At 42.3% G+C, this 72089-nt stretch overlaps 1 protein-coding gene across 1 annotated transcript; it reads right to left on the bottom strand.

Annotated features, from left to right (window-relative positions):
• Positions 1-32860: 32860 nt before the first annotated feature.
• On the bottom strand, positions 32861-39995 carry TNIP2 (TNFAIP3 interacting protein 2; the record flags this gene model as incomplete). Its single annotated transcript, XM_082281738.1, has 6 exons — positions 32861-33396; positions 33883-34002; positions 34376-34657; positions 35202-35285; positions 37066-37371; positions 39546-39995. 6 exons carry the CDS (start codon positions 39993-39995, stop codon positions 33118-33120), a joined length of 1521 nt encoding a protein of 506 aa, XP_082137864.1. The 3' UTR covers positions 32861-33117.
• Between the last annotated feature and the right edge of the window lie 32094 nt (positions 39996-72089).

The raw sequence follows: 72089 nt of genomic DNA, 5'->3' as shown, positions 1-72089 counted from the left end.
CTGTGGAGTGACCCTAAAACTGGGTATCACTTTTGTACTTCTAAAATATGGCAGTTGTTGCTAAATACTTCTTTTATACCCCTGAAGGGTGTTTGGTCTTTAGATCATGGAACAGGCTGATGGGGGGAATTTTCATCTGAAAGGTGCTGTATAGAAGTTTAGCAGAAACATTTAATAAGTGAGGTGATGGAAACATTAAATGCTAATTAATGGTGTAGGTTGCATTTTGAGGTCAGTATTGCATGGACTGGCTACCCGGTGCAGTATCACCGTCCAGGGTATGAGGAAGTTAATGATCTGGCTTACACGTTTAATGCTTAAGAAACTCTAAATATGAAAGACCTCAAGTAGTTCAGCTATGGTATAAATGTGATCTGCAGCAGTGATTGTGGACTGTGTAGAATTGCAATGGTTTCTACCCACTAGAAGTTAATTTCCAGGAAAGCACATGACTTACTTGGTTCACTTTACTTTTGCTGATAGAAAGAAACTGAGAGCTTTTGTCAGTAACAGCAAGTTTTGCATTGAGTGAGGATCCTTGTCTCATAGCAGATGTACTTATTTGCATGGGAGTGAGCTAATTTCCAATGATCAGCTCAGAATGGGTTCAGCTAATTGAGATACTACATGCCATTTCCTGCTGAGAAGTGTAGAAGGAGCTGAAATTATCTGCTGTGCAAATACAGAGGAGGGACAACAGGTATATGTGGAGAGCTTGGCCGAGTGTGTTTAAGCATCTTGGTCTGGTGGGATAACTTCTGATAGAATGAAAAGTTGCCTCTTAAAGCTGTTTAATGAGAATTCACTATGAAATTTGACACTGTCTGGGAAAAAAAAAAAAAAAAAAAAAAACAGCTTTCCCATGTCTTGGTCTTCAGGTGAGAAAATAATCTTCCTTATAACCAACAAGACAGGATATCGGATGCTAGATTTTTGTAAGGAGTGTGTGGTACTTTTGTATCACTTAAGAGTTGCCATTATCTATGCAGATCATCAGTCATATCAGTTGCTGTGTTTCAGCTAAAGTGGACTTTGCCAGGGTTGTAAAAGGGATAACTATTTTTAGTGGTGATGAGACCCAAAGTTTAACCTGAAAGATTAAAGTGCCTTTTCAGGGTAATGTTCACCTAGGTGGAATTTGGTTGCCTTTTTCTGTGTAACCAAGGCAGAAGCTTGGTTACTTTGAAAGCCCAGCTTTCAAAACATACTACATCCAAATTTCACTGGTTGGAAACACAGATAATTTGTGTGGTTCTTGTTCTTTTGGAGTGTGGAAGTTATGGCCTGCTTTTCCTCTAGGATGAGTCACTAAAACACTCCTGCTCCCTTTTATGGTGGCATTCTGGCAGTTCCTTGTTGGAGAAGCCACCCAGGAAAGGAAATGCTCTGCTTATAAGTGAGAGTGGTGTGGCCAGTACAGAAATTTGTGCTTTGTGGCCAAGTGGACTTCCTGGTTTTTTGTTCACTGTAATCCTCCACTGCTGTTTTCCATTGCCAATACTAGATGTTTAGGGATCAGCATCAGGAATATCTTAAACATTATCCAAATTTTAAGTAATTTCCAGTTCTTTGTGCCTGGTATGCCATGTGTGGTGTTTCAGTGGACACACCTCAAAGGACAGAGGAGGTTTTTGAGCAGAATTTAGCTGCACTCTCCAGAAAAAAAAAAAAAAAAAGGTGGTGAATTTTCACGTAACAATAAAGATGCAGGTGTAGTTTAAATATTATTCTTGTCAAAAGAAATGTGACAACCAATGGGTCCTCAAAGAGAGTTCCAACTCATTAAGGCAGTTAGCCTGGGGTGCTGCTAAACAGGAACTGATAAAAAAACCCAGATATCAGAGATTCGTTTTACAGGTTTGGCTTAAATTTTAATTGCACTGCTTCCTGTGTTGGTTAATCAGAGTAAAGACTGATAGCTCTAGAGAAAAAGTCCTAGTGCAGCATCCTGCTCCCACTGGCAGTGCTTTCAGAAGACACGAGGTGGCAGTCAGGGAAGGTCTGCACCCAGTGGAGGGCTAGCCACCAGTAATCAGAGGTTTTTGGCTTTTCTTTCAAATTTTGATTCTGTCTGACTCAGTCTAGTTTGACACTTCCAGGAGACGGGCTGAGGCCACACCAGTTGCAAGATGCCACCTGCTGCTGCCCTGCTTGCTGTGCTGGTACATCAGCCCAACAGCAGACATGAAGTGTGGGCTGCAGACTTCACAGGGATTGTGGTTTCTAGTGAGCCCTGAAATCTGGCAGGGTAGTGAAGTCTAGCACATGTGTTACAGCCTGGCCCTCCTTCTCGATACTCTCTAGCACCCTCCCTGTGTTGTTTCAAGGGCTGTTGCCCAGCTAGCTGTTGTGCTCTCAAAGCTGCTGCACCACCTGGCAATAGGTGATCATGGAACTGATGGTTTGATTTTACTGGGCTGGAGGGTTAATAACTTTCTCACTTGAATACTTTAAGGCTGGGAAGCCTGCAAGGGGAGTTTTAGTTCTGAAGGTTGTATGTGAACATGTCTGTGTTGCCAGGCTTGAAGAAATTGTCTCTTTAGTCAGAGGCTAAACCCAGAAAGGAAAGGCTGTGTAGCAGGAATACAAAACAATAATTCAGGGCAAAAGGAACTTGGGAAATTCTCCAGTCCAACCACCTGCTCTAAGCAGGATCAGCTTTGAGATGGCATCAGGTTACTCCAGTCTTTATCTGTTTTGGCCTTGAAAACCTTTTAGGACAGAGAGTGGAGCATGTCTGAGCATCTGTTAATTGATTTATCAGTTGTAATAAGTTTGCCTTCTATTTGTTATTATTGTTATTTTACTTTTTAGCCTTTAGACTCATCTTTCATGTCTCTGTTTTTACCAATAGAGACAGAAAGCTTATTTATGGCTTCTAAGGAAGTTCTGGGGAAGGAGTGGGGATTAACCCATGCATTTCAAGAGTTTCAAAGTGAAACAAGACAGCATTGCCATTGTGAAGCACCTGCCTTACATCAGCCTAGAGATCATGTTCTTGTGGCAGATTTTTCCACTATGTGACAATAGTGGTGTAGGGATTGCGGCAGTAGTGATTGTTTGTGGTGGAATATTGTATTAACCTGGCATGTGATGTGATACATTTGTTAATACTGTCTCAGGCTGGCTTGTTGATGGGGAGCCTTGTTTCATTTTGGCTGCATCATAGCTGTGGCACGCCTTTCCCTTTATAACCTACTCACTCTGTGTAAGTTACATTAAGGAAATAATAAATAAATGACAATGGGCTTCCCCTAACTGAAGTTAGCTGTTGACCTTAGAGTACCATAAACTACATGTGCAAAAAGCCCCTGCTCGTTTTCCAGGTGGGCTTGAGGAAGCCTCTGAGTGGCTTTTTGTGAGTTAACATCCGGAGGAGGAGTGGTGGAGATGGTGTGAATGTTATGTATTTTGCTACAGGAGCTGGTGATTGCTTGAATGAATGGACTTCCTGATTCAGAGGTAAAGAATGAATGGTCTCTCCTCATAGTTTCAAATTTATTATAAAAGGTACTTTAGCAGCTCGGTGGTGTCTGCAGCCCCACGCAAGTGCTGCCTAGACAATTGTTTCCACTGCTTGAGAAAAAGTCCATCTGACGCACCAATGGGAAGTTGACACTTTCAGTTCATTAAAGCAAACATCTATGAGTGCATGTGCTCAGCTGAGAATGTTTCAGCTTCTAAGAAGGGTCTGAAAAAGACTTGAACTTCAAAAGCTTTATTGTCCAGAGGCACAGACTGTTACTGCTCAGCTCCCTCCTGCTGTAGCTCTGGGAATAAGTGTGTAGTTGGTGTTTGATTGTTGCAGCAGTCTTGCCATAGTGCTTGACCTTGCTTTATTTAAAAATCATAATTAAAACAGTGGCTTTCTGTGTTTGCAAGGTAACCATGAATTTGGAACGTCTAAAAGAACTTGCCTGGCTGATAGTTCAGTGAAGGGACCTTTACAGAGACCTGATAATATACTGATGTTTTACTTATTTTCATAATATTTGTTTGGTTTGTTGTCTTCACACAGCTAATATACCTGTTTGTACTTTTTCTTCTAATTGGCTGTTACTATGCTCCACTGGAAGGTGCCCCTGTAGCGGCTTTTCCCCCTCTATTTTGCTCTAATGGCTGCTTTGACATGCTCTAAGTGCTTGGGGACTTTATTGAGTATTATAGGATTACATTTCAGCCATCAAATCTCTGATGTCAACTCCATGGTAATGGGGGAAGCAAAGATGCTCTCAGCTTTTCCGATCCGATTTAGAGGGCAGCACTATGTTTGGCCCCATCTTGTTCTCACCCAAGATACTGGTGTCTGAAAACATAACTCTAGAGATGTCAGCATCTGACAGAGTAGTGTACATGGATAAGAACTGTTAGTGAAATTAAAATCACCATTTTGGGTATGCACTGTTATGTCTTCTGTCTTGAAATATAGCAGCTTTTTGGCTTTGGCATAGTTGTGGTTAAGATGATAGACTGACATGATGCTTCTACCTTGTTTTTTCTTTGGATAGCCAAAGAGTTAATGGTGATCCCTCAGAATTTTAATCATGACTAATGCAGGTTAGAAGGGACCTCTGCAGGCCATCTAGTCCAGCCTCTTGCTACCTTGCGTGATGCTTCCTTGGCTGAAGTGGCCCCTAATCCACTTTTTCTCTACTTCGGCTCATGCTGCACTTGCATAGACTCTGCCCCTACCTTCAGGGAGATCTGAGAGCACTTTCCCAGCCAGGTAGATGTTTTATACCTTGGTGGAGTTTTTTGTGTTCTTTGCCCGTGGATCAGTGTTTTCCTTGCTGCTGAAATACTTTTTGTTGCATTCTGCACAGTTTCCATGTTTCACTCCAGAGAAGCTTTTATTTTCCTGCCTTCCTATGTGCTCAGGCATTGTGTCCATACTCCTTCTAAGTAGCCTGTCCCCACTTCCACCTCCTGTACACTTCCTATTAGTGTTTGAGCTCAGTCAGGAATTCCCCCTTGGGCGGAGCTGGCCCCCTGCCACATTGTCTTGACTTCCTGTACGATCTGACGGTCTGTTCTGTTACGTGGCTGTTCTTGGAGATCAGCTGGCCTCCTAGGTCCCTTTGCCTTAGCTCCAGTGGGATCCTGCCTGCCAGTTCCCTGCACAAGTGTAGATCTGCTGTTCTGAAGTGCAAGATCTCTATTCTGCTACCCACCTACCTCGCTTCTTTCAGGTTTTTTAAATGACCCTCAGGATTGCTGTGGCCAAGGCTGTGATCAACTTCCACAGCTTCAACGAGTTCATCTTCATTAATGAGTAGCAGATTGAGCAGGGAGTGTCTGTACTAATCGACTTGTCTATAACTTTTGTGAAAAAAGGTGCCCTTCAGGATAGCTCTCTGGGATTGCTTGCACCCTTCATTGTTGCCCTCCCAGGCAGATACTGGCGTGGTGAAACCCCTTAGAATCATTAAGGTTGGAAAAGACCTCCAGGATCATGGAGTTCAATTTCTAACTGAATACCACCATCAACTAAGCCACAGCACTGAGTGCCACAACCCATCATTTCATGAACACTTTCACAAATGGTGATGCCACCACCTCCCTGGGCAGCCTGTTCTAATGCTTAACCACCCTTCCAGTGATAAAACTCTTCCTGATGTCCCACCTGAGCCTCCCTGGCACACCTTGAGGTTCTGTCCACTTATCCTGTCTCTGAGAGAAACAGGGCCTGCAGTCAAAAGGCTTCTCCTCCCAGCTGATGACAGCTGATTTCATCAACTTTCTCCTGATTTTGGTGGCCTGTAGCAGACTCCAGTCATGCTATTATGCTTGTTGGTCTCCTCTCTAATACTGACTCTGAAGCTTTTGATCAAACTGTCACCTATTGCTTTGCAAAGCTCTGCACATTAAGGTCACGTCTTTGCAAAGAACATGGCCCCAAGGTCTCACTTTTCTCTTTTTACCTTCCTGAAGACCCATCCATCTGTCCATCCATCCATCCATCTCAGCAGTGCAATCATGTAAACTAGCCCGCTGTATCTCAACTCCTAAAAACATCACAGCTTTGTACCTGCACATGGATTTTCAATTTCTTCCTTTCTGCAGCATTTTTTGTGTACAGGTACTTCAGAGATAGCTCGTGTGATACGCCTGGAGGGTGGGAGAGGGAGAGTCTGGGGAAGAGAGTAGGGGCACTGGCTACTGTTTGTTCCTTGAGTTTCCTTTTCTGTGGAACGGGTTCTGCTGTCATGATGTTAATCTTTTTGTGAAGCAAAGAAGCTGCTCCACTTGTGTAGGAAATGTCAGGAATGTAATTCCTGGGTACTGTTAATCATGTGAAAAAACCTTTCATAACCCCTTTCTGGCATGAGTGAGTGAGCACACAGTAGGAGATTTGTTCGCTTTTAGAAACAGGCGTTTCTAATCCAGCTCTTTCATACTCAACTTCTGTGACATAATTTGTGTACCTGTAGAACGATGCTGGTCTACCTCTTAGGGATTGGTCACTCTTTATGACAGTTTTCAAATATTCTAAATTCCAGTTGATTTACTTTAATACATTCTTTCACCTACTTAAATGCACTTGCACAAACACACCTGTTCTGTCTCTGATAATTTCTATTCGGCCTTCTTCATGCAGATTTTGCTTTTTTTCAGCATTTTTCCATATGGTGGACTCTGGATGTCCCACAGTGGATTTGAGATTTAGTCCCCAATGAGGAAGAATGGAAGAAACTTCTTTCTTCCTCTCTCCAATGTAAGGGAGCAGAATCAGCTGGCATTGGCTCTTTACTTCCTCCGCTTCTCAGAAGCTGGAAGACTGCAGTTCCCTCCTCCCACATCCTCATCTCTACTCAGATGTGTGCAGCTATTGATGATTAGAATTTTTTTTCATGTCCAGGGTTCTTCAGGTGAATTCCACCCAGGCTATGATAGCTCCAAAACCAACTATCTGAAGAGGAACTATCCTAGAATAATTGCTAGGAGCTCAGTACGCACTTCCCCTGAGCACTTCTCCATAGCTGTGGAAGTTACGATGTGCTCATTGCCTGAAGTGTCTTAGTAACTTCTTGAGGGGATTTTACTCTACGTAGTTTGAGAGACTCTTTCTTAGAGCTGTGCTCTAAGTCCCTGGACTATACAGCTGCTGTGAGCAGATTGCTCAGCCTTATTCTCTCCTTTACTGTATCTGCCTATATCCAGCAGAGTGTGTCTTGCAAGGGTTGATTGTGGTGAAAACATTGCAATAAAATGGATCAGAGTCTGGTGGCAGCTGTAAAAGCTTGGGATGGAGTGCCTTGCTGTGTCATGTTATTGCATGCAGCCTGTTACTAGGCAGATATGAAGATGGAAACAACCTGTTATTAGTGGAATTCTTTTCAAGAAGGAGTAGAGCTTTTCACATGCTTTGACAGGACAAGAATATCTTACTGTAATTTCCTTATCTTACCACTTATCTAAGGGCATGTATGTTTTGATGAAATCATAGTTACGGTTTTTTTCTTGTCTCTGTTGTTAAAAGATTATCAGAGTAGTGTTTTGGGCTCATTTTCTAATATGAGGTGTAATGAATGCTCTGTCCTTATCTGTTTGTCCCATGTTCTGTATGGGCACTGAGGCTTTACATGCAAACCATTGTTTCCTTTCCTCTTCTTTGAGTAATGTTTTTCATCTGTTTTATGAAACTTATGGCTCCTTAAAACATAATCTGAGAAGTCACTGTGTACATTAATAGTGACAATATTGTGGTAACAGGGTGTTCGGTCCAAAGGAACTTTAAATACTGAGCTCTATCAAAGCAGGCTTTGGCTCCATTCATTCTCATGCACTTACCCTTCCCCACCCACTCCTAAGTTAAGCTTTATCCCTCTCCACTGCATTCTCTGATCCCCTGGAGCATCAGCTGTGTATCTCATAGCTTGTGCCTCCACTCCTACCTGGCACATGGGATGCATCTGCTGTGTATCTCTGATCCCATCTGGCACATTGGTCTCTGCAGAGGAGCACAGAGGTAGAGCCTTTCTCCTTTGGGGGCTGCTGCTTTGTCCTGTCTCTTATGACCCCTCATCAGAGACCAAGGAAGCACAGCTGCCAGAGAGCATATCTGTGCCATGTAGAAGTAGACCTGAGCCACAGTGGGAGGCCAAAGGAATAAAGAGGCAGCCCAAACCCAGATGGCTTCCCTGCTGCAGGTATGATATACCTGTGCTTCAGCCATGGTTCAGCTCTTCTTCAGTTGAAGCAAATACAGAGCTTCTGTATTTCAAGAGATGAAAGATAGGGTGTACCAGCAAAGGAGGAAGGATTTTTCCTAGGATTTCTTATTTCTCTGTGGCATGCCTTCATGTGGAGAATGCCTGGTGTCCAATGTCTCATTCACTGCAGCAGTCTTGCCCCAGCTAAGTCCACTTACACCTCCAGTGAAGCAAGAATCTCCTGGTTTGGATATAGCTATAAAAATGCAGCTATAGTATGGGTGTGAAAGAGCTGAACTGATGCTTTGCTGAAGAGTCATTTCTTAACTCGGAGTGTGCTTGTACTTGGAACCCTCATAGCCTTTCAGTGTAATTCATGCTAGTAAACAAGTACCAAAAAAGAAGTGGTCCGATAAGATTGTTTTGTTCTTAGATTGCACTTTTCCTATACACATTGATGCTGAGGGCATTCATGACATTTGTAAGGTCAACAGGAGGGTAAATGGAGTTGAATGACTCGCTGAAAGCAGTAGTCAGAGCATGGAGCATCCCTATCTTATCAATGGATTCTTCTTATTGTTCAAACGAGAGACCCATTTGAACACAGACTAAATAATTTTATAGCAATAGTGGAACACAGAGGTTGCTCTTGTATCAAGTTAGCAGTGTCTGTGTTAATATGGGCTAATCATTATTCCTAAGGAGGGTTTTCCTGTTATGAGAAGAAAAGGTACTTTTCCTTCTCTCCCCTATAGCTTCATTCACTTGAAGCAAATGATTTTTTAAAAAGCAGAGGTTACCTTGCTACTATTAATACAGTTCTGAATGTAAGTTTAAAATAAAACATAATGTGATTCAAATGCAAGATGTGAATCTATTTGGAACTGCAGTCACTTAACTGAAAGACTATTATGTTCAAAATAGATGTTTAAGAAATGTGTTAGTGATGCTGAAAAATGCTCTATGCTTCATTTCTTACAGCACAGACCTGTCATCTGCTGCAGAGGACTTTCTGACTTCATATTTTGACTTCATTATTTAGGTGAGCTTTTCTTGTTTAATATTTTGAAAATTATGGGGGAAAGCTTTCTCATAATTTCCAGCAAGGCACTGTTTCGCCTTGGTCAGATGGTCTTGAAACCAACTGATACCTCTCAATTTTTAAGGTTGAATTCTGCTCCAATGCTTAGTAGAACAAGCATATTTTGAAGAATCTTAGGTGCCTGTGGCTTCCAGAAGTGCAGGTATAATTTAAAGCTGGAGTTCAGCCTAATGAATGCAGTGTTCTGTGTTTTTTCACTGCTAGGAAATGAATTTGAATTATGAGGCATGGCAGAGGCAAAGGTAAATTCATTTTCATTTAAGAGCCATTAGTCCGATATAAATGCTTTCCCTCTTCTAGCTGATCTCTCTTTGAAATGTCACCCAGTTTTAAGCATTAAAACCAAATGAAGCAGATGAGCTATACTCCCATGTTACATTTGCAAGGTATGTGTCTCTCAGTGACAGCTTTTGAGCTGGAGCAGATACAGAGCACCTCTGCTACAGACAGGGTTGAGGCCAGTCTCTGCTCTTGACCATTTGTCTTCCAAACCCTTGTGGTGGTGGCTTGTACAGCTAATGCACAGGTGGTAGCCCACTAACAATTTCCACACCTCATTTGTCTTCCCTGCTGTGCCGAAGACCTGCTTAAAATAACAGCATCCCTCAACCACAGTCTGGTTGTGGTGGCCTAACCCTGCAGTCGCTCAAACCACCTTGGTAATTCCAGCACACTGTTCATGCGTACCTTGCTCATCTCAACAGGGGCATTCCCATGCATGGCTCTGATGCTGACAGTCAGCGTCTGTCTTTGTTCCAGTCTAGAAGGGTTTTCATCCTTGTATGTGGCCCCAGCTCCATGAAGCTGCTGCTGAAGTTCCCATTGGCTTCAGACGGGTTTGGCATTCCCCAGTCGTTCTTTCCTTTGTGCCTGTGTTTGCTCAGCATGTGTTCAGCTCTGGTTTCATGCTCAGCTCTCCTCTCTAGCTGTTCCTCCTCCATTCTTGTCTCCTTAAAAGATGGTAAAAGGCGCAGAAATAGCACTTCATGCAGTCCTCAGAGGGGTTATTTTGTGGTTTCCTGGAGAGTCCAAGCTTGCGTATTGCTTGCTCGTCAGTTTTTTGGGTTTTTTTGGTTTTCTTTTTCTTCTCCTCTCTTTTGAAACTTGTATGCTGAAGGCTCAGCCTCACAGGAAACCATCTTTAACCAAACCACAGCAGCAGAATTATCACACACCCCCCTCCCCAAAGCCATCTCAAAGATCACATAGGTGGCACAGTTTCACAGCCCGAAGAATTTCAGTGCTTTGCAGTGGGAATGCACACACTGGGTAGGAAATCCCAAGATGTTCCACTGTCTCTGCCTCAAAAGGGCCAGTGCTCTTTAGGCTCATATCAATTCCTCTTAGAGTGTTGAGGTAGGTGTTTTTTCTGGGGTGAGGAGAGAAGAGGTATTGCTTCTACCTTCATCAGAGTGAACTCCAAAAGGGCAGGAGTTCTTGTTCAGGTTGTGTGTATGCTGAAGAGGTCACATGTTGATCATGCTGGGGTTTGGTTAGAGTGGACAAAAAATTCAGCTGCCATCGGGAACCTTTTTGAAATTGCCATTTTTTGTCTACTGTCATCATCCTTTTCTTTCCCATGCCTGGTGGCTTTCTGTTTTTACTAGTATGTCAGCTCATCTAACATCAGTGCAGAACTGGGGATTCCTTCCACTTGCACTAGTGATACCTGGCTTTGGGAGTGTGCCAGGGATCAGTAGTTATGTTCTCTATTCATCTTTGTCCTCCACAAGCCTCTATGGTTGGATGGGGGTTTTTTCTGCTGAAAAGTAATGCTACCTGTCAGGCATCCTTTTAATATGCTTCTTCTGATTTTAGGTAGTGCTGTTATATTGGCTGGTAATGTACTGAGCACAAACAAAAGATAACTGAAAATATCCTTCTCAGTAATGGTGAGTTTTATATGTGATTGAACTATTTCATTTTAAATACTACTTTTTAACAAAAAGACATGTATCACTGATGTTAATGGTAATTCTCCATGGGACCAGGAGAAACAAAATTTTATTTTTTCCCTGTCCCATAGCAAACACAAGTTGTGTTGAATTCACTCTTTGGGCTATTAGAGGATGGCAGTCACTCACTGGCTCCCTTTCATGGTATAAGGAATCATTTGAACAAAACCCAAAAGAGGTACCATAGTAAGTTAGCACCAAGCTAGAACTGGAACTAGGAGTTACGTAAAAAATGTCTACCCTGACTTGTTCAGAAGTTAACAAGCATCTTTTTTTTCCCCCCTCCCTTGCATACAGGAATATTTGCACAGAAATGACAACATCCTCATTGAACAGTAACATAACTTTTTCTGATAAAACAATGAGGTTTTAAGAACCTGGCTTTGTGTGACACTCCAGCTTATCCATTGAAAGTCTGTCTTCCTGTGCTGTCACATTTGATTAATTTGGTTTTCTCAGAATTTTCAACTTTATCTGAATTTTCCAACTTCCCTCTGATTTATCCAACTTTCACAGTTCATTTTCTGAACTGATGACACTCTCTCTCCTTTATTCTCAAGATCTGTAGCAAGTTAGAGGAAGGCCGAATTCTGCTTCTTGTGTTGACCACATAAGAAATTACTTTTTCTACCCTTTTTAAAATTATTATTTTTTTCCTATAATAAACAATACCTTTTCTATAATCTCTTAAGGCCTGATCACTGTGATGCTGCATTTTTTTTCCAGTATGCTGAATAAATTAAATTTCCATTAAGGAGTTTATTTCCTCTCCTCCAGTGTCTATTCTGTTGTTTCTCTATACCTTCTTGGAACCATGACTTTTTTTCCTCTCATTCCAGGAGATGGGAAGGAAGCCATGTGGGTGTTTCAGGGCTGCTTTTCCTGCTGGTGCTTGTTACAGGCAAGATCTCAGGTGGGAGAGGTGGTTTGGTTTGCTTTCCCAGGGCAGTAATGAGCAGTGATAAGCTGTGAGCCCATGGACCGACCTTGCTGACCTGGAGTATGCCTTTCAGCCCTCACTCTGTCAGGGCTGGAGCACGTTTGGAGATCAATGTTCTCTACACACAGTGACTGCAATCTCCCCTCTCTCTTGTGTGACCTTGGCAGCAGGTGGGAGCTCACCTCTGTGTCATATTGCTCTGGGATCTCCACCAGAGTTACCAGTGTCTTCCACAAGCTCCAAAGTCTCATTCTCTCTTCTGCTTGTAAGGAAAAAGACCAAAACAATTGGATTTAACACTTGTGGAGCAAAGAAGCTTAAGAGCTGTGATGCATGTGAGGAGAAAAAATACATTCTTGCCTATTTTTTTCCCTTCATCCTTCCCCTTGACTTTTTGCAGAGTTGATGGTTGTTACCATGTACATTTTTGTCTTTAACTAGTGGCTCATGCCAGAGTGAAAAAGGAAACGATGTGAAAGTATGAGAATCCTGAGGCAGGAGAAAGAAGAGATTTGTGTGGAAGAAGGGCAATTTGATGTAGTGAATGTAGCAGCCATGGTCTGTCAGTTGTTCATGCTTCAGCACTGCCCTGCATCTCTAAAGCCTTCACACCTCTGCCTCTGAGGCTCAGAAAGATGGTCTGAATATGATCTCAAGGAGATGATCTGAAGCTCATTCATGGTTTGTACTTCTGCTGCATGTGGTCCTGCATTTTTCAATAAACAGTCCCTGGTCACAGAGAGTGGACAAGCAGCACCAGCAATCTGTTCATGAGAGGTGACACAACCTACATGGCCGTGTGATGGGGAAGACCGACCACATGACTGCAAGGCGATCTCTGGCACATGGCAGCTCTGACCGCAGGTACATAATTCAGTTTCTGGATGGGGAGACTGGGGGGAAAACCCAGAAGAGTTTAAAAAGCTGCTTTTAAAAGGACAAAAAAACCGCTTGGCCCTCTGGCTGCACACTGAACCAGAAAGCTGTACATATAAGAGTTCAAGTAGCAAGCCATAAAATGGGCCACTCTGTGAGATGAAAGATTTTTTTCTCTTTCTGATGTGAAGTACTAGTGATGAAAACTGCCAAAGGATGTCGTAGTCAATGACTTAAGGATGGAATTTCCGCATTGCTTGTGAGTCCCCGGGGTTATGCAGGGTGACGCCAGTCCTTTGGGGTTACGTGAATGTTGATGGTTTTGTAACAGCCTTTAACATGCAGGGATTTTATTTTGTACATTAGCTATCCTACCTTGGGAGCAGATTTGAGTGACATTCCGCGTTCCTTTGCAGGAAATGTAGGAAATCCTCTCCTGTTCCTATATAATCAGAGGAGGGTGGTGAGAGGAGGAGGCTTGGTTAGCTCTCTGAATGAATGAAACTGCCCCTGCTGTGTTATGTTGCCTTGGTGTGTTTAGCAGTGCTCTTTGGAGCACTTCCAGAGGTGCACTTTATCTTCCAGGGATGAAGAGCTGTATATGGCCCCTGTGTTCCCTTCAGTAATGCTGCTGAGATTTTGTTCCTGATTTCTCTGAGCAGACATGAGCAGAGCTACGCAGCAGTAGGTAGCAGGGTAGTAACACAAGTAGATGGTATTTCTGCATGAGGTTCCTGTGGATCGTAGTTTGCTTTTTAAAGGTGAACACCTCAAGACTTCCTCCTGCTCTTCTGATTTGCTGTGCAGATGTGTTTAAAGTTTTTTAAATGGGACAACACCCCCCAACCCCCCAAGCAACAAAAAACCAACCAAACAAAAAAACCCCACCCCAACCCTTCGGTTTCCTCAGCCCTTGTTTCAGTATTTCAGTTCCTGATGTTATTGGTGCTTTCTCCAGGTCAGTACTGAAATACATCAATTGAAGCAATTCCTCTAATCTCTGGAAGGATTTTTTAACCTGTTTACTACAGATGTAATACATGTCAGTTTAAGTAACATGGAGGCATTATGGTATTGAAGTAACTGATGGGATTCTAGTGCTGCGCTTTGATTCCTGGGATTGTTTGAAAACCCATGGTCAAATAAAAGTGAGAGCTCCCTATTTCAGCAAGTTTTTGTGATGTGGAAAGTTTAAAAACACAATGTTCTAGGAAAAGGTTGTAGCTGTGGCAGTAAACACTTCTTCTATCTGTCCCCTCTGGGTTTCATAATAAATATGTGTGCTCTATGTGCACGCATGTGCATGGCTGCTTGCAAATCTTGTTTGAATAAATTAAAGTGTTTCTTGTTATTTCCCAGGCAGCTGGTTGTCCTCAGGCTGTCGTTAACAAGGGAGCTTCTTGGCTTCCTGTGCCATGTCCTGGCTGTCACAGCGGGCTGCGTGTGATGAAATCAGGGAATTTCAGTGAGCTGAAGAAGGAAGTGAACGTTCTGTGCGCCTGCATGTCACGGTCAAAAGTACTCGGGCAAAACTGGTGGGGTAAAGTGAGGGCATGTTTAGAGAACTGCAAAAAGCAGCTCCTTTTTAAAAAAAAAAGATGCAAAATGCCTGGATTTTCAACAGTAAAAATCTCCAGTAGTGGAGTTGTGTGAACCCAACAGCTGTGGTGTCTGTGTGCCTTTTGGTTAAGCTTCACTGTGAAGCAAATGCCATGTTATACAGCTAGCAGGTGGTTAACCAAAGGGAATTTCACTTTGCTGCAGAGGTGGGAAACCACAATACATGTGTCTTCCTCCAGGTTATTCAGTGGGCATTCACAGAAAAAATCCTGAGGGTGAAGGATGTGGGAACATACTAAAAATTTCAGGTTTAGGTTCCTTTAGTCCATTCAGCGACTCTGTAACAGCTCTGTTGAATGGGTGGAGAGGGATGTGTTGTGCCACGGATATCTTTGAGCTCTTCTGTCTTTTTTTAGAGATATCAAGATATGTAATTGGCCAGAGAAGTGGTGGGTGCCCCCTCCCTGAGAGTGTTCAAGGCTGGATGAGGCTTTGAGCAAGCTGGTCTAGTGGAAGGCGTCCCTGCCTGTGGCAGGGGGTTTGGAACTGTGTAGTCTTTAAGATCTCTTGCAACCTAAACCACTCTATGATAACCAGACTGTAGTCAAAGTATACTTGTTGTAAAGGGTACTACTTCCAAGCACCAAAAGATGTGTTTAGAGTAAAGCTATTACAGTTAATTCCTCAAAAAGGTCCCTTTAAAAAGCAGTGGCACAAAACTGGAGGTTTTGGACTCCCTGCTTTGTGCTGATAGTGCCAGGAACCACTCTGCTGAATGGCAAACACTATCCAAAATGTTTATTCTGCTGAACAAGCTAGCTGAATGTGGTCTGCAATAAAGAAAATCTAACTGGTAATTTTTCAGGTCTTGGGTTGTTTCTAATAAATATCAGAATTCTTTGAGGGATTTTAAAGGAAGAAGGAAAAGTAGATGAATGGCCAGAAACCAACAACTTCTTGCTTTGTACCATAGGGATGTCTATTCTTTTAGTTGGCGTCGACCTTTTGGTGTGTTTTACAGAAATAAGTTGGGTAGAGAGACCTCTGGATCCAGAAGAGCATTACACTATTTTGGACACATAATTTCAGTGTGTCCTTCAGGTAGCTGGGCTGTAGTGGTATTACATGAGTACCAGCAGATAATTTACAGTCATCAAAATTAATTGTGTTATCTACTAATCTGATTTCTTACCTCTCGTATATCAGTTTCCCAGATAGAGCTAGAGTGAACAGGACTAAAATCAATTATACAAACCCCGAGGCCAAGATGGAATTTCTGAGGAATCTCCCAGAACAAGAAGAGGTACAGAGCTTTGTTCCCTTTCTGTGTGTGTGCCAGAATATGAAAACTGATAAAGAATCTGGGAGCAGCCTCTGACAGAGAGCAGTAATGAATAGTATACTGATGAGTGTATTTGTTCTTTTTCTAATTTTATTTCCCTGAGGATTCCCTGTTGGCTTTTGTCACTTAGTGATTTAAGGAGTTCCTGAGCCAGATGTTGTCATCCACATTTCTGCTTAAAAGCAAATAGACCTTTCTTCCTTCAATTCATCTGATCATTTTTGAACCCATTTTTCCTTTTGCCATCCAAAATATCCCATGGCAGTGAGTTCCCAAGTCTGATTATACCTTTTGATATGAAATGACCTTTTGGTTTGGGTTTGTTTGGGGATTTCTTTTCACTTGACACTGAATCCCTGCATTATGAAAAGCAGCACATACTAATCATCCATTCACCACATTGCTCAGTCCTGGTTTGATAAACTTCACCCATCAGTCCTTTTTCTTCCTTCTGCTTAAGTTTCTTAACTTCTTCCTGCTTCCTTCTACTTAGATTTGAGCTTATTTAATCTTTCCTTAGGTGAAAGCCTTTCTGTATCTCTCTACTTGGTTCCCTTCCTATGTATTTTGTATGTTGTCTTTATGTAATTTATTGGAAGGCAGCCCAAGCTGTACAGTGGTGATGAGATATGGATTTATGAGATAGCACAGTGTCTTTGGTTTCTCTCTCTAATTCCCAGCTTCTTTTTGTCTTTGTCATGGCACCTGATCCCTGCCCTGGTTTGTTCAGGGAGCTTAAAACTAACCTGGATACAGACAAGGACTTAAGGTTCCCCAATGACTCACAAGACATCCTCTGCCTAAAAGCACCAACTCAAACTGTGTTTGGAGGGGTGTGCCAATCCATATCAGTTAAGGACCTGTGATTTTTAGAGAAGCTGACTAGCTGGAGAGGGAGAGGATGGGTTTATATTGTTGTAAGTTACAGTTACTGGTCCTCTCCAAGTTCCATGCCTGTTTTTCTTCCTTCTCTCTCTCCCCTCCCAAATGAGACAACTCTAAGAAACTGAAAGGAAAATCTTCTCGAAAATTGTTTTTTGTTTCTTTTCTGATTCCAAAGGAAAACAACCTGAGCTCTGCTTCAGAGTATCAGTAATTCCCAGTATTACAAAAGCAAATCATTTTCTTCTTCTGATTATAAGAAGAGGAGCTGAAACAAAACAGGCAACTGATCCTGGCAGTCCAATCTGTGTTGCATGCATCGAATTCAATTTCAAAAGCCTTCCCAAAATTACACTTAAGGAATGGAAAGAGCTGTGAGTTTTGCAGCAACTGAGCAGTTTCACCATTGGCTTTACTAGTTTGAACTACTTTTTGGGGTTTGGGGAATGCAGAAGCAAAAAGAAACTTTAAAGGTCAATGATAAGTGCTGATATAATTGATCCTATGAAAACTTTAGATGCCAGGTCTCTTTTCAGGTCTACTGGAAAATCCACATGTATGCTAAGGAAGGTAGCTGTTCAGGAAGGCTCTGGAAGGTGATATAAGAAAATTACTTCAGTACTATTGTTGAAGCTTTTAATGAATTTTTTAAAATAAACTTAAGATGTTTTGAAGCACTAGTCTTACTCCGAACAGTTGTTCTTTTTCTTTTTGGAAAAAATGGAAGGAAAATTTAAGTAATTTTTCAGCCTTGCCACAAGTAAAGCAACTTCTGCTGTCCCAGAAAGATGGCACAGGCTGCATTTATTATGTAGAAAATAATAAAATACTATTTCAGACCAAGCTGAAGTGGAGGGATAGCTGTTTTCACATAATCACAGTCAAGTAGGTTGGAAAAGACCTCTTAGATAAGAGTCCAACCTAAGACCAAGCACCACCATGTCAACCAGACCATGGCACTGAGTGCCACGTCCAGTCTTAACTTAAACACCTCCAGGGATGGAGACTCCGCCACCTCCCTGGGCTGCCCATTCCAATGTCTAATCACCCTTTCTGTGAAGAAATTCCTCCTAATGCCTAACCTAAACCTCCCCTGGTGTGGCTTAAGGCTGTGTCCTCTTGTCCTGTCACTGTTTATCTGGGAGAACAGGCTGACCCCCACGTGGCTACAATCTCCTTTCAGGCAGTTGTAAGAGTGTGATAAGGCCCCCATGAGCCTCCTTTTCTCCAGGCTGAACACACCCAGCTCCCTCAGCTGCTCCTCATCAGATTTGTGCTCCAGACCCTTCACCAGCTCCACTGCCCTTCTCTGGACTCAAGTCTGGACTTCTATCCAAGGTATTAGTTCGTCTAGTGAAAGATAGCTTCTTTCTATAACCCTTGTCCTGGAATAATATCAAAGATAACATCAGACTTTAGTCTGGTGTTTAACTTCCATTTCTGCTGGACTCTATTACCCTCCAGCCCCTCTGCTGTATCTCTGTGTGGAATTGTATTGTATTTGGGCTGTGATGCAAAGCCAGTGTTAAGTATTCATCATGTTTTCTTCTGTTACACTTGATTTTTATTCTTTTCCTAGGAAGTTTTGCCTGGCATTCCTCTCCTTGTTATCAGACAAAATCCCCTTGGTTTTCTGCCTTTTATGTTGACCCCCAGCCCTTTTTATTTACTTTTCTCAGCCCTTGCAAGTGTCCTCTTTTCTATCAGAAGAGACAGCCCTGTGGCAAATGTCTTCTGGTTTCGGGTACGTGATACCTCTGCCTTTGAAGCCAGAGCACCCGGCTTCAGCCAGAGGCACCTCCCCTTAGCTGGCAAGTGGCTGTAGCAGGGTGTCTGCAGCACCCTGGCTGTTCCCTGCTCGCACAGCCGCCTCCACCTTGCAGGGACACATTACAGGGAAGCAGGAGGTGAAGCCAGATGTGCAGTTCTCACCAGCGCTGCCAAAGACAGTATTGCTTTCTTGGCCTTTCTTCCACATCAACCCTTCCACTCGTCTTTTTGCTTATAAATTCAGTACCTTTCTATGCTGTCTTTTTTTGCAGCAATGCTTGGCACTCTTAGCAACACCAAATTGGACGAGCTGGCGTTACTGGGAAGCTCCAAAGCTGGCCCATATTCTGCTGCTGTAGACTTGCCTGCATCCTGCTGCATGCTGACCCATTTCACCCACACTGTGGGCAGTGAAACCCCATCACTGCTCTGCTGGAGCTGCTGAGCAGTCCCTGGCAGTGGAGATTTCTTGGATGTTACTTGAGTCTCAGCTGTGTTTTAATGCAGCAGAAGGAGCTTTAAGCACTATGAGACTCTTATTAAAGCCTGCTGCTGTGAGGCTGACATCTAGAAAAAGGAGCCTGAGAAATTGGATCCAGGCATTAAAAATCCAAGAACTTTGTTCACTGGGATCAGGGATTTTTTTATTACACATAGAGGGGTGGCACAGGGAGTGTACTTTTTTTTTTTTTCCCCTTTATAGTTTCCAATTGTTTTGCATTACTCACTGGTGCTGATTAAAGCCCAGCCCAGATTAAATACATTGAGGTAACTCCATTACCACTGTGTCAAGGAGCAGGAAAGTATAAACTGATCAAATGACACAATCACTGAGTCCAACAATGGGAGACTGTATTTCAGTCATCCCTAAGGTGGTGGTGCTTAGTGGAAAGGCTTGTGCAGGAGCCAAGAAAAAAGGAACAAAAGGTTAAGCCTGGAAGGGTAGAGAAGGGAGGAGGTGGGCACAAAGAGGAACTGAAGAGCTGGCAAAGGGGTTTCATCTTCTTCTAAACATGCAGTTTCATGAGAGCACAACTTGGATCTGTGTAGCTGAAGGCTTTAGGAAGCTGGAAGAATCATGGCTTTTATAATTTCTCTGGTCCTGACTAGTGTAATGGGGATGCAGAATTTTTTGTCTGTCTTTTGTGTCCTTGGCTTAGAGGATGTGTGCAAGTGATGCAGCTCCCAGACATGCACTTCACAGGACCAAGTAATTTCCATGGAACCAAGTAATTTCCAAATAAAGATATTTGAGGAATCAATGAAAGCAGGATGAGATGTTTGAAAGAATTGAAAATTCCTGGCCTGGAGATAGCTGGGAGTTTTGAAAAGCTGGTGTTTTTGGAGCAAGCTAACTTAGCAGAACCAACAAGCTTTTATTGAAATTCAACCTCAGTTGAACTTCTGATTCTACCAGGGGAGATAAAATAGAGAAAGAAAGAGCCTCTGTGAACCAGAAGGTTAAGCTTAAGAGTGGGCCCATCTGGAGGTCAGGTGAGTGAGTTTCAGGTCTCCTTCCAGACAGTCTGCTGAGCACCTGTCAGGATTTCTGTATGTAGTGGAAAAACTTCACCAGGACAGAATGGGAGAGGTATCCCTGAACAGCCTGTCTCTTAGAGCATTGCCCTGCAGCAGGAAGGGTTCCTGTCCTACCATCAGATGTACATGCACACATGCTCATATGTACACTCTCCTGCTACATATACATACATGGATTTTGGAGATTCTTTGCAGGCAATGTAGTGAGCAGCTGTGGCAGGGGGTGCACGGCGCTGTTTCTCTTTGGTTTGTTGCAAAGGTACTGCATGATGCACCTTGTGTCTGAGGAGGGTAGGTTGGCAGGAGGCAGCTGCTAGTGCCTATGTTCCTCAGTTCATGGTGATGCTCCCACAGAGCAGGGCAGGGCTGCCAGCTGACAGAGAGCTGCAGCAGGCTCCACAGGCTGCAAAGGCTCCTTGTGGGAGGGCAGTACACAGCACAGTGACAGGAAAACAGGGTAACGTTTTTTTTTAGGGACCAACTGGACACTGCATGGAGTTTTCTAATCAGGGTAGTCAGGGAAACAAATGAAATTTGCTGTACTGAAAAGACTGGAGGCAGGCTGCATGGTTTCCTTGCCTCCTGCAATGATGTAGCCAGTGATGTTCCCTCAATCTTCTGCTCTGCTGTCATATTTTATACTGTTTTGTTGAAGTCCTGTGGCTCTTAGTCCCATTTTGTTGTTATTATTATTTTTCCCCATGTTTTTCTTGATGTATAATTTTCAAAGCACAGTGCACTATTTCAGCTGCGCTTCGTTAACCCCAAGCACAGCAGAGGGATTTCTTCACATCCAGCTGACAGCTCTTCTCTATCCTCTGCACTTCCATGTCTGGCTTATTCACAGAACCCTGTGGCTCTGATCCTTTTTGAGGAATTAGCCCATTAGTGATTCCTTGTCACATATTTGTGCATTTTGTTGTCCTCAAACAATGTAAATTTGCATCTGTACGTGCTGAATTGCCAGCTTTTTTTCAAACCATCTATTTGCTAAACTATTTTGATTCCTTTTACCTATGCATTGGCACCTTATTTACATTTGGGATCTGCCTGTGTGTTTAATACATCTTCTCTGTCCCATCCCCAAGCAGTAGTGTAAATATCTCATTGTTATATCCAGGACCAATATTTAAAGAGCCTTGCTGGTATATTCTCCCACATCAGTTTTTGCATCCCTGAAGATAATGTTTTTCAGAGTTTATTTTCTGAAATGTCATGTGAAAAAGGCATTGAAACTCCCATTATCTTTCACAATATCTACTGTTTTTCTTCAGTTCACCAGGGCTGTTGTTATGCTGAAAAAGGAGGAAACAGTTAGCAGTTCAACCATGAGTAGCAGCCAACATGAATTTGTCAAGAATAAATCATCTCTTTATTGTCAGGTCGGCACTTAAAAATCATCTGCTTGTTCCTTTGAGGGGAGATTGAAGTTAGTTTGTTTTCATTTTTAAAGATGAAATTGAGTTCTTTCTGGGCTCTTGGAATTTTATCCATTACTTCCCAAACAAGATTGAGTCTCTTTGGGAATTTAAAAAATTCAACCAGTTTTTTTATTATAAACTTTTTGATCATTAGCAGCAGCCTAGTTACTTTGAAAAACCTAGTGTATCCCATGAATCCCTATTTTAAATTCATGGTCCCTTGCTATCACTTGTGCTTGTTGTGTTTTCTGCTCTGTTACAGCTGGCTTTGGTAAGAACAGCAGGAATTCTGCACTTGTATCAGATTTCAGTCCTTTTCTCTCAGTCAGAGTCCAAGTCCTTCCTTTTCTTTTCCTCTTTCAGTTTTATATCAGGGTCCTAAATGCCACATGGACCCATGCGAGTTTCAGAAGGACACACTGAAGTTTGATGTCATTATATGCAGATTCACTGTCATATTGAGATCAGAAATGCAGTCATGTCAGCAGTTAATCAATGCCCTTTTCTTCACTTCAAGTCCTAGCAATTCAGGTCCTGACTTAGAAACTTAGAAACTTAGTGTTTTATGCTTGGTCGTACTCTAGTTCTTAAGTAGACGTAGATCAGCGTCTCAGGACAGCCCTCACGCAGGTCACTTTCGTGATGCACTCACAAGCTCATGGGAGAGTTTCCAAAACGGTTGCTTGGTTTTAGTCAGTGCCACTGTTGCCTCACCTTTGTGAGCATTGGAGCAGCATCAGTGTTGTAAGACAGAGGAGGGAATGCTCTGAGCACTGACAGTGAGTGTGGGGGATTTCCGTGGTATCGCGCCATAGTTTTGTGCATGGTCTGATGAGATTCACAGTCTTCACAAAATGGGAGAGCAGCTACAAAGAAAGAGGCTTAGAAATCTCATCCAGTTGAGCCATTAGGAAATCAGATGTGATAAAACAACAGAAACAATTGCTGTACCCCAGGCTTACCATAAAACCTGCACAAGCTGCAAAAAAAATACAGATGTCATGGACCATGAAGTCAGGAAATAAGGGATAGCTCTGATCAACATTCAGCCAGGCAAGAGAGACAGTCTAATGTATGTATAGTGAACTGTTCTATCAGGATTTTAACTTGCTGTGATTTAGGGAACCGTAGCTGTAAAATGGGTTCCTGCATTAGACCTCCCAGGTTTTCAAGTTTCTCTCTCTTTCTACCAGTCTGTTAGCTGAGTTTTCAAAACAAGCCTGTGCATTTGAATTGAGGAATTTCTATAGTCTGCCAAAATTAAGTGGAAGATTTCTTTCCTTCCTCTTCACCCTCCATCCCTGCCAACAATGGACTGTGTCATCTTTCTTATAAACACTTGAAGAAGTGCTTGTTTTAAAAGCCGTGCTAAACGTGCCATTTTTCTGATTATTCAGCACTGATTCTGAGATAAGGGTCTTTGTCTGGTGTTTTAGCTGAGGTTTTAGGTGTCTCCCCTGTACCTTCATGGGGTATTTATTTACTTGTAGATTTGAATACTTTGAATGTGATGGTTAATAAATAAAGTACATCAAATCGCTTTCAGGATTTGGGTCAGAGAGGAGGGGCAGGACAAAAAACAGACTCCTTTCTCCTTTCCTTGACCAGTGCCAAATAGCTCAAGCTCAAGTTAACCCAGGGGTCTTGGCAGGCAAGTTGAACATGAGCCAGTGGTGTGTGCCATGTACTAAAGGTGGCAGCTGTTGGGCAGAGCACTGCCACCAGGTCAAGGGGGGGGATCCTTCCCCTCTGCTCCGCTTCAGTGACGCACATCTGGACCAGTCTGGTTCTGGACTCCCCAGTATGATGAGACAGACATGGAGAGAGTCCAGCGAAGGACCACCAGGATGGTTCAGGCCTTGGAGCATCCATCAAACAAGGAGAGGTGAGAGCTGGGACTGCCCAACCTGTAGAAGAGAAGACTCAGGGCGATCTTCCAAATGCGTATAAATACCTGATGTGGGGGTAGTATATAAGATGGATCCAGACTTTTCTCAGTGGTATCCAATGACAAAACAAGAGAGCAAGGGGGCACAAGTTGAAATACAAAATTCCATTTAAATGTAAGGAAAACCTTTTCTACTGTGAGGGTGATTGAACCAGGAGTAGGTTGCATAGAGAGGTTGTGGACCCTTCATCCTTGAGATGGTCAGAACCGAACTGGTCACAGCCCCAGGCAACCTGCTCTAGCTGACCCTGCTTTGAGTAGGGGATGTTGGACTACATGATCTTCAAACCTTCCTCTTCCCAAGTTCAGTTATTCTGTGGATTTGAAAACTTTCCATTGACTGTGGCAGTCATAAATTTGGCTTAGACAAATAATTCATGCCTAGACCTGTTGTCTTCGTTCAGAAGTTCCAGTAAGTTTCTTTGTGTTTCCTTTAGTACTGGCTCCATGCCCTTGTCCTTTTCTCTGAAGTACTCTTGCATGCATGCAGAATTTTCCATTATTGATTTAATGGATGATTAAAAGCTATTCTACTTTTATTTATTTCCTAGAAGTCCCTTCCTTTATGGTCAGTCTTGGCTTCCAAATCCATAAGCTGTTATAGCCTTTTGTTGTGTTTATATTATGCTTTTCCCTCTTTGACCTCTCACTTGCAAAGAGCTGGAGTGGAAATCCCAAACTTCAGGACACACAAACACAAAGTGGTATTTTCCAAACCTGTAGTCCACAAATGTTACTTGGAAGAGATTCGGCTTTCCATATGTGAAGGTTCTGCTTACCCTGGGGTCTGAATTTGTTACCAGCCTTGACTGTCAGCCCCTTGTGTAGATCAGACTCATCTTGACTCATGAGCCATTGCATCAGGAATTGGAGTAATTGCACCAATATGAACAACTGTGTAGCTACAGGTTGTACTGGTTTGGTGCATTGAAGCCCTCAGCATCTTGTTGGTGACTTGCAGGTTGTGTTGCCACTACAAGTGCTCCCAAAACTCTTTGGAGCTGAACTTTCACTGTTCAAACCATGCGTACTTGGAAATAGGTGTTAATGATGTGTTGATATATATTGAGTAAGGCATATTTTGAACCACATCCTGTTAGTGGACAAGTAATGGGATGGGGCTGGGTGTACTGGAGACTTGCTCTGTATTCTATAGCTGGCATTTTTTAGTCAATAAAGCTTTCAAAGGTGGTGGGGATTTGTGTTTTATTTATATAGTGCACTTAAAAAGTTGCATGATCATTGTAATTATTTAAGTATGTTATCTCTGAATGTGGGCACAGCCTTAAACTACAGCAGTGCATCAAGCCCCCAGAGTAGCCTCTTCAGCCTGGGAACATCAAATCTGTGGCTGCCAAAAAATGCCAGTGGAGGTAATTTGCTGGGCCTGGCAAAAACTGGCTAAGAGAACTTGGGTACACAACCAGGGGAGGATAATAGTTCAATAATATGGAAAACTATGGAAAAGAGAGCCTCAATGGAGTCTGTAGCCTGTGACAATACAAAGTTTGTACAGGTGATCTGAGGCAAGATTTTTAGTGTATCCAGCTCAGGGCTTTTTCCATAACATCACAGGGTTGTCTCATTGGAATGACATCAAAACAGTTGCACTCTTTGTACAAAGCTTGTTCTGGTTTGTGTTAGCACCATCTCTAGAAACACTTCAGGGTTGTCCCTGTGTTGTCACTTAGCAAGTGACAAGGAGAGCTTAAACGAGTCAGCAGCCCTCTGCCTTCCTTAAGTAGAAAGCTGCATAGAGGAGACTGGAACTTTGAAAGTCAGTCAAACATGAGCCATTTTGTTATTAAGCCTTATAACAATACAAACCCCTGCTTGTTGAAGGCTGCTCAAAGATTCAGAACTGCTGAAGAGTTACACAAATCCAGCTTCTTATTATAGGCATTGGGGTCCTTTTCTGTGGGTGCTGGGAATGTTATGTGTCCCTCTGGTTACAGAAGCAACCTAAGAGATCAGTTTCGTGAACACCTGTTGCAAGTTATTGTCTGTTCTTGCTATTTGTTTTTGCATTATTGCAGCAAAACAGAAATACTTGCAAGTACGTATAGTGCAGGCATCCTTTTGGGGCTTGGCTCAAAATCTCTCAATTGCCCAGGCTATGAAAGAGGTCCAGGTATAGATTTTGGTGACTGCCTGATAGAGGTTGTTCGCAGCTGCTGGGGACACAAAGGCATAAGCTGACTGCAGGGAAGAGTAGAAGGTATCACTTGCCCGCCTTTTCAGGCTGTCAGAGTGGCTTTTACTGCTCAAGTGTTTCCCAACCTTGTTACTGCCCAGTGTGTGTAACAAGTGACATTAGTGCACGCAGGAGAGTACGGCAGAGGCAGGAGGGGAGAGTGTCCTCACACACTTTTGCAACAACTCCACATTTCAAGTTCCTCAGCAGTGCTAAGAGGAAGTGGTTATTCAGTCTTGCTGCCATTTCAGGAAGATTAAAGCTCCAGCAAACTTTCCCTGAGAGAGTCACCTGGAAACCACAGAGGTAAAAATTAATATTTGCCCACTGTCTATCAAAGGAGATACCACCAGCAAGAAACTTAGGACAAGGTGGGTGCAACCTGAGTTGAGGAGAAAGGCCAGACCAGTGCAGTCCCCACTGCACAGGAGTTACCCTGGCCAGCACACACTATTTTCCCCCTCAGTGGTTATTGTTAGGAGTTGAAGACTGACATTTTGAAGGAGGGGGTGTGGTGCCATGCAACCGGTGTGTGTAGGTGCAACAAAACAAAACCTCAAAACAGTTCACAAAATAAGTTGTCGCCCATTCTTTGGGTGATGAAGTGGTTCTGCTCATCAGTTTTTTCCACTGTCCCCAGGACCTGTCACCATGCTGAGAGTTTAGGGGATTCCATACCTGGTTATCAAAGGATGGATCTTGTGTGGGAGGGAAAGGCCTGCCTGCACCCCACACTGGTTCCTAGTCTCAGCCACAGACTTGATTCTCTCGAACACCCTGGTCTAGTCCATAAATTTGCCTTGGTGTTTCTTTAAAACAAATTCTACCTTATTCCCCTTTCCAGATCCTCTCTGCTCAGTGGCAAGTGCTCCAGAGCCATCCTCTCCATTCCTGGCTTGCACATGACATAAACCTCCTGGGCTGTCAGAGACCCCTTCCCTTTGGGCTAAGCAGACCACCAGGCACCACCTGTGACCTGTTTATTTTGGAGTGTCTCTCTTGCAAGAAGACTGGCCCTGAAAAAGTGTAAAACCTTCCAGGTGCCACAGGGGAAAGTGATGATGTTATTGCTGGAGCTGAAATGCCTTTCAATGACCAGTCTTTAATAGAAGAGATTCTTGAAGAAGCAAGAAGGGCAGTTGCATGGTGCTTTTGGGGCCAAGCTTGGTGATTAGAGGCACTCAGCTGGTCTGGCCTGTGTCACAGGCTCTGAGTGACATTGAACTGATGGTTCAAGAACCATTTTTGTGTTTGACTGTGACTGGAATAGGGGAAAAGTGGGCTCTGATAATCGGTAAATGGACTGCTCAGGAGAGAGAGACTGGAGGATAGAGACGCCCCTTATGACAGCAGCCAGGATCAAAGGAAGATCCCTTTTCCTCCAGAGATGCCTGCTTCCCATCTGCCTGCTGCCATTGGGAGTGGTACAAGCCCTGTCCTTCCACCTGGGGAGGTAAGAACAAGCCTTGCAGAAGGTGGAGCAGGTGCTCAATGCTGAGGTCAGAAGAGGAGCTGAGAATCACTAAATTAGATCTGGCCACTGAGGGCAAGCTCAGGTGGTGGGAAAGAGGAGTAGGATGCTCTGTTAGAGTGTGCTCAGCTGTGTGTGCATGAGTCACTTCACATCCCACCGGGTCCCACTTTCTCTTGGTAGGTGATATTTTTTCCTCGACTGTCTGTGGACCTTTGCATGCCTCTCTGGAGGTCTGAATTTCCCTGAGATGTAGTGATAAAGGGCTGATTGTTCTGTGGGTGTCTGAGCTCCTTTCTTTGCTCGTTTTCCCTGTTGTATGAGCGGGGATCAACTGGTCCAAGATTTGAGCATCTCTCGCCTCCCCACTTGTGAGTCCTAAGAGAGATGGAGACCCTACCCTGTTGCAGCATGGTCTGAGACCTCCTTCCTGCTTTCCACTGGGCAGGAAAGAAACAGGGCTTTGTGAGTGGGACCAGTGACCCCAGTTACAGTGGGGCTGCTCCCAAAGCTGGTCTGGGTGCCTGTGGCTCTCCTCCCAGCCCGGGGCCCAAGTGGTGGGTGCAGGTGGTTGGCTCCTTTAAATTGCAGCTGGCACAACCCAGGGAGGGCTGTGGAGGCACAGCTGGAGGGAGATGATATCACCTTGCCCTTGCTGCCATCAAGGCACTGTTCCCATGGTGTAGCATCTTGTCTCGGCAGAGAAGGTAACTGGGTATTGCCCAAGTCCAGACTACTGTGGAGCTGAGAAAGTGACAACTGTTCTGTTCAGGTGTGCCATTTTGGGCTGTGCAGGGGAATTTGGGGATGGGGCTGAAGGAAGTCTGGCTGCAGCAGGAACCAAGAAGCTAAGCAGGCATGGGGTGTGCCAGTGCTGGCCAAAGAGCTGATGGAGCACCACCAGGCTGCCTGGTGCCCCTCCTGTATAAATGACCTGTGATACTTGTGTGTAACTAAGGTGTCTACCTGTGATTTAAAAAAAAATGCAATTGAAATGCTTTCTATATGAAGATAGATTTGACAAAGATTTGATGAGTGCAGGATGGTGGAGTAGGGTCCCACTGCTCTTTCCTCCCTCCCACTCCTTCAGAAATGAGAGGGTGAAAGCCTCAGGCAAGGTGAGCTCCTGTGACCCTGAGGAGGTGGGGGTCAGCATGAGCAGCCAGCTGCCCTGCTTGGCCCAGCAGAAGATGTGTTGGAATGTTGGTCTGGGGAAGGGTGGTGAGGCAATGAGTGTGGTTAAGTACACACTTCTAGAAGGCACCAAAAACGCCCATTTGAAATCAGCTGTCTCTTAAGCCCATCTGATTTGGTGTTCTCCACACCAGAGCCCCATGTGACATGGAAATACCTCAAATCCTGAGGGAGGCTGTTGGCCTGTATCGACACCTTACATCCTTCACATAGTGTGAAGTGTTCCTGCACCAGCAGCTTCTCACCAGCAAGTGTAAAAAGAGAGGTAAAAAGTGGACTAATGAGAAAGGGGGAATAATGCACTGAGCAGCAGTGGGAGTGGAGACACAAGTGCTGTGCCCCCTTGGGGTGGTTAGTGCTTCCAGGAGCTCCTGTTTAAGCAGTTCCTGCAGCACCCTGTAAATCCCCACCTGACCTTGCTGGAGCCCTGACCCCCAGGACAGGCTGCTTCAGGGAATGCTTCAGTGAGGGTGCTGGGCTGTGCTCTGCCCTCAGAGAGGAATTTGAGGCATCAGGTAAGAAGGCAGGAGTGCTTAACCTTATATCCCCTTGCTCTGCTGAGATCCTGCTGAACTGACCTAGTGCTTCATAAGCATTTCTTATGCTTTAGGTTTTGAGCTGAAACACCCTCTGTGCCCCAGTTTATAGGTACTGGAGCATGGTACTATGAAATATTACTACAGCATACTTTGAATTCACATAGATTTTGTAGAAAAAGCATTTGAGACTTCCCTTTTTTTAGAATGAGAAGCACTGCTGTTCTGAGTATAATGGTGTGGCATCTTGTTTGGAATTTCCCTTGCTTTCTATATATATACATGCAGCAAAGCCACAGGAAATGGAAGTTTTAAAAAAAAAAGCATAGAGCATAGGTATCTGCTTCTTGAACGAATTTTATTCTTGTAGTTGGTTTTATTATTAGTGAGCACCTAATCTTGTGGCATCATTTAAGGCTTATTTTAAAAGATATGATATCCTAAGTCATCGAAGGGGGAAGCAGACCTTGTCTTAGAAGTTGCATGTTATTTGATAGACCTTTTAGGCTCTGTACTGCCCATGCTAAAGGAAAGAGCATTATTGTTCATCTTTTCTCCCTTGGGGCTTTAAGGGTAGGGACTGACTTCTGAGGCTTCTTGCATTTGTATTTTCGAAGATGCAGTGAGTCAGTGTTGCCTACAGCTGCTGTTGTGATTGTGTGCTAAGGGCCCACTTCTGCATGGCAACCAACATGGTTGTTAGTAAACAGCCTTTACTTTAAAATCCTGAACAAGGTACATTATAATTAGGTCCAGGAGAAATGAGAGCCAGCTGGAGATTATACAGTCTGAACATCTCATTGCTGGTGAGGTGAGACAGCTCCTCAGGAGCTGAGTTGCCGTGGGCCTGGACTCAGGTTGGTTTGGAGAGCAAAACTGGGGGACAGTTATTTGGTGAAGGAGAAATTTTAGGAGAAGGGACTAATCATGAAGGTAATTGGACAAATCCATCTTGGCAGCTGTTAATATGTTAAGACACATTCCTGCAAGTCCCAGAAGAGGCAGTTATCCTGCTCTCAGCCTCTGTGGAACTGCAGTGATACCTCTGTCTGCCTTCTATCTGGTATTGGCATGCCACGGCAGTACAGGCAGTGTTCACCTGAATGAGAGATCTACAGAAGCCTAAACAGGCATTAACTTTGCCTGAAAACAGGGTTCATTTCTCTTGGATGCCTTTTGTTAACAATACAGCAAATAAGGAACCAAGCCACACACACAGTTTTTCTGTATGATTTCAAGAATCTCTTGTGTGAGGATGTGTTTCTGCAGTGTTACAGATGACGTGTTTCAGTGAACGAGTGTAGTACAAATGGATAATGAAAGTTCACAAAGTTTATGCTATTGAAGTTCCTTTCACTGTATGCAGTTACTTTCTTACTCATTATGCCTTTATTGCTTTGTTTTAGGAAAGGAGCTGGGTTGATGTTAACATTTAACCAAGTAAGATACTCCATTTGGACAACCATCCAACAAGAAGAGAGTACCAGTGTGAGACCAGAAGGAGCTTTCCTTAATTTAGAGGGTTCAGAATTGCTGGAAACTCACAACCACTTTCACTTCAGTGTTGGATAGTGAAGCTGACAGGTTTTATGCATTCTGGTCTATAAGTTGAAGAATGTGACTTGTGCAGGTAGGGGGTGGTGGCAGTTGCTGGGGCTGCCTTGGTATGTATGCTTTGCCTGGTGAGGAGAGGGCAGGTAAAGGTTTTGTAGTGTTTTATCAAGAGATCTACCAGTGAATTTGGTGTAAAAGTCAAAGCACTGCATAACAGACAGCTTTTCTTAGGAGCAATAGTTTATGGCCCATCATCTGAAACAAACATTTGCCTGTAAGACACTGGTAGTTCTTCGTAGTGTAATGTTTCTTGATTAAGCCAGAACAAGAAAGAGTTATACTTTTTACCAGCTGGGGAAAAAAACCCAAAAATCTCAGTAAAGTCAAAGAGCTCTGAAGAGAGGTATTTTTGTACAGAGAACCAGCAGATCTGTCCTAGATTTATGCCACAGATAGTCAAATGCCAGTCCTCATTTATTGCTCTTACTGCATTATGTGGTAGCTTTAATCTGTGCTTGATTGGTAACTTCACCTGTTTGTTGGTCCAGTGTTGTCCTTGCTGTAGGTATATCCAGTTTCCCAGCACTGAAGTGCTCTCCTTCCCCAGGATTAGTGTGAAACTAACCACTGCTTTGACTGGGGACTAATTCACAGAATTTAAATCCACAAGGATAAGCACTATTAATTTTTGTGTACTGCAGATTCACCTAATTCCTGCATCTATTTCTTATTAGAAATTATTATTTCTTATTGTAGGTCAGTCTATCCAACTCTATACCCACAGGGATTAGCATCAGTGGAAACCTACAGCAGACTTCAGCTTCTGATATATATTAAAGGAGTCATCATCTCAATGCAATTAAAAAAAGGTGCTGCCAAGATGCCAAGATCTAACTTACTTTACTGTTGTGTTTTCTTAAGTGTCTTCTAGTGTGAGTCAATACAAAAGTCAAGTCCCTATTTTGCTGTATCAATCACTGGCACTACAGTTTACATCTTGATGTACATTGAAGCTGTAAACCAGGCTTGTCTAATGAGAACAGTCAAAAAAAGTAAGATTAGCTTATGCCACAGGAAGTTTAATCATGTTTCTCAGCTTATATTCTCTGGGCTGCCTCTGATCTCTAAGACCTTAAAAGGCAATGTAAAAAATGGTCACTAAAAAAAAGAGAAAGAAATAAAACTTTCTGCATGTTTTTGCATGTTGTGTTGGGAAGAACAAGCTAGTAGTGAATCACAGGACTGCAATCAGTTGTAGATTAGGTTAATAGCAGCCATTGCTGCATGCAAAGGCCTAGGCATTGCTTTTGGTAATATCCCACAACAGTGGCAAAAACCATCATCTTCTTTTGGGGCTGCAACAGGATCCTGAAAAGGAAATATCCAGAAAAATACCCACATTCCTCCTGAAGTGTAGAATAGGGAATGAAGCAAAGCAGAGGACAGGAGTGTTGTTACACTAAGCAAGTTTTCTTTAATTATGAAGTGTGATGGTTGCACTAGACCTTTACTTTCTATCCCCTCCTTAACCCCTGCTCTGACACAGTGAGAAACACGTGGAGCCAAGGCTGCAAAAACCTCTTATATTTGTACACTTTAATTGCTGATACTCTTCTCAAAACAGTCCCCTGCTAGATGTTGAGGTTCTCTCCAGTGCAGACAAGAAGAAATTCAAGGTAGCACTGGCATAGTCACATGTGTGTGGCAGGGTAGGGGGTTAAATGTGTTCCTGTGCCTCTGAAAGGTCAATCTTCTGCTCAGAGATGAGGAATGATTTTTTTTTTCAACATATTTGAAAATAGTCTGAGAAGCTGGTTATCACTAAAGTAATGAAATAACTCATATCTGAAACCATGACATTTAATTAGCCCTTAGTGTAGTTACTGGGACTATTTCACATTTAAATACTTACACCAAAAGAGATGTTTTGACCCCTTTACTAACGTAGTAAAGCAAATGCACAATCATTTTTATTATAAAAATAATCCTTACGTCAAATAGGAATACAATCAATAATTACACAAATATACATTTACAAATCTGGCACAGAAAATATAAATATCCCTGTACCTTGTTTCTGTGCAAAAAATGCAGACTGGTTTTAAGTCAATAACCAGCCCTTTTATGTTTTCTTCACTTCTTCTGATTTCAATTAAACAGAAGGATTTTCAGATTAGATGTCTGAAAGTTCAGCCTCAAGAGTCAAGAAAATACTTTCACTTTTAATCCAGATAAAGCACAGTAAGCTTTTTCTTATCTTCTGCCAAAATGTTCTTCAGCCTACATTTTTTGGAAGAGGAGGAAAATTTCAAGTTCAGTAATTTTTTTCACAAGCCATCAGACTGCGGTAGAGAATTAGATCCAAATAAAGTCAAGCTGCGCTCTGAAGCTGAACTACCACCGTAGGTTTCAGTTTAGTTTGTAGTAGAATCTGCATTACACTTGCCTTCCTTGTAGCTGTCAAAAATAATTCTTCAGACAAATACTTTGCTTTCTCTTGAAGCCTTTCACACAGTCCAAGAGAAGGCAAAATCAAGCAAGAGGTAGATATTGTTCATCCTCCTAATTTCCCAGAGCTCTCCATTTGAATTATTCTCTTTTAGGACTGTAGGAGATATGTATAGAGCAAGTTTTATGTCTATAAAAGTAGTGATTAACTTACACCCCTCACATCCTGTGGTCACTGACAACATTCAGCAACATGCTTGAGGAATTCATCACTGAGTTCATCACTGAAAAACCTCATGCAGTGAGGGCATCTGAGTTCACCCTGTGCCCTGCCTTCAGATCCCAAGTTTCCATTATCCCCAGGAGGAGAAGCTTGTTCAGACTGTGAGTTTGTTCTCGTGCCTGTTTGGCCCGGGCTGTTGCCTCGTAGATGTTCGACATTCGTCTGAACGTACAAATTATTTTGGTTACCAGCGTGAACTCTGAAATGACTACTTGTGTCTCTTGAGTCCTAGAAAGAGAAAGGAGAGCTCTTGAAAAAGATGCAGTAAAAATATATTCTTTAACAGGTGATATTTTATCACCTTTATCTGAAACACCACTCAAATATTTATCAGAGGACTTGTAAATAAATTATTGATCAGTTTTTTCAGTGTTAATATAGTTGTAAAGAAGGTTTGTAGAAAACACAGAATACAGCCAATGTGCTACTTTAAAGATGCCAAGAGTTACGGCTGTCCTCTGCCTTCTAAGAATTCACCCTTACTATGTTGATCCAAAAGTAGAAGGAAAATAGACTAGAAAGGGGTATTACATCTGAACTGGGAAGCATCTCCACCAGAACTGACTATGAAATAATCTAAGTTTTTGATAGCTGCACTGAGCTGAAACTCTTTTAGAAATACTAAGATATTTTTTAAATATATTTAAAAGTATAATTTAGTCCTCAGTCCTGTTGACATGCTTAAATTAAAAAAGGAGCATGCTGCTTTCTTACCTGTCTTCTTGCTAGCTGGTGTTGCAGACATGCAACTTCTGCCTGAAGTTCTTGTATTTTACTCTGTGCTCGTTCTCTGTCTGATCTCTCAGATGTGAAATCATCTTTATAAACCAGGACCTGAAATTGAATTATTACGTTAATATTTTATAAATTAGAGCATTGGCAGGTTAGATTGAAAAGCTGAGGCTATGATTCCTTGGTTACCTATTCCCAGAATCTCAGTATTATCTTCTCTATCCTATCTGTACTTCAATGCTGTTTGTATTTCTTTTACAGATCTTTCATATTCTGTATTAAGGCCAGCAGAACTGCATGGGGTTCTTTAAGTAGTAAGATTTCCTTTAAATCTGTGTTGTTAAGTATCTGTATGGCCAAATGTCCAAAAACAGGCAAATGTCAAAAAAAAATAAATCCATTTCTCCCCCTTGGACTTCAGTGGTCTGGGAAGACACTAAGAATTCCCATCTCTAGGAAAAAGAAACTTAATGACCTGTTGCTCCAGCATTTGTATGCGCTCATGATCTCCTTCACTAGCCTTCTTCATGTCTTCTAGTTCTTTCTTGGTTTTTATGCACTCGTTCATTTTTTCTTCCAGTAGCTTGTTTAACCGGAATATCTCCTTGTGCATCAGGTCAGAATTCCTTTGTGCTGAAGTTCCACCATGGTGCTGCTCCAGCTGTGACTTCATCTCCTTCAGCTGCAAGTGGAGTCGCTTCACGTACTCATCCCTACTCGCATCGTACTTCTGCCATTTTGCATTTAAATCTTCCACCTGAAAGTTTATCCAGGAGAGGCATGAAGAACAGGAGGACACAAATTTCCAAGGTTTTATAGGCTGTCTATTTGTGCAGGACCAAAATTCTCTAGGGGATCATGCAACATGCTGACTCGACCCTTAAGGGTGGGTAAGTCACTGTACAGGAGAGCAGGAGATGGTTGTGCAGACTCTTCATGGGCAGCCTTCCCATCTCCCAGTCCAAAGGGACAGTATTAAATAATATGGAAAGGGAGGGGTTGGTGGTCACTCTGGGCCTAGTGCTGTTCTTCTGGGTTGGAATACTGATCCATGGAAGGAACATGAAAATTTTCTTCTGCACTGTGTTTTTAACAACAAAAACCCACTATGTTAAAAACTATGTAGCAAATTGTTCTTAGCTAAGGGAACAAAAACTATGTGCCATGTTGAAATGACTAAGAAAAACTGTCTTGCATTAAACTGCCATTTAATTAGATTAACCAGACCTTATCTATTCCAAATTTACTCTAATTTAAAATACTTAACAAATATTAATCTGTAACAAAATGAAAGTACTCACGTGAGCTACTTTTTGTTTTAACATCCTGTTTTCCTCTTGTAGGTTGCAGATAAGAGCTCGAAGTGAAGTTTCATTGTCTAAAAGCTGTAATTTTCAGATAAAGTTAGATGTTACTTTAACTTAAAAATCTCAGATGCTGTTTGACTATGCTGTGAAACTGGAAGTAATGGGGTTTTTTTAAGTTATGTGTAATGACATACATCTAGGTCTATTTATTCCTATATGGTTTATTTCTAAATATTAATAGTATACGCTACAACTTTTATTATTAAGAAAAGCAAAAATGTGCTCTGTTTCTTGTGACCTTGGTACTGCTTTTAAATAGACCTGATGACAACAGAGTTTAACAGTTTAGACAAACTCCTTGGAAAACTACTACTTGTCTGGAGTGGGAGAATGCATGACAAAGGCACAGATATGCCTTCATCTTGCTTTGTTATTACTGTCAATTTTGGCCAGTACTAGGAAGAAATTACTGAGGGGAAAAAACCCTGCTTGCTATATAATTGACTAAAATGATACCTCTTTTTTACAGTTGTGACATCTGCTTAAAAAAACCCCAGTGTACATGAGTAATATAGAACACTTTTGTGTAAAATTCCCTAGAATCAGCTAGTAATGGCATCTGAAATTTCTCCTCTTCAACAGGGAAGTCCCCACTGTACAAGGTTAGCTTCTTATTACATATATCAAAGTCAATCAAGTTTCCTGTCTATCAATTACATGTTAAATAGGATAATGCCAAATGCTTCAAGTCCCTTAAAAAGTCCTTTTCTCATCTATCTGCTCAACCCCTATTTCTAACAAGTAACTTTAATGTGAATAAATTTTCTTTGGAAACACTGCTGGAATGTTTGACAAAGCAGACATGAGCATGTGTAGAGTTCATCACAACAGCACAGATGAGTGGTCATGTGAAAAACAGCATTACCACCATGTAGGAGTAAGAGAATAAGTCAGAATTACTCTTTTTCGTGAGAACTGTCTGTAGCACCCTACTCAATACTCTGATCTGTTACTAGAGGCAGCACTGCAAATGTTGTTTCCTTATGGTATTTTAATGAATTACCTAATGACTCTCAGCCATCAGGACTTCAGGAACAACAGAACAATGATCTACCTCTGCCCTATGCTGAGAACTTCAACTGAAGCCTCAACAGCCATTAGCAAAGTACACCAAAAGCCAGGTGTTTCTTTGTGCCCTGCAGTAGCATTTCTGGCACTGTCCTATTATAAAGCATTTTTTTTGAACATCCCTCCCGAAGAGAAACATTGCCCTGCACTCAGAGGCTGGGGGAATCCCAGAGCCAAAAAAAAAAAGGTAAGACACCTTGAGTCATATTCCCCAAACCAACTTTCTGTAGGTCTGTACTACGTGTGCAAAGCCAAATCCCGATCTGAGAAGACCACATGTTACAGAGTTCTTAATATAAATACTACTTTGAAATATCTCTACTTTGTTTTGTGATTTTGATGCTTAAAGAAGTAATCAGGAGAGATCGGCTTCAAAATCACAGCACCACCTAGTGCTGCACAGAAGCAGGGGTACTACAAGGTAGGTACTGTCCCCGTGTATAGAGGAAAGAACTGTAATTGTGGCATTGCTGAGGTTGGATGGAACCTCTCTAGCTCTCCTCTCCAAAAAAAGCCTCTGATGATGAGATGGCCAAAGTTGAAGTGGTAGACAAGTGGTTCCATCCCAAATTTCAGATACGCTGAACTATTTACCATTGCCATGGCTGTCTTAACACCCTACATTATTTAAAGGCTGTTTCTCACCATTCCGCAGTTACAGCTATCATATTATAATTAACACCTCAGAAGCTACTAAGACTTTAAAGACACATAGTAGCTGTAAGAATACCTGATTAGATCTTTCTGCAGGTATCTGGTCATCTGAATTCCCCTTCTCTTTTCTTTGCTTCTCTTCTAGACATTTTGCCAGATGTTGACACATTTCTGCTGTGGATGCTAATTTGCGTTGAAGTTGGTGAGTTTCATCAGTGAGTGAACGGCACAAAACATCACTGGTGGCCTGAGCCTTCTCCCTCTCTGCCAAGGTCTTCTGCAGTCGTAAGATTTCTCTCTCCTTTTCATATGGAGGCTGATTTATCATCTGCTGTATCTCTCCATTTTTCTCCTCTAGCTGCTGATTCAACTTCTGCACTTCCTAAACAGAGGGGGAAGGGAAGTTATTTAAAAGCAAGAGCCAAAATATGTCTGACTTCCATATTGCAGTAATTCCTTATTGCTCCTGTACTCATTGCAAAGTACTGAAAAAGTAGAATAAATCCATTTCATTTCTGTATGATCACAAGACCTTGAAACTGATGGATCAATCAATCAAAACTGCTCAGGCAGCCATGGAAACACTTTCTAATCAGTAGAATGGAGGAACAAACAGCAAAAATTCAGGAAGATTTTATGACTATACAGCAGCAAAAAAACCAAGAAACAGAGTAGTTTAAAATTAATAACTGTGGAGACTGAAAAATATTTATTGGTCCCGCACACTAAATTATCAGATAATAGAGATTTTTGTAAAAAAAAAAAAAGAACTGAAAAGTCATCAAATCCAGTGAATCCAGTGAAATGTATTCACTGCCTGGCACTGTCACAAGGACCAAGCAGAGGTAGTACACAGAGCAACTTTCCCACCTAGGAAAGGATGGGAATGGTAAGGTAAGGACAAACAAGCAGAAAATAAAATCCATGTGGCAGCAGAGGCTTTAGTTTGGCCACAGCTGACTCCCAGGTACATGAGGGGGTCTGATACACCCCTAGGAAGCAACTTGTTTCTACATCTCCTTGTCCTGTTGGAAGCTCTGTGGGATCATCCACACTGCATTAACATCTCTGTAGGTGTTTTGAGAAGGAAGAGGTTTGCTTGGTGACTGGAGCAAACCGCCTGTAGTTCCAATGCACCTGAAAGGCACTGGTCCTGACTTTGTGAAAAACAAGCTTCCTCAAGAAGGAGCAGATGCTGGTACTAGAAACCTCTGCAGCACTGCTCCTCCAGAATCCGGGATCTCCGGATGCCAGTGGCAGACCATGAGACAGCTACAATCTCAGCTTTACCATTCCAGTTCTCAGGAGTGCTAATAGAGCTGTAAACCACTGGGATCACCCATCTTTGCCAGCACACTGGTCTCTGACTTAACAAAAATGTCTTTTTTATTTGGTTATTATTTAGTGCCAATTCTTTTGGTGTTCTGATTGGGCATAACATTTTATTCTTTCAATAAATAAATATTAATGTTTAATATAGATAAACAGCACTTGTTCTTATTACTGACATTTAAATTCTTTAGCATCATGCTAAATACTAAACTTCCCCTTTAAAGATATTCAGCATCAGCCTTTCAAATATGTTCAGATACCACAGGTTTGTCATCTGTCTGCAAAGTGTCAGTGAGATCATCTCTTATAATAAATTTTCAAACATTAACTTTTTAAAATGTATTTTAGGTGAGTGTCATATATTGAAAATGTTTTGTATAAGCATTAGGTCAAGAAATTACTTATGACAAAAACACTTGTTTCACTTTTAAGTACTGCTGCTCGCTTTGGAAATTACTTTATACAGCTTCATCTAGAAATAAATGCTTTAAAAATCTTTGAGTATTTCAGACTGAACCTGGGAAAGTCTTAATGACAGTAACCAAAGCAGCACTTGTGCTGGATGGGGAGGGATGCCGTTTTGAGACTTCTTCTGTCAAGAAAGATACTGATTTCCCTAATCTCTCTCCTCACAATCCAGTCTTGTCAGTTACTTCTTCAAATATGAATGTGCTACCTTAGTGTCAATACAAAAATCCATTTCTAAGAGCACTTTAAACAAAGCACTTTTATAGAAAAATTGGTGGCATCAGCTGATTATCTTTGAGAACAAAGTTGTTGCATCTGCTAAATTCAGGGAGTTTTTTACTATTTTTCTTTCTCCTTATGAAAATAGTTGCATGAAGATCTATAGTGTCATGCTAAGCTTTTGGTTTAGGATTTTATAGTTTGCCTTTTTGCTCTTAACGCAGGGGGAGCTACCATTGGATACAGACGGGCGAGTTGCTTTGGGCACCTGGGGATGGAGCAAGTCTTGTCAAAGGCAGCGGCATCGCTCGGCGGGCCTCAAACCCTCGCTCAGTCCCTATTGCCCCGCTGTCAGCGCTGGTTCCTGCGCGCCCCCAGCTGTTCCCAGCACCCAGCGAGCGCTCTGGGGGCAGAACGCCCGCACCCTCCGTTCCGCACCACCACTGGCCCTACTGCGCTCAAGTCCCTCGCTTTCTAGGGAGCAGCGCGGAAAGGCGCGGTGATGCTGCGCCGCTCCCTGCGCACCCTCGGCTTTACCTGGCTCAGCGCCTCCACTCTCCGCGCCGAGAGCCGCTCGCTGTCCCTCAGCTGCTCGCGGGCCTGCCCCAGCTGCTCCAGCAGGCTCTCCACCAGCGAGCGGGCCGGCTCCGCGCCCGCCGCCGCATCCCCGCCCGGCGTCGGGGGCAGCCGCTGCTGGGCCAGGCTGCCCCGCAGCTCCCGGATCGTCGCCTCCTTGGCCGCCAGCTGCAGCTGGAGGTGCTTCAGCTGCTGCGCGGACTCGTGGTACAAGGTGCAGAGCGCGTTGTACCGAGGCACTTTATTCTTCAAGCTCCTGTTTTCCCGGTGCAGCTTCTCCAGCGTCTCCTCCACCTGCCTGAAGCGGGTCACCAAGGGGTCTGTGCTGCCGGCCTCGCTTACCGAGCACATGGCCGGGGCAGGTTCCTTCTCTTCCTTCTCCAGGGCGAGCAGGAGCCCGGACAAGTGCATAAAACCCCGGAGCCGAGCAGGGCCGAAGCAGAAGTTTCACTCTTCCGCCTTCACCGCCGCGGGAGGAGGCGGCCGCTCCCCTTTAAGGGCTCGCAGGACCCGCCTGTGCGGCGGCTTTTTTCTACAGCTGGGGCCGGGCCGCGCCGAGCTCCGCCCCCGGGGAGAGCCCCGGACGAGCAGGGAGCGCTTTCCCCCGCGGCCAGCGCGGGATGCGACCCCGGGGGCAGCGCTGCCCGGGGAACCCCGGCAGGGGCGAGCGGGAGAACCGGCGCTGGGGGCGGGGGGAGAAACCTGGGGGCGAGGGAGAGGCGTGGGGCGAGCGGGAGGCTCCGAGGGCACGGGGGAAGTCCCGGCTGAACGGGGGGAATGCAGGCAGGCGGCTGCAGGCGGGACTCTGAGGGGGAGAAAGGGTCCCGGCGGAGCGAGGGTCCCTCGGGGGGCTGGCGGGCGGCGCTGGCCCCGCATTGCGAAAGCCCCGGAGCGCGGCATCCTTCCGGCGCCGCTGCGGGAATTCCCGGCTCGGAGCGGGACTTTCCCCGCTGGCGGCGACCCCGGGGCTCTCCGCTCTACCCGCGCCGCCTGCCCGAGCGGCCCCGGGGCGGCCGGGATGGAGCTCTCGCCTCTCCGACCGATCCCGGCCCCGATGCCCGGGGCAGCAGCAGGAGAAGAAACACCCAGGAATCATCTGTTGGTGTGTCTGCATCGGTTGTGAGGGAATGGCTCCAGACACAGGCAGAGAAGAACATCCCTCTTCACAAGCCGGGTACCTGTGCAGGTGTAGAGGAGGAACTTCCTTAGCAAGGACCTCGAAGAGAACAAAATCTTCGGTCGTCGAAATCAGTATCACCAGCCAGTGTTTATACTCTCAGGATGAATCGATGAGGGCAAAACTAAGTGGCTGACACTGAACAAACCAGTGCCTGCTGGGCGCCCTTGCAGTGGAGAACTTTTTTATTGGCGACATAGAGACAGAACTTGTTAATCAAGAATATCCCTGTCAGAGAGTAATGCTGGTGTAGTATTTCTCATAGGAAGAGGAGAGTATGATAAGCTGGACTGAGAGAAAGCATGGTTTGGATTGGTTTCGTTATGTCCATGCTACCATTCTGGTGGAACCAGCTGGGAGGAAAAAGCCTTAAACCAGTACAAAAATAAGACCCAGGTTGCATTTGTTACTATTTGCAATAGTGTTTATTGTGTGTATGTGTATGCATGTGCATCATAACATGTACAACGTGGAGCTCCATGTGTGCACACGGCCTTAGTACACAAGGTTCAGCACAATCACAGGAGATGTTTCTGGGCCAAGTGCCCAAAATACAGCAAGTGAAAATCACCACATGCTACTGGTGGAGGCAGCAAAAAGAGAAGACTTTAGATAATGTGATAGAAAGCAGCCTCCTGTGTTAGCAGGTCTCAGGGTAAAAAGACAGCAATGAATAATTTGTGTGGAAGAATTCACAGGAACAGGAACATGATGAAAGGAAAAGATAGTGAATTTCAAAGCTGAGACTGTCAGTTGCACTGGTGATGGATCAGAAGCCTCATGATGCATATGAAACACAAGATAGAATATTTTAGCCTTTCATGAAGACAATGGGTGCAAATTCAAGCAACCTAAGTTGCAATCAAGTACAGGGAAAACTGTTTTTCTGTAAGGATAATCAAACATAGGAAGTGCTGGAGTAAGGGCTAAAGACCTCCTGAGATTCCTCCCAACATGAATTATCCTGTGATTCAATTAAGCTTTTTCAAGGTGGGAAGTCATTATTTTGTCACCTTAATTATGCTAGAAAGAATTATCCCAAGTATTAGGAATAATAAATTCAAACCAGCTCGTTAGCTGATTCTAAAAATATAACTGAATTTTATAGAATTTTATTGCATAGAAGACCTGTGTGACAGAAAATGGTAAAGTACTTGTTTATGGTACAGGTCTCTGGCATATTTGCTATTGCATCTAATACTGTAAATATCAAATGATTAAGGACAATGAAAAATCTGTGTGGAAGTTGAGGGAATACAAATTTTGACTTTTTACTTGTACAGAGTTATATTCTAGAACCTTAAGATGCTAATTTTGCTGTGAAGAAAGCTCCTGCTTTGAAATACTTGTACCTTATCACTTTCATATACATTAGAAAAGCAAAAAAACCAGATAGACTTCATGTTGTATTTTCATTATTGTGTTACAATCAGAGCTAAATGACAAATTTGGAGTGAGATTGCTTTTGCTGACTGTCAAAATATTTTCTAGAAACATATGATGAAGCCCTGGTAATGGAGAAATGTTTCGTTTCCTGCCAATTTAAGTAGCAAACTACAAGGAAACTCAGCGATCCCATGTTTGCAGATGGGGCAGTGATATCCTTAGATCAACCACCAGGGAATTTAGTTAGCTACCAAATAGAATCCTTTATAATACAGTTATATTTGTAGTATGTATTAGTATATTAAAATGAAGCATTACCGAAAACTTGGTATTAGTAGTGCCTTGGATGAAGCCAGCATTCCCCCAGGAAAACACCACTGACTTAAGGGAAATTTGTCCTGCGTAAGTGCTGAGTAAGAAACTGGTCCCATGTGTTCTTGGGAATGCCCTTAGATGACTGTTTCCTTTTGTCAGTTCTGAAATGCAGAGGAATTCCTGGGAATTCAGTCAAAGAAACTGTGCCAAAGAATGAGTCACATCTTAAGCCGTGTTTTGTAGTACCTGGCTTTTCCTGGATTGCCTCTTGTATGCTGTTTTCCTGTTTGTTGATAAAGCTGCTGGTTTGTGCTGTGGCACACTTGTCCTTTTTTGGCTTTGCACAATCATGAGGGCTTATGAAGTACTGTATGAACAGCAAATATGCTCTGCACGACTCAATATAAAGAAAAACTTATTTTTCCATACTGTACTGGTTTCAACATTAAACACAAGGTGAAATTAACTTTAACTCTTTCTCAGTATAGGGTGTAACAGGATATTAAACCCATGTGGGAAAAATTTAACCTCGGATTTTGTTAAAGAGCTCTTTACAAATTGGTTTTGAATAAGTAATTCTGTGCACATGAGAACTTACTATAATGTGTGAGACGCACCATACAGTGCATGAACAGAAGTGATTAGATACTGCCTAGAAACAAAAAGGAAGTGAAGCTGCTCCTAGGAAAGCAGGAAGAAAGAAAGGTGAATGATATGGTTAGATTAATTAAGGGTTCATAGATGTAGATATATTTAAAATTTCATTTTTAAGCATAAGTTTTTTGTAGAGGTGGTAAGAATAATTCCTCTGAATGTAGTAGTTCTAGTTCTGTAATACTAGTGAAAATCTTATGAGTCTTTGTATTTAAAAGAGTAATTCTCTGTGGATATGACTATACAACATATGGGGGGGTTCTGTCATTTTCTAAATAGTGGCATCTGCTCAATTTGTAAGAAATTGTATTTTTCATTGTGAACTCCAGATGTCGTTCAGCCAATCAAGCTGTGGTTTACCCCATGGTCTTAAGTCACCACTAATTGTCCTGGAGGGTAAGTTCTGATACAATGACACTTATATAAAGTGTTAGAATTGCCTTGAGCTGATTTACCTAAACAGAACTGATTAGAAATTAGTAAGTGATCCTCTGGCTGCTGTAGGCTGAAAAAAAAGGGTAAATTTGCGTTTCCTTTGCTGTAGATTTTGCAGTGCAAAAGGGGAAAAATAACCTGTAAAGAAATTATCTGATATACTCCTTGCTACATAAGATGCCTTGCCTGAGAGCTCTATGTGGGTCCAAAAATCTGATTGTCATGCTGAGCAACTGAAGTGTTGATGCTTTTGTGACTCATAGATTAACAATGATTATGAACTGCAGGCATGTTTACAGTTCTTCCATGGGCAGGACTAAACATCCTTTATATACAGCACTCTGTGGGATGTTCTGATGATGTAATGTTCGACATATTTTACGGCTGGAACGACAAACTTATTGAAAGGTTGGCCCAAGGGCTTCCAGGATTCCCGAAACTGGATGAACTCATTGCTATGAAGTATGTATGTGGCCATCTCTCTGCATCAAGGCTCTGACTTGGAACACAACATTCCTTTTTCAACCTTGTTTTCTGTTTACGCACATGAAAATATTTAGTTTAGCTAGGGGAAATAGAATAAGGTTTATTTAATTCTAATGTAAGATTTTCCCTGCATTTTTTGCACGGTTTGCACTTAGGAGGATGTAAAAACCAGAAGTGTTTTGATGCAGAGGGCAGAGTCCCAGGGCTCATGTTCTTAAATCACAGTAAGGCTGAAATAACCGGGATGAACCATACAAAGCTATGACATTGGTCAGATCCATAGCAGTCACATCTCTGTTCCCTAAGAAGTGTTTCTTTCACATTTACATGGACTAGGGTGGTTCAGTCTCATGGGTGTTAGTAGATGAGCTGCATAAGTACTTGTATGGGTCTCTCACTAGGCCCTTGATCTGTGTGTGTCCATATCCAGGCAACAGGTTTCTGTTATGCCTTGTTATTGTTACATGAGTATGTCAGATTATTGTTATTGTTATTCCTCAGTGCTTTGGATCTTTGCTGCAGTTCACCTTCCTGTGCTTACTGGTACTGTCTATATCCCCCCAGAAGTCCAGCTATTTCAGCCCTGCTTTAGTTTCCCCTGGATATTCTCACTTTTAGCAGTTTCTCTTTTGTCTGCCCATGGCGCAATAGTACCACTTGGCTGGGTCTGACCTTGCAGACTGGAATTTATTGTAGTGCTGATGCTGTCTCTGGATCCGAGAAGGTCAGTTTGCTTGGTTCTTTAGAAAACCCTATCATGATGTCACTGATTCTATTTACAGGAATGTAAAAATCTCTCTGGTGAATGTAAGTTATCAACAAGTGGAGGCTGTTTCCTTACTCACAGGCTTAGATCACTTCAGCTACTGCTCCTACTTAGAGGAAAGTTACTTTTTTGAGCTTGAACCAGATAAAACCTTGGGATTTGCCCACATCTCTTTATTCCTGCTGAGCAGTGCAGGGTATGTTGGCTTGTAGTTGTCATAGGACATTTTTTCCGAATCTGATGATTTGAAATACTGCAGACAAACTTTTTTTGTGTTGCAGGAAACACTCTCCTAACTTGTAATATGAGATCCATCTTACAGACTCTTTGGGGATTTTATATCTACTAATTGGATTTTCTGCTTGGTTAATATAGAATGCTGTGAGTTTTCTGGTTTCTGTTATTCACCTTTCCTCAAAGGCCAGACAGTTGTAAAGCTAACTTGAGGGGGAAAAAATAAAATTATTAAGTATCACTAAGTACTTGGCATTCCCTTGCAAGACTGGAAACCAAAGGTTCGCTGGTGAAAACCTAATTGTTTGCAGATTTATTTGATATATTAATGTTGTGTAATGAAACTTCCTAAAGCAGTGTACATGATGTCTCTGATCCAGACCACTCATTCCAACTAGAATAAAAACCTGTTCAAATATTTTTAATATTTAGCTTTTCTGACCCAGGGAGCAAACAGACCTCTAGAGTTTGGTTAGATAATTTTCTGATTTAAATATTTTATTTTAAACGTGTGTTTTAAAGGATGGTGGGGAAAGTCTAAGTCTATCGGGAACCTCAAAAGAAGTAATAGTTGAGTATAAATTCAATTCTACTAGAATTCTAAATCAGGAAAAGAAATATTGGGTGCTTCTTAGGATGTCCTTGGTACTAGATGGTGAAATAGTTTTCAGAACTATAATATTGAAGAAGTGTCTGGAGGAATTAAGTAACTAGAACAAGAAAGTGGAAGTGTCCTTACCACACCATTCACTCTTCTTCCACAGAAGTAGCAACATTTCCCAAAATTTAGACTAGTGTCCAGTTCAGAGGCAAGAAACAGCACAGTACGGTAATGTTCCTCTGGAGCTCCATCTCTAAAGCAGAAAATCCATCAATTGTCCTGGCAGGAAAGGGAAAAGCAGTTCTCAGCAGAGTTTTAAATTCAAGTCATTAATGTAGTCCTTTGCAGGCTGAAGTGAAGGACTAATGCCATGTAGATACCAGCTGCTAAAAACTTCAGCTCTTGTTCAAGTGTGTTTTTATTATAAGCCAGAGTAAGCATGTTCTCAGTCATAGGTCATGCTTGAAGCAGACAAGCATTTTGACACTTTCTGCTCTCAAACAGAATTAATGGAACAAGGAAAAATAGTATTTCTGAGGAGCCTTCATGCCAGTACCTGCTCAGGCTTAGCACAATAAATGAGTCTAACGTGGGCATGCAGGTAGGTATGGGTTGTAGAAGATTAAATCAGACCATAAGAAAAAATAATGTATTTCTTGGAAGTGATAATTCCTGAAAAAAAGCCACTGCAGCTTTTTCATGGCTGAATGTGTCTGAGCCGCCCAGTGGCCCAGGAACTTACACTTGTGGTACAGTGAAATATGCCTCTGTCTACAGGAATAAATATTTTCAGCTCTAAATTAAATGCTTTTTCCAATTAATTATGTTAAATTTATGCAATATGTTATGATGACTGCTGGGTTAATGTACATTTTAGGGTAGGTGGCTGTTTGGCAAAGTCTTTACTATCTTAGTGCCCTAAGCTGTAGAGGGAATACTGCAGGGAATTCTAGATGTAAGGTTTTCATTGAAGTTTCTGATGAGAGCTACTAATATATTTAACTGAACAAATAGAGAGGCCACCACCTAATGGAGTGAGTTTAAGAATTGATTGACACTGATCTCTGCTCTCTCTTCCCTTGAATTTGCTGCTAGATTTTGAGTAAGTTTTGTAACAGCTTAGTTTGCTTTGCCATTTGAATCTTCCACTACTGACAACAGCGACATTGCTGTAGATGGCTTAAAGGCAAAAAAACTGCAGAATATTAAGTATTTGGTCCGTGGAATGAAGATCATATCAGTCTGTGCTTATCCTTACCTAATTTTTAGACAAAATATCAAAGTTTTAACTTCAAACTGGTGTAACAGAATGACCCTTTATGACCATTTAATTGACACACTTACCTGGTTTTGACTGAAATGCTTAGAAGTCAGCTGTGAGAAAGTTAACTGTGTTAGGCCTTCCATAAACAAAATAAAAATGGTTCTCTACACTGGAATACTCTACATACTGGCTCATTTGGGGGCTAGTAAGTCAGATTTAGTATAATTGTGATGTTCCAGTTTCAGGGCATGCAGATATATAGACATCTTTAAAAGGACTGGTCTCAGAAACGGTGGGTTTGAACTTCGAGGATTTCCACCAGTCACAATTCTCTTGTAACCCACTTTGGAAATACTCCCTTTTCTCTGAGAGCAGATTATAATATTGCCATTATCTTGTATTTACTGAAATTACACCTTTAAAAAAACCTTAGAGATATTGTTACAAGAGTGGATTTGGAGGGAGAGTGTTTTTGTTGGACCCTCTGCTGTATTTGGAAAAAGAGCAAAGACGTTTTGAAATCATCTCTACTTCCTCAGATTACTTGGTTTCTCTCTCCCTACAAACTTTGCTTCTATTATATCTGTATATCACATTTGCATGATCACTACTGTGACTTAGAGATAAAACAACTCCTTGTAATATTTTTTTAAATCAGATTTTTGACATGATGGTGGCCATTAGCTCACCCAACAGCTTTAAAAAAAATTACACAGAATTGCCCCCATCTCTTATTTCCTGTGAGCTATGCAGGAAGTGTCTCAGAATGAAAGAAAAGCTATGAATTTGCCAGATAATGAATCCGAATATTGGTTCTTTCCTGTAGGCAAAATTATAGGTTTCTTGTAAACTTAAAGGAAGTGGAGTGAAGGAGTTCACTTGTGTGATAATGAGAGTAGCCAAATGATTGATTAGCTGTTGAGAAGAAAGCTCTGCTTCAGGCATTATTTATTTCCAGAGGTACTAGAGGAGTGTGATGGGTGGTTCCCAGCTGGCAGGTAAAATCCCCCAGCCACTCAGTCCCCTCCCCAGCAGGATGGGGGAGAGAATCAGAGGGGCAAATGCAAAAAAAACTTGTGGGCTGAGATAAGGACAGTTTAATAACAGAGAAAAGAAAAGGAAACCAAACAACTGATGCAAAGGCATCACTCACCACCTCCCACCAGCAGCCCGATGGCCAGACAACCTCTGAGTAATGGCTTGTTTTGACACACCATCACCACCCCCAGTTCTATTGCTGAGCAATGTGCAATAGCACTGAAAATTGTTTTGGTCATTCGGGGGCAGCTGTCCTGGCCGTGGCCTCTCCCTCCTGCCCGCCCCAGCCTTCTCGTGGGGGCAGAGAGAGAAGCAGGGAAGGCCTTGAGGCTGTGCAAGCACTGTTCAGCAATAGCTGAAGCACTGCTCTGTTACCAGCACTGCTTTGGTCTCAGATCTAAAACACAGCATTGCTCGGGTTGCTGTTATTAAAATTAGCTCCATCCCAACCACACCCAGTGCCACAAGTGTTACTCCAAACAGAGGTGGGGAAAATCACTGATATTTTGTAGCACTTACACGGCTCTTTCAAGTTTCTTTTGACAGAATGAAAGCAGGCAAGGATTTTTTTTTTCTCTATTTTGGAATGAGGAGACCTGAAGCAATGAGATACCAAGAGGTTTGCTCGAAGTTGCATATAATATCAAAAGATTATGAGCTGAAGAAGCAAAAAATCCTTGAGCTAAAAACACTGAAAACACATTGGAAAAGAATAGGCAGTTTTCAAGATGTAATATCTGATAATAATAGGATCAAGAATTCATTAATGACTCCTGCTAATAGAAAAAATTATAGTTAGAATGGTCAGAAGACAAAAATTGTCTCTTTCCCAGGTTTACCCATGGATTAATGTCAATTTATACTGGAAGATTGCACTTGAAAGACGTTTTCCAGCCTCTCCTTTTCCCATCTTTATTAAGAATGTCTCCAACCTCAGCAAAATTCTCAGAAGTACATTTCCTGCAGAGCAATATAAGCCAAATGGAACTAGTCTCTGCCAGAGCAGCACCTGTAAAATTTCCCAGCATATCTCCATAACAGCTACAGGATGGCTTTGCCACAAGGGAACTGTGATCCCTGTCATGTAATGGCTTTTCTGCAGCTCTGACTGAGCACATGACATTCAAAGTGCTGTTATCCCCACGGTGATCACTGTGTATTTATTCCTGCAGCAGCTTCTACAGGGGTTTGCTACCCGAGATCTAATTCCCTCGGCCAGAGGCAAATGGAATTGAGAAGCTGACCTTCCTATGCATTGAGAGAGAACCACGGTGATAAAAGGGCTTTCCTGGCTGCTCTGTGTGGGAAGCAGCTTGAGAGTCTTGTGCCCTGTTGGAAAGAGGAGATGCTTTTTCATGGAGCAGAGGAGTGCTGTCCCTGCATGCTGTGCAGCTTGTGAACCCTGTGCTGCTGTTTCAGTCTGGAGTTGGTCAGTTCTCCAGGGAAGTTCAGGGCTGTTCCTCACTAATGCACAGATGCTCAAAGCCTTGTCAGAGGAGTCACCTGGTGATTTGGTCCATATCTGTCATGCTGTGGCTTTAGTCATACAAAGAAACTTGGAGTCTTTGGGATCCATGAGGGCAGACAATGAGGGAGAAGGCCCCTCCTCTCTGCTCCTATCCTTGTTTACACAGGTTTTTCCATGTGTGGAAATGGATAATGTCCATAATTCTCCCCAGCCCTCTGAGAGTGTCAGCCTTGCAGTGACTATGGCCCATATGGCTTGTCCACAGACTGGATAGGTTTAGCTAAATACAACATGAGATGTGATAGAATGGGGAAGTGATACCTTTCTCAAAGTGTAGCATGCTCAGTATGATGTCGAGTGGCAAAAGTGTATTATTACTGTTACTTCTGAAGGGTGATGCTGACTAATTTGAATAAATGTCTGCCATTTATGGTTCTTGATTTCAAATTTGTATGAGATGTGTCCTTCATTTTCCCGGCAGGTGCCTCACCACTTTTAAAGTAAAATGATGTTATTTGATTCTTGCAGAAGATGGAAAGACATGTACATGTAGCAACTGGTATGGAAACAAACAGGGAAATACCTGCACCATGTGTATTTGTTGCAAGTTGTGCCAGGAAAAGCTTAGGCTGGATACTAGGAAAAAGTTTTCACCAGAAGGTTTATCAAGCACTGGAACAGGCTGCCCAGGGCAGTGGTGAAATCAGCATCTGGTGGTATTTAAAAGATCTGTAGCTGTGGCACTTGGGATCATGATTTAGTGGTGGACTTGGCAATGCTGGGTTAACATTTGGGCTCAATGATCTTAAAGTTCTTTTCCAACCTAAACAATTCCATGGTTCTATGAAATATGTACTCTTGCCTGATGACGATTCAAAGTGTGATGTAGTTGGTTAACATGCAGAAGTCATCCTGCTGCTTACATGAAGCAAACTGTTCAAAAAGATTGTTTTTCCATATTTTTACTCCTTCACTGAAGCAGAGAAAAACACCCAGCAACACTGTGGGGGCTTGTAGTGATGGGGGACATAAAAAAAGTGGTTGAGAATAGGCCCCCTTCACACATCTTTTGCCTGAGGAATCAGGCTGGCAGATCATCCTGCTTCCCAGACCGTGTGATGCAGCATCCAGCTTAAAAACCATGTGTGCACAGCCAGTAGTCTTTGGTTCACATCCTAGTTTCTATGCAAGGAGCTTTTAACTTTCTGTATTTCAAGCAGCATTGCACATGTAACCTGCACTGGGTGGACAAGCAGCTCTGCAGCTGCCTTTAGCTCAGGTCAACAGCCTTGGTCCATGCCCGAGCACCACTGGGATCCTGGGACAGTGGCCATGGACCTTGTTGACCCCGACCCTCCCTCACTGCTCCTCACCTCCCTCCGTAGGGACTCATCTAGGAAATGTGCAGCTGTTGGCTGTCCCTGGTTCATGCCCAAGGAGCTGCTCTGCGCTTCTGGAATGACTCCTGTGGGACCGTGGCTTTCATGGTGAGGATGCTGCCCCTGCCTGCATTGCTGTCTCCTTGTTTTGTTAAGGTGTCCAAAATTACGGAAGTACTGCTTTGTATCCTCCTGATTCTCATGTTAATAGTCTCAGGCACATAGCACATACTCTAGCACATGGGTTTGGGCATGTAACTCCTCCTTGCATTGCTCTCCTCCTTCATCGGAGTGAGGCTACTGGAAGAGGAAAAAGCTCAGCTGAGTCCTGTGCATATTGTCTGACCATTGAGACCAAATAGTGCCATTACTGTGCTCTTAATGATGTAGTTGTTTTATCCCAAAAAGAACACCCAGGAGCTCACTAACACATTGGGTAGCAGGGATCAGAATGCAGGAGGAAATGAACTTCAAAATGGAATAAATCCTTAAATCTCTATGGGGAGCTGGCTTATCACAGGGTCTGAGCTGCTGCTAAAAGCACAGAAAGGACCTTACGGCATTAGCTCTGTTTTATTTTCCCCAAGAAAAGCTTGGGTTATTTTACTTGCCACATGCCTGCTGTTGTTTTTTGTTTAAAGTCTGTGTGCTGCATTGTACTTGGATGAAGTGAAAGTTGAAATTTTGCCATACGCTTGAAAATGGTTAGCCTGTACATACTGAAAGGTACAGCAACATTTATCACTGTCACTCTGGAGGTGTTTCCATTTAAAATTCTAAAAGGTGATGTCAAACTTCAACAAGGTTATGTCAGGAGGTCAGAATATTTGCAGTGACATCCTGCTGTGTGCAGATCCTGGCATAAATGATGCCAGGCCCCCTTAGCACACCTCTGTGAAGAACGTCTCCACTTGGATACACTCAGCTTATATATTCATCCCTGGGCCATGTTAATGTTTAGTTGAGTATCTCTCCTTGTATGATGCTGATTGACCTACAACAATCAGGCCAGTTTAATGTCACAACACTTCCTAGACACCTCCTGGGAAAATATGTGATTTCTTCCAATGTGCATAGTTCTGAACTTTGTTTCTGGTTTATCTATTTAATGAGCTGCAGCGAGTACTCAAGGCTGTGTGCCAAACAAGCAAAAGCAGAAGTTGTAGCACTGCAGTTTGCGTTATCAGGGTTAAGTGCTCAGGACTGTCACGTTTCTTGTTCTGGAGGTCCCCAGTGCATTCCTTGATGTGTCAGCCAGGAAAGTGGCTGTCACGGCTGTACTCGGGACTTTCTGAAATTTTCTTGCCACCAAAAGAAATCTGACTGAATCTGGACTTAACCATGCTAGTGCAACTAGAGGAAAATTTCTGAGAACATTTTGTTATGGGTAAGGGCAGAGTCTGAAACTGAGACTTTGTCACAAACTCGTGAAAATCTACAGGATGCACTTTGTGTGCCTTTCCCTGTGTATGACGCTGCAAACCAAGAGGAGTGATTCCCCTGTGTGCTGTGCATGACTCTGCACTTAATGTGATTACTTTACTGTGTTGAGACGACCGGGGATGTAAAAATAGCTCTGCTTACTCAGATGCACCTGATGCCTGCAGAAAAATACCAATGGATGGTAAAACATCTTGTGCTTCTTTCCCATAACCAGCAGCAAACAGAAAGCAAGATTAAAAAGAATGGGGAGATAATTTACAGTTAGTTTTCAGCATTCTGGGGGTTTTTTCAGCATTTTTTCCAGCATTTTCTTTTTTCTTATTCCTTTTCATGGGTTCAGTTATTTTTTAGGGCATGGATCATTCATTTCTTATTCCTTTGCCAGGGTGATGCCAGTCCTGTGTTTCTTTAACTTGGGATCTTTGTCAAAACAAGTTCTTAATTTGTATTCCCCTTTATCTGTCCATCTGAGACATCTTTCGTAGGCACTAACATGCTCACTGGGGTTGTTGCAAGGTACAGAAGATCCCATTGCCTCAGTGTGTTATTTCCATGTAAATACAGATTTTCCCTGAAGGCTAATTACAAGGCTTTTAAAAGAAAAAAACTTTTCATAGAAGAACTCTGGAGTAAGAACTTTTCTTATCTGCTATTATAAAATGTTGTATAGAAATAGAAATGATATTGCATATCATAGGAACTGTTTATATATTGTAAGTTCACACTTGTGTGCATGTGTAGACACACACATAGAGCCAGTGCTCTACAGTCTTGGCAAATATAGTTCATAAGTGATGCAACATACTGGAGAAATCTAGATTATAAAGTGACAGATTATGTTCAGTTGAGTGCCTCACTCTGTTTAGAGCAGTAATGAGTTTTTTTGGTTACGCTGGATCCTTGATTGTTGAGCTTGGGCTGTGGGTTTATTTTGTGTGTCTCAGAATTCGACCTAAGGCAGTGTATTTCAATGTGCTGATAATTAACTAATCTTGCTTGATACAGTCTTCTTACCAAAAGATTATGGATTGCACCCATTTACTTCAGAAATCCTGTGAGTCACAGCATCGCAGAGAAACTGAAACTGAAATCACTCCTCTACTTAATGTATTTTTTATCAATTTTTACTCTAGTAGTACCCAGTTTGCTAACAGGTCAGAGTTCCTGATGCTCTTGACATGTTACTCAGGCACCATAGCTCAAAGTTCTAACACCACATGACCAAGATAAAAAGGTAACACTATGATCAGTTCCATTTTCTGGTTATGTTTCTCCATTAAAAAAAAAAAGCAAACAAAGCAAGCAAACAAACAAACAAACAAGAACCCCACCCAATATAAACAAACCAAGAAGTACAGGAAGGTTACTATAGAGGTCAGCAGGAAAATCACAAGTGAAAAATTTTCAAAGTAAATTACTCACAAGTAAGCAACCCTGTGAGGTCTATTAGTTTCAGTCAACAGGATTTTAATATTTACAGGTGCATTTCTGTAGTGCTTCTTAATGGAGAAAAGTTCTCATTTGGCTTCAAGAAATTGAACCAGCAGATTCTGGTAATGTATAGATTTGTGCTGAACTGACATCTTTCTCAAAACATAAGTTATTTCCATCATCATTGCATCATAATACAGCTGTGTGAAAGCTGTAATACAAAGAGGTCCAAATAATACTTTACAGTAAGATTTGTAAACATTTTCCCATTACCAATTGTTCCTTTTCTCTGTTCTTTTGTGATCTAAATAGGGGACTGTGACATGTTTGGTTTTCAGTAAAGTAAAAGGAAGTGCACACTGTGAGTTTACCAAGTTTGTCACCCTGGGCTAATAAATTGATTTGCCTCATCTTTGTAGAAGCCACAGTCTCACAAGAATTTTCTAATTCAATACAAAAAGAGAAGAAAAATCCCTGTAGCCTAATTAATAAATGTATTCAGTTGAGCCCTTTCTAAAATGTTGAATAAAGCAAAACATTCATCAGAATGGGTGCAATTACTAGGAAACTGTTGCAGATTTCATTTAACATTTATTAAACATTAATGTTTCCTCAAATTATTGATTTACATCTAATAAAAAATATAGAATGTTTATCTGGCTCAGATAAAATACACTGCAAATTGCAATTTCTTAGCAGCAATAATGTTACCTAGAGTCTTCATCTGCTTTTTTAACAGTTTACAGAGATAAGTCAGTATTCTTATTCCCATTTTAGTGATAGGAAACTTTGGATGAAGAGGAACTAAGCGACAATTTAAAAATACAAGCAGAGAAAAAACAGGTGTATTTATTAATATATAAAGGAGCCCAAATAAAGAAATTTAATGGGGAGGGTGAGGTGTCAGAGCATGAGACAAAATGAAATCTGTTCTAATACCTGTTCACTGTAAAGACACACCGTTCTGTTTCATAAGCCAGTTCTGACGTCATCACTCATTTTTCCACACTACTGCCACATGTTTTTCTCTAGAAAGAAGAAAAAGGTGAATCAAAAATGCAAAGCCAAAAAGCGCTTTTACACCAACAGGAGAATGTGCTGTTTCACAAGTTTCGTCTGTGTCATCGTTTTCCCATCATGTACAGTGCAGTTTACACGGTGCCTCTCAGTTTCCTTCTGTGCTACCAGTAAAGCTGCTGTGGTTTTAGTAATGCTGTTTACTGTGGCCAGTGGAGGGAAAAAAACTCCAGCTTTTGTTCTAGAGAAGGAGGCAAATTCGATACCAGAGATTCAGTTCTTCCTGTCACAGATTTTTTTCTCATCTCACTTCAAATAAGCCTGACCCCTGCTTCAGAGCCAGCTGACTTAAACTTACCATGGCAAGGCCATTGAAACTAAGTTTATTATTCATCTGAGTTTACACTGACAGTATGAGTCTGATGTCCTTTCCCACAAATGTTCAGGTTTCAGGTTTCTGTCCTGAACTCTTTCATTTTTAGCTCTCAGCCACTTCCCTTCTATTATTATGATAGTACCAAACATGTTGTACATTCAGGCTTAGTATTGATTTATTTTAAAAAAGAATGGAGAAAAAAATGCCCATCTGACTGCTGTGAAGTCAAACAGATTATGGAAGAAGCTGAGAAATGATGCTGTTAAAAAAGAATTCAGCTGCTGTTCCTCACTTCCAACACGATACTTGACACTTGGTGGAGCAGTGCCTTGAAATTGGCAGTCACTGGGCATCTTCATTTCTAAGTGGCATCTGTCATATCTTTAACAAAATATCCTGTACAGTAATAGACTGACACTGGAGAGCTATATCAGATCTTTTCCATATTTTTAGTAGTTTTGTTGCTTTCCTTGTTTGGTGTCATGGAAATGGATGGTAGCAGAGGGAAACAGTGGAAAATTTGGCTCTTCTACTCCCTTTTCACAGCATTTTCCCATCCTTCAGTGTTGGAAACCTGGACATTATATCACTCATTTCCTTCCTGACCTGTAGAGAAGTTTTAGTCTGTGTCCAAGTTGTCAGGTATCTATATTCAGTGGACTCAGTTTTTTGACTCCTGCTTTTTGGGGGAAGCTGCCATCCCCAACAGCTATTTTGGATCTTCTGCTCAACAGTAAAAACTTGATCTCATCACCTTTACACATGCAGCGGTTCCTCTATGGTTCAAAGTGATCCTGAGCAACATCCTCATATACAAATACCACCTCATCAACATAACTCAGTAAGTGAAAGGCAGAAATTCCTTCAAAAATAAACTGACAAAATGTGGAGAATGAAAGCATAAAATACTGAGCAGATCACGCCTTCTTTTAGACCAGTTTTTGCTTGTTGGAAGCAAGTGGCTGAATGCTGATTAGGCTTTCCATCATTATACTCTCACAATTTAATTCTCCCAGGAGAACCACATCACCAAGCCAACACTCTCTCAGCTGGTATTGAGGATCCACCCTGCTGTGTTTTGCTCTGCTGAAGGACCTGTGGGTCCATCACCCCTGCTAGCAGACAAACCTCCTGGATAATTCTGCTTCTTCCCACATGCTGGGAGTGCCAGTGGTTCCTGTTGGCACCTCTGCAGTCCATCTGCCATGCTCAGTCATTCCTCACTGCTCTGTGCCTCAGCAGGACATCCAGGACAACCTGCTGGGCTACGTGCCTGTCACAAGCAGGGCTCCTTCATATATCCAAATCAGTTCTGCTGTTTGCAGCATAAAATTAATGTTTCCTGTAGCAAAAGTTACAAGATTATAAGGTCCAGTGTATTTGTGCCACTGTTGTTTAGGCAGATTAAATTATATTTCAATTACCCTGAATAAAGAAAAGGGGAAGTAAAAGCAGAGGAGGATTAAATATACATTTACAGATTTTTTCTTGTGCACTTTCTTTTCTACTTAAACTGCCTATATATTAAATTTACCTCTTCAGACTGCTCTAGAATAATCCTGTAGTTGACAAGTTCTCCAATGTTTTTCCACTCTTGTGCAGAAGATTACTGGGGAAAAATGCCAAGTTTGTGAACTAGAATTTCATGTAAACACATACTTCATCATATATGCATACATATGTATGTATAGACAACAAATACGTGTATATATTTGCATACATACATTTTGTGTATACATGTGTGTACACAACATGTATATATGTGTGTTTATATATATTTTTATATATATATATATATAGACACACAACATAGCAGTGATTGGACCACATACTTATCCCATTTTTACTTTCCAGTAGGAGACTTTGGGAAAAGTAACAAATGTAGCATTTGGAAAAGTAGAAAGCACGTGAAAATCAACTCAGAAAAACTGGCAAGACCAGTGTTTTCCTATGCTTCTAATCTAATCTGCTCTAATTATTATTGGAAGTCTTATTTCATAGCCAACCAATGATCTTTTCTTTCCTTCCTGCCAGTCCCACACTCTCCTGCAGCCTGACTGCAGTATAAAAAAATTATAATAACTCAGTAATAAATAAATACCACTTGCTTATCTGTCTTGGAAAGAGCAGTGGCTGCACCTGGAGGGGAGGGGAGGTCACCCAGCAGGTCTTGTGCTGAGAGCTGAGGGTGACAGCAGACTCCACCAAAACTCACAGTTATTATGAGCTTGCCTAAGTCCATAACTGACCTTTCAGTCTTCTGGCTTGTGATCCTTTGCTAGGGGTTGTAATCACTAGAATTTTGCTGTTTCCATGGGGTTTTTTCACTGGCAAAATGCAGGGGTGAGACCTACAGGCCAAGAAATGGGGGGAAGGAAGGAAGGCGGGAAGAAAGGAAGGAAAGAAGTTTCTCCACAGCACAGTGGCAGGGAAAGAGGAGGAGAAGCAAGAGGTGCACCCGCAGCCTTGTGTTTTGTGTGTTGCCGGCTGAGATGCAGCCCTGGGGGGTGTGAAGCTGCCGGAGTGTTTTGATTCAGGATGGAAACCCACCCCCACATCCCCCTGCCACTCCAGGCGAGCAGCTGCGCTGTGTCTGTGCACGGGGGCTGTAAAGAAAGGGACATCTGATTCGTGCCATTTTCCCCGGTCCTGCAAAGCACAGCTGCTCCTTCCCAGCCGTGTATCACATCCCAGCAGCAGAGGCCTTTACCAGAGGGATATCCCAGGTAAAGGATAAGGGAACTTCCCTGTTGTCTTCCAGCAAAATGCAGCCTAACCAGCATTTTAACACTGCTTAGCAGAGGCATTGCAAGAGCTGCTGGGGAGGGCTAAGGCCGCGCACCTGAGGGCTGAAGAGGGTGTAGCTGGAGATGGAGGGGATGCTGCGCTCCCAGAGCTTCCCGCTGCCAAAGCGCCGCTTCCCCGCGGGCTCTGGCCGAGCCCATTTCGCAATGTCAGGATTTAAGGGTGGAACCATTCTCTGACCGTCCTGGCTGACTCACACTAGAAGAGAAAAGAAGTCGTTCCGGGGAAGCCGAGGCTTTGCAGGGAACCTCTGCCCTGGTCTGGGAGCCTTCGTTGCCCTCTAGTGACAAGCGGAGAGCAAGTGACAGAGCCCAGCGGTGCTCCTCTGTCGGCAGGGCAGCGAGCAATATGAAAGTAAAACTCATTAAACAAACACGTACCCTTAACCCTCTGGGCTCTTTTAGTGTTCATCCCCAATAATATTTTGTATTGAGCTTTTTTGTTAGTGTCACTAATTTATTAGCTCTTTAGGACGGATACCTTTTTTGCTTGGATGACAGCCTGCTCTGTTATGTCTAAATATTTACAATATTCTCTCTGAAATAATGAATAATGGAACAGTAATGGCTTCACTATTAAGAATTCTGTTGTGCTGTTTGATACAGGTGAGTAGCTGAGATCAGCTGTGTTTGAAATCCCCATTATCCTCTTACCTCCCTTACAAATGCTTCACAAATACAGCTTTCCCAGAGCCCGGGTAAAAGCAAGTGATAGTCACAAAAGGAGGCAAAAATGCTGCTGCTGATACAATGTTTTCCGAATTTCTGAAATATCACCACCTTTACCACTGGTTTAGGGGGTAGTTTTGCACCTTTATACCTATGCCAGCCCCTGGGCTGACTTCTGTGTCTTACAGACTGCAGGTCCCAGTTTAGACAAACTTTTTTTTATTGTTTATTTGCAGGTTTTATTTTATATGATGATGGAATAGGCTCATGTTCACTGGACTTTCCTGTGTCATCCGTAGCTTCTGATTTCAAGTCACATGTATCCATGGTAGATGCTTGTGCCACATGTTCTGTCAGAGACAGGAGCTCAGTCCCTTGTTATGTTTCTTGGCCGTGGAGCTCTCAGGATAAAATACTCCTAACTCTGTATTGTTGCTGAGGAGTGATGACCTGCTATACTCTACTGGTGGATGATACTGATGCAATACTGACCTGCTATATGAGGCAGAGTCAAATTTTTGGCAAGAGTAAGGCGTACAGCACCACGTGTTTCTGTCCCACCAGTACGTGTGCCATCCAAAAGCTGCTTGTGTCTTTTGTCCTAGAAGGGGAATGCAACTGCATTTAGAGGCTCTTTCAAAAAAGGCTCTTAGAAAATTAGCCCACAAATATTGGAAGGCCCTCGATCCTTACATTTTCTTTGTAGATTACCTACAGGGCAGGAAAAAACTTAAAAGAAGATATTTAGTGCTTTATTCTAATAAGAATTCCTTGTCTGTAATACCTTGAATTCCTCCTTAAAATGCTGATCACAGTCAGAGGTTCACACCTTACGTCAAAAATCTTTTTGTTGCCTTTCCCACTCTTCAGAATATTTACTTTTACATTATCATTAAGCCAACTCACATAAAAAATTTTCAGTTCCTGATGAGTCATAATCATCAGTACAGTGCTTCCCACCCTGACTGTGGCCATAGGAGTCATTACCACAAACCCTGCAGTCATTTATGGTGTCTACTTCTTAGAACACAGTGTCCCTTACCCTTGTCTTGGTGTTTGACTGGTAGAGAAGAAATCAGCCAAGTACATAGTTCCTCACAGGTCATCCTGTGTGTCTTTGTGGATGTTTTGAAATGCCACAGTGCCCCACAGTTCACGGGCACACAGGCCTATGTTAGCCAGTGTTTACTTCTACAGTAGTCATTTGCCAATGCTGTAAAATCCTGGGACTCACCTCAGCATCTGCAATGTGATTTTGCAAGCCCACGTGCTGTGCTTATCCCAGCCACACGCCATAGCAAGTTTCACCTCGCCTCTGATGATGCACAGTGCTTCCTAGGCCTGCCTGAGGAATGCTTTTCCTTTCTCCAATCTTCCCCAGGCTGACAGTGATGTAAGTGCACAGAGCCTGGAGTTTCTGTACAAGTTCTGAGGTCACAGGATGCATGAACGTACTTGAGCTCTAGACCATGAAAAGCATGAGCATACAGTTTTCACTGCATCAAAAGATAAAATGTACAGGTGCTGATAGACTTCATCAACCTGATTAATTGCATGGTGGATAAAAAAAAAATGGGCTAGTACAGTATTCCTGTCTGTCTGTGAAGAAGCTGTTGATCTTTGGATCATGAATTCAGAATTAGAGCCATCTGACAGCAATTTATCTCACAGCTGTCCTGAATATGCTGGCTCAAAATTAATTTTGCTCTTCTAATAAAGATGAAAAAACAAATTACAAAAGAGCAGATATTTTTATGGTCTTACTGGAGACAGCAATACTAAGCTTTATAGAGAACAAAAGAGAACAAAAATTCCATATTATCATATGAGTGTAATGGGGTTAGAGCAGCATAAATCTTTTCCCCCACATGTAGTAACCAAAACTCTTGCTGTTCATAGACCAGAATGTTCAGCGATGTTGCTTCAAATCCTGTAGTGCAGTAGGTGTAGGGAGTAGGATGTGCTTTGTTTCCAGGCAAAATCAGAAATGCATCTCCCACATTTACCATATCTCAATAGAGTGAGAAACCTTGTAAAGTCCCTTGCCCATTTCCTTCTGCTTTGTCACTCCTGAGTAAACTTCCCAATTCTTGGTGAACATACTTCTGTATAAATACAAAAGTATATATAATGGCAGTGATAAATGCTGTCAAATATTTTCATTGTAGGCATCAGAAAGCCTCCCAGTCATCAGCAGATTAAAGGCTGCAAGTGTGAAACAGGTGTGGCTTGGTTTACGTATGCCTTTTGCATTTTGTTAAATAGACGAATGACAGAACCAGAAGGGAAATTTAGAAGTCAAGACTCATTCTAAACCTTCTTTTAAAGTAATCCAATTTACATAATATATAAACATAAATTAATTCAGCAGCTTGACCCCAAAGGTAGGAGCTCTGATCTCTTAATTATAACATGGAGCATTTTGCATATGTCAGTTAAAGTTTCCAGATCTCATTTTCCTGGTTTGTCAAGTAGAGAAAATAGTAATTACCCTCCTCGTAGGGCTGTTAATCCCTTTTAAGGATCTTTAAGCACTATAAAAAGAAAAAATACCCTGTGATGGCACTCCTAGTAGCTACGTGGTTTGGCTGTCTGCAGCCTGGAGGGCTTGACTGGCTACCAGGGCCTGTAATAACAAGGGTTTCAGCCACATCTTGATGAGCTGTTATTACTCAGGGCACATCTTTCGCCTGTTGCTGTGTTAGAGAACTGCTGCCTTCACCACTGAGAGTTGTGCAACTTCCTTCTGGCTTCTAAAGTTGTTGTTTCCAAGGAATTCCTTTCTTCTGGTAACTGGTAATGGTTTCTCAGGCAATAAGTCCAGATGCTGGTGACTGTTTCATCTCATCCTGTTTTGTTTTAACGTTAATGACACAATAGAAATAGTCAGACCACATCTTCCTTTTTCCTTCCAGAACTTTTATATATAAAGATCTTTCACCTTAAAATGTGGGTGCTTTTTGGAATCAACTTGGAAAACCAAGATGTGTCCTTCATTGCTCAGTTCTTCTCAACAGAAAGATGGAAGGAATATTTGTGGGCTGGAGGAAGAAGAGGGAGCTAAGGCCAGCCCTGCTCTGGCCAGGACAAGAGCAAATAGGGCAGCAACTAGGGTGTATAGGGAAGATATCACATCAATTTTTTGGTAAAAGTTTTACTCCCTACATCAAAAAACCTCAAAGGCTGATCTTCCCAAAAAAAGGAGAAAAAATTCACTCATGTTCATGTGTTCCTCTTAGCTCACCCCTCTCAGATACTCAAACACAACATATAATCCTTATAAAGCTTGTGGTGGACACCTTTTCAAAGGAAAGAAAGACTAGCATTTACATTCTTTAAAAGCAGTAATGGTAAATAAATACTGTAGGCAAAGGTGGCTTGGGAACATGGGAGCCAGTTGGTTAAAGCAAGGCTTGATCTCCTCTTGCAGTGTCCTAGAGTGGAAAATTGATTTTTCATGTTGTACTTGAAAGGCTTTATCCTGAGTGTGGGCATACCCAGCCTGATGGGTTGAGAGTATTTAATGTAATTATTTAATCTAACAATCTAATTATCAGTCACCAGTTTACAGCTGTTAATCAATCATCAATCTGCTATTTACTGTTTCAGCAAACGATACTAATTTTTTAATTAGCTAAACTGGTAAGTAGCGTTTCCCTGAATGGGCTGTTCTGACCCTTTTGGGGCCTTGAGAAGTACAAAGTGCAAGAATGCACAGGGAGAACAATATGCTTGTACCCTATGGTTTCCCCCACCTGCAGCTGCCTGGTGGGATGGTGCAGGGGGCAACTGGGGCAGGAGGAAGGAAATAGTATCCCAAGGTGGATGAACGGGATGGAGAGGGGCGGGGAAACAACTGAGTGAGAAGAGCAAAAGTATGGGGGGAGTATTATCCAGGAAGGAATAGAAACGGGGAGAGCTGTGTCCGGTGCGGCTAAATGGACACTGGAGGAAAGGAACAACCCCAAGGGAGCTGGCGGGTTCGGGCCGCCCTTCTCGCACACCCGGGAGCAGGAGCGGCTCCGTCCCTGCCCCGCCGCTGCTCCCAGCGCGGTCTGCAGGGGGTGCCACTGCCCCGAGAAACGCGCCTCGGCTCTGGGGAGCGAGTTCCCGGAGTGCTTCAGCCACGGAAACCGTCCCCTCTAAGCGCCGCTTTGATGGCAGAACAGGTAAGGGGGTTACCCTAATCTTGATTTCATCCTAAGTGCTCCCTAACCCTTTGATAAGCGTAGTAAATCCCCAGGTCATAGCACTGAGAACTAAGCCTTCGATCCTGGAGACGGTGATGTAATTGCTGGTGTTTTCCTTTATCTCATCTATATTTTAATTAACAATTTCAGACCCTGCAGTCAGACTTAACAATCTGTACAGACGTCTCTTGTAGATAATGATCAGGTTAATTTAGCCTGAGGGATGAATCTGCACACAGATTCATGCAATATGTTACACAAGCTGCGGAAAGAGACAAAAATAGCTAAAGAAATAAAAGAATTCATGTTACACAGTGTCCTTTCCAAATCTTTTAGTCCTTTTTTTTTTTTTTTTAATGTGCTACTATGAAATAAATTGAGAGATAAAATTATTTCATTGCTTTGGCATTTTGTTGTTCCTTCTGCAGATTGCCAGGGCCTTTTGGACCTCCTGTTGTGTTCCACCACGTATGGCTCCATGGCCAAAACAGCTATAGGCTTGCAGTAAAATTACATTATAAGCAGTCTGTGTTCTTAACAACTGTGGCAGAGATGTCTTTCGGTGGGTGAGCTCTTGTCTGGATATCTAATGGGACATTGCTAAACATCCTGGAGTAAGAGCCTCCTCCCTGGCACTTTGAAGTCAATGGGAGTTTTGATGTTGACTTCATTAGCAGTAGGATGAAGCCTTTATGTTGCCTATGTATGGTATAAAGCTGACCTTTTACTGAATCACTGTTGTTATGTGAGTCAATCATCTATTTGATGCATCATCTCCTCACTCTCTTTAAGGCAATTTGAGTAAATGTCACCCGAGGTGCAAGGTGAGGAAATTCCTGAGACAGAAAAGCAACAAGTTCCTGGAGCACAGTTCACTATCTTTCAACTCTTCTTGCCCCTTTGTACCAATCTTTTCCTACAAGCACTGCTCATTGTGAAACTGCATTCCCCAATGCTTGTAAAAAGATTATAATCTGTGTCAGTGAAGAGGTGCAAGTGTTTACTGAAATAAAAATGCATGTTTTATAAATATTGTAAAATTTTTTAGGAGAATACCATGTGAAGTTCAACAAGGTGAAACACTTCTTCCAACCCCAAGAGTTGCTTGATCTTGTAATGCAAGGCACTGAGTCATGTCACAGGGGACATGGAGGGCAGCAGTAACCTCTTTTATGTAATGAGATCACAGAATCCTACAATGGTTTGGGTTGGAACAGATTTTAAGGATCATGCAGTTCCAAACCCCTGCCATGGGCTGGGACAATTTCCCCTAGACCAGGTTGCTTAAAGTCCCATCCCACCTGGCCTTGAACACTTCCAGGGAAGGATCAGCCACAACTTCTCTGAGCAACATGTTCCAGTGCCTCATCATCCTCACTGTGAAGAATTTCTTCCCTAAATTTGTATTTAATCTAGATCTACCCTATTTCAATGTACAGCCATTCCTCCTTGTCGTATCACTATGTCCTTTTGATGTCCTTGTCAAAAGTCCCTCTCCAGCTCTCTTATAGGTCCCCTTTAGGTCCTGGAAGGTGCTGCAGGGTTTTCCCAGAGCCTTCCCCAGGCTGAACAACCCCAGCCCTCAGCCTATCTCCATAGGGGAGGTGCTCTAGCCCTCAGAGCATCTTTGTAGCCCTCCTCTGGATGTGCTCCACCACACAGAGCTCCGTGGCCAAAATGTCAGCAGCTGTAGGCTCCATGTCCTTCTTCTGGGGGTCCCAGAGCTGAACACGTTCCTCCAGGTGGGGTGTCATGAGGGTAAGGGGTGCTCCATTGTTGGACTTTGTAAGCAGAAGAAATTATGGAATTGTTCTGAGTCATAGTCATTAATAAAATAGACTTTGTAATTTAGCTTTGATTGCTTTGGTAACGTTGTGAATTTGTATGATTAGTTCTTTATTACTCATATGAGAAACATAATTAATGTGCAGGAATCTTCTCTAGTACTTAATTTAAAAGCAGGATGGAGAAATAGCATAGAAGGAAGTTTCTTTGATATTTAGTGGCACTGACTCCCTAGAATAGAGCCATCTATAAAACATGAATCTTCTCTCACCTGTATTGGTATCCTGATGTGACTGGAAAATTGCAGTTCTATTCTTTTCTGATTCCCTGGAAAATAATATGTTTTACTTTATGGAATAAACAGATGCAAAATCTCAAATACAGCTGGAAAATTTAATACATATAATTTTTGGGCTCACTTTCTTTTGTCCTTAATATTCTAGTTGCCATTGCCCATATTTGCCTCTATATATGTATGTTGTGCAGCCTTACCTTATATCGCTTACCTTTCCCAGTGCAACTGTTCAGAGGTGTACAGTAGCCTTTTGCAATCAGTGGTTAATACATGTTTATAATAGTTTGCTTTTTGGTATCCTTTCATCCATCACACATACATCCAGTCACTAGTGAGACAATCAGCTCAGGTAAGTGTTTTCATTTCCTTTGAAGGGATAAGGATATGGAGGTGTTGTATAAGCCAAGAATATCAGAAGTGACTTGACATTTTGGGGTGACTAGCTGAGTTGGTTGGTGTCCAACATAAGCCACAAAGCTGATTCTCCCAAGCAGGTGAGATATGTGCTCTCTGAAAGTCAGGTGCTTCTAGAGGAGCTCAGACTGGACATCTAAAGAATGAGTTACTGAAGCTACTTCTGGAAATCCTGACCAGTGTGCTTGGTCTGAAGTCACACAAGTTCAAGGCAGAGAAAAATTAGTAACTGACTCTTGCTTTCAAGTGACCTGTGATGCTTCCTTTGCTCATTAGATTTCTGAGTGGCTTTTGTCTGGTCTACCTCTTTTCCATCTTGTAATTACTTACCAAGATTCATCATCATCTTGCTGCTGGTTTGTCATTTACATTCCTTTCCTGTGCTACCTCCCCCCAGAAGCAGTCCAGTCCCTATGCTGGCCTGCTGATGCTGTCACACCAATTCCCTATTTATTTTCTCATATTTCTTGTCTTTATCCTTCTGTGTTCCACGTTGCACTTGCCCATGAAACTCTTTGACACAGGAACCAATATTTTTCATTGTACAGCATCTAGAATAATTATGTCTCAGTTTAAAAATGAGGTTCTTTGAGGTTCACTATACTTACTACTTTACTCTTACTACTGAAGAATTACAGGATTTGCTGGTCATCCACGTTGGTTTTTCAAATAAAGGTCAGCCAACTGTATTGAGTTCAAGGACCCGATGCTTGACATATTACGGTGGGATTGCTGCTGAAAGTTATTTCCAGTTTTTTGAGTCAGAGCTACCAAATCTGTGTAATAGGGTGACAACTCACCCTTAAGGGGAAGGAAGCACCCAAGATTCTGAGCATTTCTCAGATCACAGGCCGGCCTGAGGGCAGGGGGGAGGCACCACCTCCATCCAGCCCATGGCTAAAGTCAGCTTCTCTGGGCCTTTATGCTTAGGTAGGACTCAAGAAACTCCACTTAGTCTAGAGGACAAGATTTACCAAATATTTCCTTATCCTAAACTACTATTGCTTTCAAATGTCAGAATTGCCAGAGCATTTTGTGTATGAGGCTCACTACCTCTGTGAGTAAATTTATAGTAAAGAATTTTCCATGGACTGTGCACAACCCTCATCCTTACAGTCAGCTGGAAGGACAAAGAAGCTGCCTATGTCTAGAACATTTTTTATCACAATAACTAAACATATAAATTTTTTTTTCTCATTGATGCATTTAATATTTATGGACATATCAATTTGTTTTTCATTGTAATAGACAGAAAGTAAAAATTCCTAATACACTCATGGCTGCTTCAGTTTCTGGGTGCAGCTGGAAAGCTGTGCCTCTACATTTTCCAGAAACACTGTCCATGCTCAATGCTGTACTTTGCAGACGCTGTCCTTCCTCAAAGCCTGATTTAATATCCAACACATTCTGTAGCTTTTTGTTATTATTTAATGAAAGTCCTGAGAAATTCATAGTCATAAACCACTCAGTAATTCAGTTTTATTAAGCAGTTTTCTCAGTCTTAGCAGAATTATATAGCACATATTAATTAGTCCTTACAACAACCACTTACAAGAGTAGGGACCATGAATGTCTCCATTTCCTCACAATGAGGCAGAAAAGTTAAATCTTATTTAGACCAGACATAGTTGCTTCTCATAGGTATTACTGATACAGCGTGGTCATATGAATGACTGAAGTGCCTGTTTGATCTTTTTGCAAAGAAAATTGCTTTGGAAAGAACTGTGACAAGAGATCTCATGGTTTCATGAGTGTGTTGGCCTGGGCCCACGGGTGAAGTGAGGCACAACAAGCTACGAGTGCTGGGCACTGAAGCATCTCATGTGCAAAGGTGCTGATGTCACTATGGTGTAAAAATGTGACACAGATTGTTATTTCCATTGAGTCCTTATTCAGGTCCAAATTCAGCACAGAAAATGAGCCTGTCTTATTTTAAGAGCACAGATAGTCTCAATGCTGTATTTTTAGTTTTGATTTTGTTTTCCTGGTTGAGCTTGAGTGACTGGTTACTAACTTTGACATCTATACTTCTTTTAATATTCTTTTCATGTTTCCTGGAATAGTCTTACGTCTTCTTTTTTTAAAAAATAATGTATCAAAATACCTGCACAAAGGCATGTAGGTGGGGGTTTTAAATTATTTTCTTATGTGCTATTTCCCCCCATCAGATGAAAGAGTGTACTTTGTCAGTATTTCTTTCAATATTCCTCTAGAAAACGGGTTTTTTTTATATATCCAGCTCAGTATTGATGTATTTCTTTGCAGGCAGTCTTCTGCTTGTGTCTTCATAATATCTGAATTAATCTGCATTCACCAGTTGAAAAGAACTATCTTCACAATACTCTTGTGATTTTGGGTCATGCTGTTATCTTTGACTTATGGGTATTGTCTCTGATCTGGACATATTAAGTGCCAGATGACCATAATTTTAATGATTTAATGACTTAAGTGAGTAAAGTGTTTTGCATGTTCAAATTCTCCATTTTCTTTTATTGTGATGGGGTTTTTTCTTTCCTTTCTGGAATAATTTTCCCCATTTACCAGATACTTTACATTTTTTTCAGCTTCTAATGTAGGAGCCCTACTAATTATCCCATTATTAACTACCTGATACATTTCCCTTATGCTGAGGAGGAATATTCACCAAATGCATTCAATAACACGAGCAAAACCACTATGCTGTCATGCAATTGAAGTCTAAACTGTAATGGACTTGCATGTGTACACTTAACAAATTTAATTAATTACATTTATTTATGTTTACTAGTTTTTGAGGCTTGGACTTCATCACCTTTGTAATTTTCCTTTTTTAAAGTAATTAAAAAAGTAATATTGTAATTATTAAAAAGAGTAGATGTATTCTGTCACCTAGATTTTATTCCTAGGTGTTTCATGGGGAAGTTTTTTCAGAGAGTTGTGCATACCAAACACCATAAAAGAGGCCTTTAATGATTATGGCCAGAAACATATAGGCTCATGATTTCTGGGTTTGTTGCCTGATTTTGGTAGAGGAGATGCTCCAGCAGTTGTAGACTCTCCACCTTATTGGAATCTCTTGACTTTTCTAGTCCCCAGATCTGAAATTAGTGATGTGGCCTGGGTTGATGTCAGACAGATTTCTGCTGGAGACAGACACAGACTGAAATCCTTGGTCCTTGCTGCCCAAAACTGTGATCTTGACACCAATCCTAAGCTAGTTTATCAACTCCTTTCAGATACCATGCTAAGCCTTTCGTATCAACCCCACTCAACATTGGGATCTGGGGCAGGCAAGAACCAGTAAGTTTAAATTTAGTATTAACTTAAATTGGGTTTTGGGTCACAAGACTGCTATGATTTAGGGATAGGATAAAAACATGGAGTCTTGGAGTTAAATTTGCCACCCAGACTGAATTAGGTTTGGATCTGGGAATAACTGAAGGTGTCTGGGTCTACTGGAAGAGAGCTGGGCTTAAGGTTTAAGTGATGGAAGAGGGCACAGGAAAACGAAGTCAGTGAGTTTTAGTTAGTTCTGAATCTGGCAGGGGCTGCAAGGTTTGATCACAGGTGACGGCTCTTTGGTTTTTATGAGGCTGGAAGGTCTCACTGTTTAAAGCTAAGCAAGGGCTTGCACTAGTGTTGGATTCATGCTTCTCTTGGCACCAGCCCTAAATTTAGCAAGGGCTTCTTTTCAATCCAGTACTGATCTTTCTTTGTCAGCCCCTGCTGGCCTAAGCTTTTTCCCAACAAAAATCTTGATTAATCTTGATATTGAAGCTTCTGTAAAGTGAAGTCCTAAAATTAGATAGGGATTTCATATTGGCACAAGCCCCACCTTAGTAAAGCCTTCCACATCCACCCTTAACCCTACATCATAGCCCTTGTCAACCTGAACCTTAAACCCCTGCAATTTCCTGTGATTCTTGCCAACCCAGCTCTTGAAACTCCAGCTGAGAGCCTTTACATCTCAAAAATGCAAAACAAACAGCTTTAGAAAAAAAGTGGGTCTTATTTCCAGTGCCAGAAAAAGTGCTGTTTAATGTGCAAGTGCAGTGTTTGTGTATGACAACCGTGGGCGTTTTGATATACGACTCACATGCTCTTTTTCAAAATAGCACTTATTTTGAGCTGACAATGGAAGCTCTCATTAGAAAATTAGTAAAGCTGCATCATTTTTCTCAAGAGTAAAATGTTTCAGTTCTGTCCCTTCTGGTAATCCATATCCTCCATCAACAAGAGACATGCCTAAAAATCTAAAACTGATATTAAAAAAATTAGCTGTTTCTGAAACATCTCCTTACATCCTCTCTGCTGGATCAGAAGGACTATCCTGAGACTCCCCTTTCATGGAGAAACTTTCTGAGGTGCTTAGCTAATGTGTCTTGTCAGTTAGGAGATGCTTCCCCTGGGGATACAGCAAAACACTCCTACATTTCATGTGTGCTGGGAGATCATTAAAGAGAGCAGGCAAGGTCCTCTTGGTGCCTACAGGTGCAATGTTGGACTAAGCAAAGTTCAGATTGATCAGGATCTTTAACCGTCTTTTTTTCTGACAGCTTAGGAAAAGACATTAGATAAAATGGCAAAAGTATATAGTCCATGTTTAACAGGATTTTGAGTGTTGGGAAGAACTGTGGAGGAATCCAGCTCTTTGGGATGAATGGGCTCTGCAATTGGCAAAGAAATACTCAGGTTGTAAGAGGGAAAGAAATAATTTAAACCATTAATTTATCCCATTAGTTCCTGTACTCCTTGTCATCACTCACTTACTAACTCCAAATATTTCCCTATGTTGACTACAGAAAATGCTGTCTCAGTGTGGAGCACCAGCCAGAAAAACTACCTAAATTCTTGGCTGCATAAAGAACTGGAAGATACAGTGTCACAGACAAAGGAATGGCATGTTCTTTATAGCTATACTCATGACTAAAGAATCCAAGCTATAAAGAGAGCTCTAAAGCAGACAATGGAAACTATTAGTCATGGGGATGGTGTGCACACGGTGTGGAGCAGGTGTGTTCTCAGACTCCTGTGCTCCTACATGCCTTGGGATTTCACTGAGGCCAAAAGTGCAGCAGGAGTCAGTGCTGAGAGTCCACAAAGCTGAAAACAAATCCCAGGATATTAGAGGGGATAAGGGTTTTTTTCAGAGATACAAAAATATTTCAGGGTGTGAAAGAAGTACCTAACAAAGGAAATCTCACTTCTGGGGAAGTTATTTTTTAATTTTCCATCTGATGTTCTGTTGCGCCTTCCTCAAAATTCTTTTAACACTGAGCACTGCTAGGCAACTCAGTGGAAAATTCATATGCTCTAGTCAGGACATTCCCATATAACTATATGTATGACTCCTTTGATTTAGATAATATTATTGAAATGAATAAACTGTTCCCTTGCACACCTATTTCTAGGACAGGACCTGACTGCTGTGAAGCACCGTCCTGTTGTTTGCAGTGCGAAACGAGGAGTCACAAGCTAACACACTTGACTGAACTTCCTCATATTTACACTGCTAACCAAGAGCTGGGCTTCTGCTTTATATGCCTCACTGATCTTCACAGAAAACTGACTCGGAGGATGAAAGGTGTAGGCGGAGTGAGTGATAGGAGGAAGGGTCATAGACAGTTTTGTGTACTAAACATTCCCCCTACGCAAATGGTACTCTGGGGGTGGCTGCCATTCTTAGTTTCAAATTTAAAAGCCACAGTCCAAAAATAAAAAGAGTGTCACTACAAATAGTAGAAGTGAAGCCAACAAGTCAAATCTGGGCTAGTGTTTTTTTTTTTTTTTTTTTGAAAGGTGGATGTGTGTGGGCTGTGAAGATTGTTTGAGCAAGTCACTTTTGAGAAGGAAGAACAATATGGGAAACAAATGAAAAGTATTTTAGCTGTTGATAATTTCCTTTTTCATAATAACAATTGAATGGAACATATTAGTAAAACCCACTTACTGTACGCCCACATTTTATAATTTTAGAGAGTATGTTGAGTGCTTAATCCAAGATGCCAGAGAAGGATCTAGTCCTTTTGACTTAATCGCTTGTTTAAAATGTGGTTTAGCATGGCATGTATTTTTAGACAGCAAGAAGGACTATTTATGATGGTCAGTTAGTACATGGTAAATTGATGAGTGAAATTGCAATCTGCTCTTTACCTGCATTCATTCTGCATGAGGACACTCTATCCTTACATGGAGAGTGGAGAAGCCAGTGCTAACTCCCAGGTCCAGCAAAGCTGCTGTGTCACTGCATCTTCCTCCCTTCTGTCTCCTCTTTCTCTCCCTGTATGATTTGCCCCATTTGCAGCAGTTCCTGTCCCTGCACCATGACACCACACTGCTCCACAGCCCCTTGGCAGGGATCTTTCTGGCATGGGTTTTTTTGCACTTGCGTGAAGTGAGCTCTAGCTGTTCTGGCAGGAAGAGGCTAAGGCTCCTGTTGTGGGGGTGAGTGGCTGACAGCTACTTCCAGCACTGTCCCTAAAGCCTGTCAGAGCCTTCAGTCTCAGTTTCCCCTCATCCATCCCACTGCATATCCCTGTGTATCGCTACGGGATTATTTCTGTGGTCTTTCACCAGCGTCTGTGTGTGTGCTCTTCTGTTGTTATTTGTCTGCCTGCAGACAACTAGTACGGCCTCACCTTGAATATTGTGTTCAGTTTTGGTGACTGCAGTATAAGAAAGACATTAAACTATTAGGGAGTGTCCAAAGGAGGACAACAAAGATGGTGAAAGGCCTTGAGGGGAAGCCGTGCGAAGAGTGGCTGAGGGCACTTGGTCTGCTCAGCCTGGAGAAGACTGAGGGGAGACCTCAGTGCAGTTACAGCTTCCTCATGAGGGGAAGAGGAGGGACAGGTACTGATCTCTGCTCTGTGGTAGAGTGACAGGACCTGAGGGAATGG

The sequence above is a fragment of the Coloeus monedula genome, assembly GCF_965178545.1.
Source record: "Coloeus monedula genome assembly, chromosome: 5".
Lineage (NCBI taxonomy): Eukaryota > Metazoa > Chordata > Aves > Passeriformes > Corvidae > Coloeus > Coloeus monedula.
Note: the sequence above shows the minus strand (reverse complement) of the source record. Positions and strands in the feature narration are given on the sequence as shown.